Source organism: Hypanus sabinus, chromosome 15 (assembly GCF_030144855.1).
Source record: "Hypanus sabinus isolate sHypSab1 chromosome 15, sHypSab1.hap1, whole genome shotgun sequence".
Lineage (NCBI taxonomy): Eukaryota > Metazoa > Chordata > Chondrichthyes > Myliobatiformes > Dasyatidae > Hypanus > Hypanus sabinus.
The window spans coordinates 8,238,027-8,310,115 of NC_082720.1; positions in this window are offsets into that span (position 1 = coordinate 8,238,027).

Here is a 72,089-nt window from a genome sequence, read left to right on the forward strand (position 1 = left end):
CAAAGCACATTATCACAGCAGATGTGAGTGTCACAGTTGATTTTTGATGAGGCAGTTCACCCTATTCTTCTTGGTCACTGGTATGCCATTCTGAAGCAAGTTGCAAGTTATAATTCATAACACTTCACTATTTTAGTAGCTCAGCATTTGCTGCTATTTAATGGTCCACCTCTCAGGAGGTTTGTCAGCTCTGTAAATGTTCCCTCCAGGATTTGATAGAATTACAACTTTTTGTTCTAACTTTCTTTGAAGGAGGTCTTTTTATCCTATAACTGACATGAAGTGGATTCATTAGTTCAAATGGCCTCAGAATCTGGCCCTGTGGCTCAGAAGGGTAGGGAAAGGTACAGGAAGGCAGCAGTGATAGGGGACTCTATAGTTAGGGGGTCGGACAGGTGATTCTGTGGACACAGGAAAGAAGCACGGATGGTAGTTTGCTTCCCAGGTGTCAGGATCCAGGATGTTTCTGATCGCGTCCATGATATCCTGAAGTGGGAAGGAGAACAGCCAGTGGCTTTGGTACATATTGGTATCAATGACATAGGCAGGAAAAAGGAGGTCCTGAAAACAGATTACAGGGAGTTAGGAAGGAAGTTGAGAAGCAGCACCTCAAAGGTAGTCATCTCGGGATTACTGCCTGTGCCACGTGATAGTGAGTATAGGAATGGAATGAGGTGGAGGATAAATGTGTGGCCAAGGGATTGGAGCAGGGGGAAGGGGTTCGGATTTCTGGATCATTGGGACCTCTTTTGGGGCAGGAATGAGCTATACAAAAAGACAGTTTACACTTGAATCCCAGGAGGACCAATATCTTAGCGGGGAGCTTTGCTAAGGCTACTGGGAAGAGTTTAAACTAGAATACTTGGGGGGTGGGAACCAAACTGAAGAGACAGAGGAAGAGGCAGTTGGCTCACAAGTCGAGAAAGCTTGGAGACAGAGCGAGAGGGAGGATAGGCAGGTGATAGAGAAGTGACGTGCTCAGACCAATGGTTTAAGATGTGTCTATTTTAATGCAAAGAGTATTGTGAACAAAGCAGATGAGCTTAGAGGGTGGATCAGTACTTGGAGATATAACGTGGTGACCATTACAGAGACTTCGATGGTAGCTTTAGATGTTTCAGAAAGGACAGGGTGGGAGGCAAAAGAGGTGGGGGCGTGGCACTGTTGATCAGAGATAGTGTCATGGCTGCAGAAAAGGAGGAAGACCTGGAGGGATTGTCTACGGAGTCACTGTGGGTGGAAGTTAGAAACAGGAAAGGGTCAATAACTCTACTGGGTCTTTTTTATAGTCCACCCAATAGTAATAGGGACATTGAGGAGCAGATAGGGAGACAGATTCTGCCAAGTTGCAACAATAACAGGGTTGTTGTGGTTGGAGATTTTAATTTCCCAAATATCATTTGGCATGTCCATACTGCGAGGGATTCAGATGGGGTGGAGTTTGTTAGGTGTGTTCAAGGAGGTTTCTTGATACAATAAAGTGGAAAGCGGCCAGTGAGTGAGTGGGCCAGTGAAGGAGTGGAGATTTGAGGCTTTGACTCGAGAGACTTTGACGAGAAGAGGCGGAGGATGAGTTTGTTCCCAATTGGTCTTTACAATGCTTCCTGAGACGGTGATGTGCCACTCCTGTGAGATGTGGCAGTCTTGGGGGAACTCCCCTCTCCCGCAGAGTCACATCTGCCAGAAGTGCTTGCGGCTGGGTGATCTGGAAGAATGTGTGAGGAATCTGGAGTAGCAGCTGGATGACCTTCGACTCATAAGGGAAAATCAGGCAGTCATAGATGAGAGCTACAGGGAGGTAGTCACACCTAGGCTGCTGGAAGCAGGTCGTTGGGTGACAGTCTGAGGGGGGAAAGTGAAGGAGAGTAGACAGGTAGTGCAGGGCACCCCTGTAGCCATTCCCCTAAATAATAAGTTTACTGTCCTGGATGTCATTGGCGAGGACGACCGACCAGGTGTGAGCCACGGTGGCAGGGCCTCTGGCACTGAGTCTGACCCTGTGGTGCAGAAGGGTGGGACGGAGAAGAGGAGAGCTGTCGTCATTGGAGACTCTATAGTCAGGGGAGCAGACAGGAGATTTTGTGGACGTGAGAAGGAGACCTGCATGGTTTGTTGCCTCCCGGGTGCCAGGGTCCGGGATGTCTCTGACCAGGTGCATGACATCCTGGAACGAGAGGGAAAGCAACCAGAAGTTGTGATACATGTTGATACCAACGACACAGGCAGGAAGAGGGATGAGATCCTGAAGTGTGAGTTTCCAGAACTAGGCAGAAGGCTGAAGAACAGGACTTCAAGGGTGGCGTTCTCAGGATTGCTGCCAGTGCTACGTGATAGTGATGGTAAGAATTGGAGGAGATGGTAGTTGAATGTGTGGCTGAGGTGTTGGTGCAGGGGGCAGGGTTTTAGATTTTTGGATCATTGGGATCTCTTCTGGGGAAGGTGGGATCTGTACAGATTGGATGGGTTGGACCTCAACTCAAGGGGGAGCAATATCCTTGCAGGTAGGTTTGCTAGCATGGTTCGGGAAGGTTTAAACTAATTTGCAAGGGGGATGGGACCCTTGATAGAGGGTAGAGCAGTGAAAGAAGTGCATTGAGTAAAGCCAGATCTAACATATAGAGAGGCTTTGAGGAAAGAGAAGCAGAATAAAGGGTGTAAAGGTAGTAAGGTAGAAGGGCTAAAGTGTGTGTACTTCAATGCAAGAAGCATCAGGAACAAAGGTGATGTACTGAGAGCTTGGATACATACATGGAATTATGATGTAGTGGCCATTGCAGAGACTTGGCTGGCACCAGGGCAGGAATAGATTCTGAATATTCCTGGATTTCAGTGCTTTCAAAGGGATGGGGTGGGGGGGAGGGGAGGAGGGGTGACTTTACTGGTCAGGGATACTATTACAGCTACAGAAATGGTGGGTAATGTAGCAGGATCCTCTTTTGAGTCAGTATGTGTGGAAGTCAGGAACAGGAAGGGAGCAGTTACTCTGCTGGGGGTATTCTATAGGCCCCCTGGTAGCAGCAGAGATACGGAGGAGCAGATTGGGAGGCAGATTTTGGAAAGGTGCAAAAATAACAGGGTTGTTATCACGGGTGACTTTAACTTCCCTAATATTGATTGGCACCTGATTAGTTGCATGGGTTTAGATGGGGCAGAGTTTGCTAAGTGTGTCCAGGACGGATTCCTGTCACAGTATGTTGACAGGCCGACTAGAGGGGATGCCATATTAGATTAGGTAGCGAACCAGGTCAGGTCACAGATCTGTCAATGGGTGAGCATCTGGGGGACAGTGATCACTGCTCCCTGGCTTTTAGCATTATCATGGAAAAGGATAGAATCAGAGAGGACAGGAAAATTTTTAATTGGGGAAGGGCAAATTATGAGGCTATAAGGATAGAACTTGTGGGTGTGAATTGGGATGATGCTTTTGCAGGGAAATGTACTATGGACATGTGGTCGATGTTTAAGGATCTCTTGCAGGATGTTAGGGACAAATTTGTCCTGGTGAGGAAGATAAAGAATGGTAGGGTGAAGGAACCATGGGTGACAAGTGAGTTGGAAAATCTAGTCAGGTGGAAGAAGGCTGCATACATGAGGTTTAGGAAGCAAGGATCAGATGGGTCTATTGAGGAATATAGGGTAGCAAGAAAGGAGCTTAAAAAGGGGCTGAGAAGAGCAAGAAGGGGGCATGAGAAGGCCTTGGCAAGTAAGGTAAAGGAAAACACCAAGGCATTCTTCAATTATGTGAAGAACAAAAGGATGACAGGAGTGAGGGTAGGACTGATTAGAGATAAAAGTGGAAAGATGTGCCTTTGTGGCTGTGGAAGTGAGTGAGGTCCTCAATGAATACTTCTCTTCGGTATTCACCAATGAGAGGGAACGTGATGACGGTGAGGACCATATGAGTGAGGTTGATGTTCTGGAGCATATTGATATTAAGGGAGAGGAGGTGTTGGAGTTGTTAAAATACATTAGGACAGATAAGTCCCCGGGGCCTGACAGAATATTTCCCAAGCTGTTCCACGAGGTGAGAGAAGAGATTGCTGAACCTCTGGCTAGGATCTTTACGTCCTCGTTGTCCACAGGAATTGTACCGGAGGATTGGAGGGAGGCAACTGTTGTCCCCTTGTTCAAAAAGGGTAGTAGGGATAGTCCGGGTAATTATAGACCAGTGAGCCTTATGTCTGTGATGGGAAAGCTGTTGGAAAAGATACTTAGAGATAAGATCTATGGGCATTTAGAGAATCATGGTCTGATCAGGAACAGTCAGCATGGCTTTGTGAAGGGCAGATCATGTCTAACAAGCCTAATAGAGTTCTTTGAGGAGGTGACCAGGCATATAGATGAGGGTAGTGCAGTGGATGTGATCTGCGTGGATTTTAGTAAGGCATTTGACAAGGTTCCACATGGTAGGCTTATTCAGAAAGTCAGAAGGCATGGGATCCAGGGAAGCTTGGCCAGGTGGATTCAGAATTGGCTTGCCTGCAGAAGGCAGAGGGTTGTGGTGGAGGGAATACATTCAGATTGGAGGGTTGTGACTAGTGGTGTCCCACAAGGATCGGTTCTGGGACCTCTACTTTTCGTGATTTTTAATAACGACATGGATGTTGGGGTAGAAGGGTGGGTTGGCAAGTTTGCAGACAACACAAAGGTTGGTGGTGTTGTGGATAGTGTAGAGGATTGTCGAAGATTGTAGAGAGACATTGATAGGATGCAGAAGTGGGCTGAGCAGTGGCAGATGGAGTTCAACCTGGAGAAGTGTGAGGTGGTACACATTGGAAGGACAAACTCCAAGGCAGAGTACAAAGTAAATGGCAGGATACTTGGTAGTGTGGAAGAGCAGAGGGATCTGGGGGTACATGTCCACAGATCCCTGAAAGTTGCCTCACAGGTAGATAGGGTAATTAAGAAAGCTTATGGAGTGTTAGCTTTCATAAGTCGAGGGACAGAGTTTAACAGACGCGATGTAATGATGCAGCTCTATAAAATTCTGGTTAGGCCACACTTGGATTACTGTGTCCAGTGCTGGTCACCTCCCTATAGGAAAGATGTGAAAGCATTGGAAAGAGTACAGAGGACATTTACCAGGATGCTGCCTGGTTTAGAGAGTATGGATTATGATTAGAGTTTAAGGGAGCTAGGGCTTTACTCTTTGGAGAGAAGGAGGATGAGAGGAGACATGATAGAGATGTATAAGATATTAAGAAGAATAGATAGAGTGGCCAGCCAGTGCCTCTTCCCCAGGGCACCACTGCTCAGTACAAGAGGTCATGGCTTTAAGGTAAGGGGTAGGAAGTTCAAGGGGGATATTAGAGGAAGGATTTTTACTCAGAGAGTGGTTGGTGCGTGGAATGCACTGCCTGAGTCAGTGGTGGAGGCAGATACACTAGTGAAGTTTAAGAGACTACTAGACAGGTATATGGAGGAATTTAAGGTGGGGGGTTATATGTGAGGCAGGGTTTGAGGGTCGGCATTATTATTCATTGTTATAATTGTACATCTTTTGGTCAAGTGAATCCACATTGAGATCTACAAGGAAATAACAACTACAGATTTAAAAAAAACTGAAAGAACTCTTCTGTTTCTGGATGAAATCTAAACAGAATTAGAGTGAGTACAGTTGATCATCTACACTGAGATATAATGTGAATTTAGCAACAAGAATGGCAAGGATTTTAAATAATGGAACAAATAAATGGACACTGTGTATCTGCACCCCTCAACAATCTGAGCGGATGAAGTCCTAGTGCTCAAAGTGGAAAATACCATGTACAGCAAGAATTCCCTTGCTGTTACCAAAGTGTTTTAAATTGCATTGAACTTAAAATAAAGAGGGGTGCTAGATGATTAATCTATCACTGATGATGACTAACCACAATCACATCAATCAGTTCCACTAACCGCAGGGAAAGGGAATACAAGTGCTGTATAGTTGTATCATTTCTGGCCGACCAGCTTCTCTAAGATCAAGTTTCAAGTTCAAGTGTATTGTTGTGAGCATAAATACCCAGGATATAAATATCCTTAAAATGAACTTTTTGCCACAGTCGCATGGTGCATTACAAATGTTACAGAGAGTACATAAACCTAAACTAACATGAGTTATTTATAACTGACATGACAAAATAAGCAAAAATAAACAAAACAATATTAATTCAGGTTGTGGGAAATAAATGTAGTCTCAGTTGAAATTCAGCTTTGCTGGGTTAGTTCAAGAACCTGAGAGCAGTGGGGAAGAAGCTGTTGTCCAGGTGGTCCAGTCCAGAGATTGTGTCTACTATAAACCCGGAAAGAATCAATAGGTCAAAGTATTCTCCATATCAGATGCCCAGTTAATTGAGTAGTCAGGAGACTCAATCGTTCAGGGACAGTAGATGATCGTATCAAACCAGAGTCTTGAGCACATAATATAGACTGATGCTCCAAGTTTATCGGCAGATTTCTAGATTTTGACTTTTGATGGGATAATGCGAGAGGACATCAAGTTAACTCCATCTATGCTCTTGGGAGGCATCCAAAAGATTCCATTTTGTCCTTCCCATAAGATTTAAAAGGGACCCAAGGAGAATTTTGTTTTACACAAATGGTGGTACGTATTTGGATTGAGGCACCTTTCTGAAAAATCAGTGGCTTCTTCACACATTCTTTTTATCTCTCCTAGCATCCTCCCACTTACTTGCATTCCAACTAACCTCTCAACTGATTTTATTTGGGGGGGATGACGTCAGATGAATTCGGAGCACTTGGAGGAAACCCATGCAGTCATAGGAAGAATGTGCAAGCTCCACACTGACAGCAGCAGACATCAGGTTTGGACCTTGCATTGCTACTCCAAGGAAGCAGCTCTACCTCTGCACCACTGTACTTCCCAAAAACAGAAAGGGGGGGGGGGTGCAGAATTCTCCAAGTTCATTATAAAGTTACAAGATGATTCCAGACCTGATAAAGTGGCTAATAATGGAGAAAGGTGATATAAACATCAAAATTACATTGGCAAGAATGGGTAAGCATGTGGTTGAAAACAAAATGGAGGGTTATGGGCTATGTAGGACAGAAAGGCTAAATCGATCAAGGAGTAGATTTAAACACGTAGGTCAGCACAACATTATGAGCTGAAGGGGCTGTACTGTGCTGCACTGTTCTATGTTCTATCTCAGTCAGCAATGATCAGTTGGGCTACAGGATTGTTTCAGTTCTGTGTAGCTCTGTGACTCCATAAACAGCATTGGAATTCTCCCCAACATTTATCCCTCAACCATCGGTAATTAAATGTCCGCTGTATCCTTTGGAGTTCCCTTTGAACAATCAGATGTTGTATATTCTGCATTTCAACAGCCACAATATGAAAAAATGGTAACCTGAAGTCTTTACAACACCCTGGGGTGATGAAAAATGGCTTAGAAATGCAAGGTATCTGTCTTACTCTGATTAAGTTGAAAACACAAATAATGTTACAAAATTGACCTGAAAAAGAATATCTATTACCCTATACAGCTTTCAAAGTTTCATCTTTTTAAAAAAGGATCACTTGGGTGGAACTGTGCTCAGTTTTGGTCACCTCACTACAGGAAGGATGTGGAAAAAGGAGGAGGTCTACAAGGATGTTGCCTGGATTGGGGAGCATGCCTTATGAAAACAGGTTGAGAGAACTCAGCCGTTTCTCCTTGGAGCGACGGAGGTTGAGAGGTGACCTGATAGAGGTGTATAAGATGATGAGAGGCATTGATTGTGTGGATAGTCAGAGGCTTTTTCCCAGGGCTGAAATGGCTAGCACGAGAGGGCACAGTTTTAAGGTACTTGAAAGTAGGTACAGAGAAGATGTCAGGGGTAAGTTTTTTATGCAGAGAGTGGTGAGTGCGTGGAATGGGATGCCAGCAACTGTGGTGGAGGTGGATACAATAGGGTCTTCTAAGAGACTTTTGGATAGGTACATGGAGCTTAGAAAGATAGAGGGTTATAGGTAACCCTAGTAATTTCCAAGTTAGGGACATGTTCGGCACAACTTTGTAGGCCGAAGGGTCTGTATTGTGATGCAGATTTTCTATGTTTCTTTGTTTTTTTCTATGAAATATTAAAAAAAACAGATTTGCTCAGGAAGATTATTCTGTCTTGTAACGTCAAAACATTAAAACTAATTGAAAGCAAAACAAGGGAGCCAAGAGATGCAAGTTTTAGTTTTTTTCAAAAATTTAAGCAGGGCGTACATTTTCGTCTGGTAGCATTATGACATATGCAGACTTATTTTTACAGATCACAATAATGAATTATTTAAGCAAGCAAGCAAGCAAGAACATTTAATCAAACAATATATTCACAATATTACTGAAATAATAAATACACACCAATGAGAATCTGCCGAGGATTAGAATTTCCAGAGAGAGGAGGAAAAATAGGTGGCAGTGGACAACAAAGGTATTGTTTCCTGAATACATCCTATGGATTTTGGGCTGCTGATAAAAAATTCACCTTGAAATTTTTCTATCACACACAATTTTTTAAAAAATCACTTACAATTGTTATTTCATTTCATAATTCAAGTCAGAATAATTGACACCAAGATTAAGAAAGGCATTTTTGTTGGCCCACAAATTAAATGGGACATCAATGACAGATGATTTCAAGAACTTCTAGTGGGACCAGAGAAAATCACATTCAAGGATGTTGTTGAAAATTTTCTTGGCAACAGAAGGGTACACGAAGGAAGAGGATGGCAGCAGTGATAGGGGACTCTATAATTAGGGGGTCAGACAGGTGATTCTGTAAACATAGGAAAGAAACGCAGATGGTAGATTGCCTCCCAGGTGCCAGGGTTCGGGATGCTTCTGATTGCATCCACGATATCTTGAAGAAGGAAGGAGAAAAGCCAGAGGTCGTGGTACATATTGTCACCAATGACATACAGTAGGCAGGAAAAGGGAGAAGGTCCTGAAAGCACCCTACTGGGAATTAGGAAGAAGGTTGAGAAGGAGGACCTCAAAGTAGTCATTTTGGAATTACTGCCTGTGCCACATGACATAGAAAACATAGAAAAACCTACAGCACGATACAGGCCCTTTGGCCCACAAAGTTGTGCCGAACATGACCCCAACTTAGAAATTACTAGGCTTACCCATAGCCCTCTATTTTTCTATGAGTGACAGTAAGTATAGGAATGGAATGAGGTGGAGGATAAATGCGTGACTGAAGGATTGGAGCAGGGGGCAGGGATTCAGATTTCTGAATCATTGGGACCTCTTTTGGGGCAGGAGTGACCTGTACAAAAAAGACTGTTTGCACTTGAATCCCAGGAGGACCAATACCTTAGCGGGGAGGTTCGCTAAGGCTATTGGGGAGAGTTTAAACTAGAATTGCTGGGGGGGGGGGGTGGGAACCAAACTGATGTGATGGAGGTGATTGGAGACAGTGTGAAAGGGAGGATAGGCAGGTGATAGAGAAGGGATGCACTCAGACTGATGGTTTGAGATGTGTCTATTTTAATGAGAGGAGTATTATGAACAAAGCAGATGAGCTTAGAGTGTGGATCAGCACTTGGAGCTATGATGTTGTGGCCATTACAGAGACTTGGATGGTGCAGGGGCAGGAATGGTTACTTCAAGTGCCAGGCTTTAGATGTTTCAGAAAGGACAGGGAGGGAAGCAAAAGAGATGGGGGCATGGCACTGTCGATCAGAGATAGTGTAACGGCTGCAGAAAAGGAGGAAGACATGGAGGGATTGTCTACAGAGTCTCTGTGGGTGGAAGTTAGGAACAGGAAGGAAACAATATCTCTACTGTTTTTTTTAATATATAGACCACCCAATAGTAACAAGACATCAAGGAGCAGATAGGGAGGCAGCTTCTACAAAGGTGTAATAATGACATGGTTGTTGTGGTCGGAGATTTTAATTTCGCAAATATTGATTGGCATCTCCCTTGAGTGAGGGGTTTAGATGAGGTGGAGTTTGTTAGGTGTGTTCAGAAAGGTTTCTTGACACAATGTGTAGATAAGCCTATGTAGCAACCTTGCCCCCAATTTACCCTCGTTCGCCTAGGGTGAACCGCTGTCTCCCCACCAACAGTGCGATACTTTGGTGTAAATACGGTGTAATGCCCCCTCAGCACACGCTCACAACACAAATATCAGACAATACACCAAAGGCGAGTAAATAATTGCAACTTTATAGTCATTTCTTAGTGATGGGTTAGTCAAAACAGATAACCTAAAGATGCCAAATCAGTAAGTTTATCAGTTTGAGCACATAATATTTTAATACGTTGGAGCTCACTCCTCTGGTTCCATCCACAATGACCTTCCGAGCTTTTGGCCACTGTCCGAACCGTCGACATCCTGTATCCACCACCCTGGAACCACTGTCCACTCCTCACACATCCGTCCTCCTTGCTCTCCTCCCGAAAAAGACCGCAAATTCCTGCTCAGCTTACACAGACAAGTTAGCATAACAATTCTCCATTGGTTAGTTCCCCCCTTATCTGCAGTCATAACCCAAATATTCCAGACACAGAAACCCATTACAGCATTAAACAACATTACAGAGAAGCCATTTCATTATAACAATACAGAGAAGCCATTTTGTTAGCCTGAACAGTTAACACCACAGTTACTGGTACTGAGAACCCTACATCCTCTCCCCACCAAATATAGTCGTGCCCTCATGACACTCAGATAATTTGCCAACCCTTCCTGCAAAGCACAAAGCCCAACCCAAGTGCAGAAAGCAGTGACATAACTCCCCAAAACAGTAGAGATCACACCCTGTTCCCTAGGTGCTACATAGTCCAACCTATCTGGGGGTGTGCCTACTTCTCTGAGACCTGTGCACTCTTTCTTCTAACTCCTCCACCTTGGACACTACGGGAGACTCATGGAAACTATGAGGCGAACCCTCCCTCGAGTGGTCACCCAAACCCCTCTGCACCTCGGAACCCTCTATCTCTTGCTCAGGCCCCACACACTCCCTGCCGATGCCCTGTGGTACTCCCGATGGCCCATCACTAGCCCCCCTTACCCCATCTAACCCAGTGAGGGAAGGGCCAGGAGCCTCCTCTTCCTCCATCACGGGGAGCATCAGTAAACATCAGCATGTACCAATCGTCCGAGTCATCATCCTCCAAGTCAGTATCCCTCACAGGGTTTGGGCCCAGGCCCGACTCTCCCGGTGTGGGCTCTTCCTCCACCTTGTGTGGATGCAAAGTCCTGGTACGAGGTGCAGCCGGCACCTCAGGCTCCTGCTCTACTTGTACATCTCGCCCTAGAGGCAGTTGATGATTCCAATGGAGAATTTTGATGGGCCACACTTGGGAAACTGGTAAATTGGGCAACTGACTCTCTGCCACATAGGGCGTGCTCAACCAGTGATCTGCCAGCTTGTGTTTCCCAGGCAATCCTAAATTCCTTATGAGGACTCAGTCTCCCAGCAGGAGTTGGGAGAACTTCACTTTCTGGTCATACCGCTTCTTATTTCCCCGATTCTGCTTAGCGGCCTCCTCCCCTGCCAACTCATAAGCCCTTTGCAGCTCCTTCTTCATATCAGCCACATACTTCAAGTAAGGCTTCGGAGATACTTCACCCGCGGCCATCCCAAAATAGAGGTCAATGGGCAACCCTGCCTCGCACCCAAACATCAGATAATAGGGCCAGTACCCAGTAGCGTCATTGCATATACAGTTGTAACAGTGAACCAGATGTCCAACATACTTTACTTAATTGTCACCAAACAATTGATACTACAGTGTACAATCTTCAAAGCAATATTTGATTCTGCGCTTCGTGCTCCCTGAAGTACTATTTTAAGTAAATATAATAAAAATTTAAATTATAAATCAGAATTAGAAAAATAGAAAAGGGAAAGTACGGTAGTGCAAGTCAGTTCCGGATATTTGGAAGTTACGGCCCAGATCCGGGTCAGGATCTGTTCAGCAGTCTTATCACAGTTGGAAAGAAGCTGTTCCCAAATCTGGCCATATGAATCTTCAAGCTCCTGAACCTTCTCCCGGAGGGAAGAGGGACAGAAAGTGTGTTGGCTGGGTGAGTCGTGTCCTTGATTATCCTGGCAGCAGTGCTTCGACAGCGTGCGGTGTAAAGTGAGTCCAAGGATGGAAGATTGGTTTGTGTGATGTGCTGGGCTATGTTCACGATCTTCTGCAGCTTCTTCCGGTCTTGGACAAGACAACATCCATACCAGGTTGTGATGCACCCTAGAAGAATGCTTTCTACTGTGCACCTATAAAATTTAGTGAGGGTTTCAGGGGACAGGCCAAATTTCTTCGGCTTGTTGACTCCATTAACATTAATATGTTGACTCCATCAACTCTTTTTGCTAATCCCCAGAGTCCCGAACATGTCTAGCCGGGTCCGATTAAACCTCTCCAGCTGAGGGTCACCCAATGGATGATAGGGCATAGTCCTTGATTTCTCAATTCCCAGCAAATCCAGTAACTCATACAACGTTTGTAGATGAGCTTACTCTCGAAGTCCCGTCCCTGGTCACCATGTATCCTCCGGGAAGGCCATTATGAACAAAATACTTCTCCCACAGCACTCTTGCCACTGTAGTCGCCCTCTGATCCTTGGTGGGGAACGCATGAGCATACCTGGTGTAATGGTCCATGAGGACTAAGACATTCACCGTGTTGTTGGTGTTAAAGGGGGTTTCTTCTTTTTTTCTTTGTTACTGTGTATGTAATCAAAATGGCTTCTTTGTTTTGTTAAAAGCAGAAATGCTTCTTTGTTGCGAGAGAGTGCTGGAAGCTTGCTTGGGTTAAAATTTACTGATAACGAGAATTGTATTCCTTTGTAAACCAATTGGGATTAATGTTGTTCTTTCTTCTGAGTCTGTAAGCTATTGTTGGCGGGCTTTTGGGGAGATTGGCGCGAGGGGGTGAGAGAGAGAGGACACAATGCTGTAAGCTGGGCGAGGAACGGACCCCAAGCGGGGGTCCGAGGCCAGGAGGTACTCCAAGGAGAGGAGATGAAGCTAGATGTGCTTGGTTGACCACTTCGGATGGTCCTAAGCTGCGAGTCGAGGAGTTCGGAGGGGATCGAATGGTGGCCAGAAGACTTCAGTAATTGAGCTCCAACGGTTGTGCACGAAGTGGTTTGGACTTTAATAAGTTTCGCGCCTTTATCTTTATTTTTTTTCTTCATATATACTGTATTGGTATTAATCACTTAGTTATAGTAACCTTTATAAATTGTACTCATTTAATCGCATATGGTGTACTGTCTGTTTTTGGGCGAGGCGGGGACATCACACAGTATCCACACCAGCTGATTACCCAGTTTGGCGGGGCCGAAGGCTGCTCCCCCTAGACGAGAACGAGCTGAGCGAGCCTGAGGCGACCCAGGGGGTTACACTGGTATCGGGTTCTATGGCCAGGAAATCCATACACACCAGGTCCAAAGGCCCCGCACTCTGCAAGTGTGACAACGGAGCAGCCTGCACGGGCAGCATCTTCCGGCGTATGCAACGTATGCAGGACTTGCAATACTCGTCGACCTCTGACCTCATTTGGGGCCAATAAAACCAGTCCTTGAGCAACCCATAGGTCCTATCCACCCCCGAGTGTCCAGAGTCATCATGCAGGGACTTTATCACAACCCTCCAATATTTCAGGATCAGCTGCCAACGCTGAGGTCATTCCAGGGCGTTACCCAGTATAACATTCAGTTCTTCAACCTCAGCCGAGGCCACTCTCTCAGTAACAGAGACACGGAGCCGTGTTGTGTCTTCTCCACCTGGGCCACGTCCCCCTTCTCCACTGCTTACCAAATAGTGCCAATGCCAGGGTCATCTCACTGAGCAGCTGTAATTTTCCCAGGACTCAACTCTGGCAGCTGCGGGGTCTTCAGAGGGTCACATCACAGTAAACTAATGCGTCCACTGCACGATCTGGCCTCTCCTTCTCCTCAGCCTGTGCGGTGATAGCAAACTGGCATATGGCCTTCACCCCAGATGCAGGAAAGCTCTCCCATTCCTCGTTCCCCTCCAGGTCCTCATGCCTCCATCGAGACAGAGCGTCCACATCAACATTCTGGCTCCCCAGCCATTACATCAGGCTAAAAGCATATGCAGACAGGGCGGCCCACCAACGATGACCGGTGGCGTCCAGTTTCGCCAAGGTCAGGATGTAGGTAAGCAGGTTGTTGTCTGTCCGCACCTCAAACTTGGCCCCATAGTCACTCAGCTTATCCACCACCACCCATTTCAATGCCAGAAATTCCAACTTGTGGGTGAGGTAGTTCCTCTCGGAGGGAGACAAACTCTGGCTGACAAATGCTACCGGCCTCAGCCCGATGCCCTGATCCTGATACAAGACGGCCCTAACCCCTCCCGACTGGCATTGGTGTGTAGCACATAGGGCAATTGGGTGTCTGCAAAAGCCAGCATCGGCACCTGAGTCAGTATCTCCTTCAGTGACTGAAAAGCCACTTCACATTGGTCATCCCATCTCTGTCCGAAGGGCTCTGCGGGTTCAAATATCCTCCAGCCTCCTGTCTTCCTCTCCCTTTCTGTCCCAGAGGAGGGTAGCCAGGCAGAAGCTGGTTTAAGGGATGGCTCACCTTGGCGTAGCCCTTCACGAATCTCCAGTAGTATCCACAGAGCCCCAAAAACGAGCGCAGAACACTCACAGTCTGGGATCTCGGCCAGGTGGTCACTGCTTCGATTTTACTCAGATCTGTAGCTACCCCATTCCACAGGATTATATGTTCAACACAGCTAACAGACGTTTGGCAAAACTGGCACTTGTCCAGGGAGAGTTTTAACCCTTCATCCTTCAGCCGGTTGAGCACCTTCATTAGTCTCGCTTCGTGTTCTTCCAAGGAGGATCCAAACACTATCAGGTCATCCAAATATACCAGCACTTCAAGCAGGTTCATATCCCCCACCGTCTTCTCCATGACCCTCTGGAAAGTGGCAGGGTCTCCCGATATGCCCTGGGGCATCCTTTCGAACTGGTAAAATCCCAGAGGGCATATAAAGGCCGTCTTCTCCTTATCCGCCTCACTCATTGGGATCTGGTAATATCCACTCCTCAAATCCAACACACTGAACCACTTCACCCCACTCAGACAGGCCAGCGCGCCTTCGACCCTGGGGACCATATACTGGCCAAGGATGGTGCGCCTATTCAGGGTCCTATAGTCCACACACATACAAATCTTCCCATTTTTCTTCCTGGCCATGACTATCGGGGACACATACTCCGAAATGATCCCAGCTTTCTTCAACTTACTCAAATGTTGCCGTACATCCTCCACATCTGCAGGGGCCAGTCGCCGCGACCTTTCTCAAAACGGGGTGTCTTCAGTCACCCGGATGGTGTGGCGAGTGATCCTGGAACAGCCCACGTCAAACTCATCTAGGGAAAATACATCTTTCAGCATCAATATCTTCTCCACCATCTTCTGCTTCCAACTCTTCGGCACAGGCAAGGCCCCAAAGTTAAACACCCCAGCGGTCAACTTACCCCTGTTTTCCAAAGGCCCTCCCCCAGTGAGCCTCACAGGGGGCACTATGCATCACCGTCACTGGGAATAAATGCGCCAGGGGCATCCCTTGTTTAAAAGTGACCTCCCATTGCGTGGTGTTCCTGACGTTCACCACCACCCGGCGTGCCTGCACCACCGAGAGCTTCGGCAGCTCGGGTCACACCAGCACCTCAGCTGGGAATCTCGATTCCGCCTCGAGATTCCTCCGTGGTGTCCACTAAAAAGGCTTCACCCTCAGAGTATCTGGGGATCCTCATCACTCTCGCTACTTCACCAGCCGTACCACCCTGGGTTTCAACTGGGCGTACCATACAGTTCCTCTTTCCAATGTCGTGTCCCGCCCCATGCGACCACACACCTCCTTAAAGGCAGCTTGAAACACTGGGTGCACTGACAGGGTCTCCAAAAAGTCCTCACCCACCTTCTCCTTGCAGGCCCCCAGCAGTCTCCGCACAATAAGGGTGTTGGTCCCTACCAGAATCGACAGACCTCCAGTCGCAACTGAGTCTGGGCAAACCAGCACAAAGAAGCTTTTTCATTATAATAGTACAGAGAAGCTATTTTGTTAGACTGAACAGTTAACACCACAGTTACTGGTACAGAGAGCCCTACACCTACAAAAGGAGAGGTTGTTCTTGATCTGGTATTGGGAAATGAACCTGGTCAGGTGTCAGGTCTCTCAGTGGGAGAGCATTTTGGAGATAGTGATCACAATTCTATCACCTTTACCATAGGAGTGGAGAGAGATAGGAACAGACAAGTTAGGGAAATGTATAATTGGAGTAAGGGGAAATATGAGTCTATCAGGCAGGAACTTGGAAGCATAAATTGGAAACAGATGTTCTCAGGGAAGTGTACAGAAGAAAATACGGCAAATGTTCAGGGGATATTTGCTTAGGGTTCTGCATTGGTATGTTCCATTGAGACAGGGAAAGGATGGTAGGGTACAGGAACCATGGTGTACAAAGGCTATTGTAAATCTTGTCAAGAAGAAAAGAAGAGCTTACAAAAGGTTCAAAAAACTAGATAATGAATTATAGGAAAGATGTACTGTGTACAGTTCTGGTCACCAAATTATAGGAAAGATGTCAACAAAATAGAGAGAGTACAGAGAAGATTTACTAGAATGTTACCTGGGTTTCAGCACCTAAGTTACAGGGAAAGGTTGAACAAGTTAGGTCTTTATCCTTTGGTGCATAGAAGGTTGAGAGGGGACTTGATAGAGGTATTTAAAATTATGAGGGGGATAGATAGAGTTGACGTGGATAGGCTTTTTCCATTGAGAGTAGGGGAGATTCAAACAAGAGGACGTGAGTTGAAAGTTAAGGGGCAAAAGTTTAAGGGTAACACGAGGGGGAATTTCTTTACTCAGAGGGTGGTAGCTGTGTGGAATGAGCTTCCAGTAGAAGTGGTAGAGGCAGGTTCGGTATTGTCATTTAAAGTAAAATTGGATAGGTATATGGACAGGAAAGGAATGGAGGGTTATGGGCTGAGTGCGGGCCAGTGGGACTAGGTGAGAGTAAGCGTTCAGCATGGACTAGAAGGGCCGAGATGGCCTGTTTCCATACTGTAATTGTTATATGGTTATATGATAGGGATCCAGAAGATTATAAGGAGCTTAAAAATGAAATTAGTAGAGCCAGAAGGGGCCATGAGAAGGCCTTGGCAGACAGGATTAAGGAAAACCCCAAGACATTGTACATGAAGAGCAAAAGGATAAGACTTGAGCGAATGGGACCAATCAAGTGTGACAGTGCAAAAGTGTGTATGGAACCAGAGGAGATAGCAGAGGTACTTAATGAGTATTTTGCTTCAGTATTCACTACGGAAAAAGATCTTGGCGATTGTAGGGGTAACTTACAGTGGACTGAAAAGCTTGAGCATGTAGATATTAAGGAAGAGGATGTGCTGGAGCTTTTGGAAAACATCAAGTTGGAAAAGTCACCGGGACCAGACAAGATGTATCCCAGACTACTGTGGGAGGCGAGGGAGGAGAATGCTGAGCCTATGACGATGATCTTTGCATCATCAATGAAGATGGAAGAGGTTCCAGAGGATTGGAGGGTAGAGGATGTAGTTCTCTTATTCAAGAGAGGGATAAAGATAGCCCAGAAAATTATAGGCTGGTGACTCTTACTTCAGTGGTTGGTAAATTGATGGACAAGATCCTGAGAGGCAGGATTTATGAACATTTGGAGAGGTATAATATGATTAGGAATAGTCAGCATGGCTTTGTCAAAGACAGGTTGTGCCCTACAAACCTGATTGAATTTTTTGAAGATGTGACTAAACACATTGATGAAGGTACATGCAGTGTATATGGATTTCAGCAAGGCATTTGATAAGGTACCCCATGCAAGGCTTATTGAGAAAGAGAGGAGGCATGGGATCCAGAACTGGCTTGCCCACTGAAGGCAAAGAGTGGTTGTAGACAGGTCATTTTCTGCATGCAGGTCAGTGACCAGTGGAGTGCCTCAGGGATCTGTTCTGGGACCCTTACTGTTTGTGATTTTTATAAATTACCTGGAAGAGGAAGCAGAGGGATGGGTTAGTAAGTTTCCTGATGACACAAAGGTTGGAGGTGTTGTGGATAGTGTGGAGGGCTGTCACAACAGGACATTGATAGGATGCAAAACTCGGCTGAGAAGTGGCAGATGGAGTTCAACCCAGGAAAGTGTGAGGTAGTTCATTTTAATAAGTCAAATATGATGGCAGAACATAGCATTGATTGTAAGACTCTTGGCAGTATTGAGGATCAGAGGGATCTTGGGGTCTGAATCCACAGGACACTCAAAGTGCAACTCAGGTTGACTATGTGGTTAGGAAGACATACGGTGCATTGGACTTCATCAATCATAGGATTGAGTTTAAGAGCCAAGAGGTAATGTTGCAGCTATATAGGACCCTGTCAGACCCCACTTGGTCTCCCTCAGTCTCCAAGATGTTGTGGTCACTTATGCTGCTAATAAAAGCCTATTGTTTGCCTCCCGTCTCCCAGAGTTATCATCTTGGAGACTGAGGGAGGAGCAGTGCCTCCAATCGCCTTTATACAGGGTTCTGTGGGAAGAGCCACAGGAGCAGTCAGCAGAGGGGCGTGCCCAGACAGGTATACACATAGTTTACCACATTCACCCCCCCCCCCCCTTTGTTTTAAAAGAGAGTCCCCACGGGGTGAAATTTCCTACAAGTATATTTACAGGTTAAGTCTATCAGGTTGTCGAGTCTGTCGCTGCAATCTACGTAGCACCGGTTGTGATTGCACCAGTGCCGGTGGTGATTGCACTGGTGACGGTGGTTGTGCTGGCTCCGGCCTGACCTGAGGTGCCAGCCCGTTAGGCATCAGTAATCCCTCATGCGTGTGCGCCCTCACTACGCAGACATGGCCCGCCCCCTGGTCAAGTCCACCACATTTCCCCTCTCAGCTGAGGCCCACGCGGCCTTCAGCCGCATTAAAGGGGACATTGCCAAAGCAACGATGCATGCGGTGGATGAGACCATTCCCTTCCAAGTAGAGAGTGACACCTCCAACTTCGCGCTGGCTGCTACCCTCAATCAGGCAAGAAGGCCAGTAGCATTCTTCTCTCGTACCCTTCAGGGCCCTGAAATTCGGCACTCCGCGGTGGAGAAAGAAGCCCAGGCCATAGTGGAAGCTATTAGGCACTGGAGGCACTATCTCGCTGGCAAAAGGTTCACCTTGCTGACTGACCAGCGCTCAGTTGCATTCATGTTCAGCAACCAACAGCGGGGCAAAATCAAAAATGATAAAATTTTGAGGTGGAGAATAGAACTCTCCACCTACAACTATGACATCCTGTACTGGCCTGGAAGGCTCAATGAGCCCCCTGATGCCCTATCCCGGGGAGCGTGTGCCAGTGCACAGCTCGACTAGCTATACGCCCTCCATGCAGATCTTTGCCACCCAGGGGTCACCTGATTTTACCATTTCGTGAAAGCCTGGAACCTGCCATACTCCCTTGAGGACATCAGGACAATGACCAGGGACTGACAAGTCTGCACTGAGTGCAAACCGCACTTCTACCGTCCTGAAAAGGCACAACTTATCAAGGCCACCCGCCCCTTTGAGCGACTGAGTGTTGACTTTAAGGGCCCCCTTCCCTCCACCGACTGCAATGTCTACTTTCTCAACATTATCGACGAGTACTCACGGTTCCCCTTTGCCATCCCCTGCCCCGACACCACTGCCATGTCCGTCATAAAAGCCCTGCGCCAACTCTTCACTCTGTTCGGATATCCCTGCTATATCCACAGTGATAGAGGGTCCTCGTTTATGAGTGCCGATCTGCGCCAGTACCTGCTGGCTAGGGGCATTGCTACTAGTAGGACCACGAGCTATAATCCCCAGGGAAATGGACAGATGGAGAGGGAGAATGCCACTGTCTGGAAGGCCACACTCTTAGCCCTTAAGTCAAAGGGATTGCCGGTCTCTCGCTGGCAAGTCCTCCCCGAGGCATTCCACTCCATCTGCTCCCGGCTATGCACGTCCACCAATGCCACCCCTCATGAGCGACTCTTTTCTTTTCCCAGGAGGTCTGCCACTGGGACCACTCTACCGGCTTGGCTAACCAGTGCTGCTCCGGAAACATGCGAGGAGCAATAAATACTCCCCGATGGTCGAGAGGGTTCACCTACTTCATGCGAACCCCCAGTATGCCTCCGTGGTCTTACCTGATGGGCGGGAGGACACAGTCCACCGTCCATGACCAGGCGCCTGCAGGAGTACCAGACCCCTACTCTGAACGCTCCACGGTGACTATGAACCCCGTACCCACTGATGTATATACCCACGAGACATCGCGCACACCAAGCCCTACACAGACTCCTCACGACACTATCATACCGGGCGCTATGCACACTCATGAGAGATTACTGACACCTAACGGGCTGGCACCTCAAGTCAGGCCGGAGCCAGCACAACCACTGTCACTGGTGCAATCACCACCGGTGCTACGTAGGTCGCAGCGACAGACTCAACCACCTGATAGACTTAACCTGTAAATATACTTGTAAGAAGTCTCAGTCTCCAAGATGTGGTCACTTCCACTGCTAATAAAAGCCTATCGTTCGCCTCCCATCTCCGAGAGTTATTGATGGTGCATCAGTGGTGGAGGTGGAAACGATAGGGTCTTTTAAGAGACTCCTGGATGGATACATGGAGCTTAGAAAAATAGAGGGCTATGGATAAGCCTAGGTAGTCCTAGGGTAGGGACATGTTCGGCACAACTTTGTGGGTCGAAGGGCCTGTATTGTGCTGTATGTTTTCTATGTTCTATGGTCTACTACTGAGCACCAAACTATGTGCGGCTGGTTGACAACATGCTTCAAGCGTACAAAGCCATGAAGTGCAACATGTCACTAAAGATTGATTTTCTGCATTCCCATTTAGACTTTCTGGCAAATCTTGGCGCTATCACTGATGAGTATGGTGGAAGGTTTCACCAGGTCATTGTGGTCAAGGAGAAACGGTCTCAGGGCAACTGGAATCCATCAATACTGGCTGATTTCTTGTTGAACACTTAAGCGAGATGCCTCAGGCTCTGAGCACAAACGAGCATCTTCAACAAAACATTTTTAGTTCAGTTGAACTATTGCAAAGTGTCAGCACCATTATGCAATTTAATGCATTACTGTATATTCAATAAAAGTTAATTTCTTGCTTCTCCAAATTCCTATGGATACAAGTAGTCTGAAATAATGTTTGTGTTGAGCCTCAAGTGGTCACAGAACCACAAAAAATTTCTGAGGAAAAAACACTTTCGAAAAAATTTGTTATAATTGTGAAAAGAAATAAAGTAATGCTCTTCCAGTTTTCAGTTCCTTAAAGATTTTCATTGTCATTGCCTTTGAAAGTTACACTACAATGGCATGCTTTTTGTCATCAAAACTTTGTGCTTACAATGGAGAGGCACCTCCAACAGTTTTCCATGCCTTTAATGATGCTGTCAGTAAATATCGACAATTAACCGTTTTTTCTGGGTCCCTGGTAAGGCATCCAGCAGGCTGGATTCAGATGAATAGGCCTGATCTTGTTTCCAGTATAATGCTGTTTTTCATGTGAGAACACCTGGAAATGCAAAATTAAGTAGACAAAATGGTTAAGTAAAATCTAGTGAAGTTGAATATTCATAAGGATAAGAATGGTGACACGAATGCTTCCAAGGATATTAGAGAGTTGCACTTTGGGAGGACAAACCAGGGCAGGACTTAAATGATGAGCGGTACAGCACTGCAGACTGTGGAAGAAGAGGGATTTCGGAATACAACTCCATCATTTCTTGAAAGTGATGTCACAGATAGATAGGGTTGTAAAGAGAGTTTTTGACACATTGGCCTTCATAAATCAAAGTTTTGAGTACAGAAGTTGGAATGTTATGATGAAGTTGTGTAAGACATCGGTGAGGCCTAATTTGGAGTATTGTGTGCAGATTTGGTCACCTACCTACAGGAAAGATGTCAATAAGATTGAAAGAGTGCAGAGAATATTTACAAGAATGTTGTTGGAACTTGAGGATCTGAGTTTGTGGTGAACTACATATACCTGTCAGGACACGCTCCCTGCTGACTGCTCCTGTGGCTCCACCCACAGACCCCTGTATAAAGGCGATTGAGGTCTGAGCCCGACCTCTCTGTCTCCAGGATGTAGTATGGTGGTCAACCACTGCTTGTTCCTTCTTCCAGTCAATAAAAGCCGATATCTCGCCTTTACGTCTCAGAGAGAGTTATTGATGGTGCATCAGAGTTATAGAGAAAAGTTGAATAGGTTAGAGTGTAGGAGAATGAAGGGACCTTTGATAGAGGTATATAAAATTATGAGGGGTAAATGTAAGCAGGCTTTTTCCACTGAGACTGGAGCTAGAGGTCATGGGTTAAGGGTAAAAGGTGAAATGCTTAAGAGGAACAAGTGGGGGAATTTCTTCACTCAGAAGGTGGTGAGGGTGTGGAATGAGCTGTCAGTAAAGTGATGGATGTGGTTTCGATTTCAACATTTAAGAGAAATTTGGATAGGTACATGGATAGGAGGGGTTATGTTCCAGGTGTAGTTGATGGAACAGGCAGATTAACAATTTGACACAGACTAGACTGTTTCTGTGCTCTACAGTGCTATAGCTCTGTGGCTTAAGGAAATTACACAGAGTTTACAGAGTTTTGATAAATTTCCTTTACAGCTCTTAAGTAAACTGGATAAATTGCAGATTGCTGTAAAACAGGTAGCATTTGTCCAATTGACCCTGCATTTTTATTGCAATGGTACTTTCCACAGGAAACAAACCCAAGTGTACTTAATCAGTGTAAGTAATCATTGTGGACTTAATGAAGTAGGTCAGACTGAACAATTCAACAGGAACTCAAGTGGAGCTGGTACAGTACTTGTTTCCTTGAGAATCACCTCTCCAGTTAATTTTGAGGCATCTTGGCTGAAATTCATCTACAGAGACAATTCTACTGTATAGAAAGCTGAGTTACATAAGGTGGGCTCAACATTGTCAACATTATTCAAGATTCTTTTCCAGTAAGGAAGTAGACATCAAGACACTCCATCCTCCCATGCCCTGACAGATATTAAGATGACAGTATTTGTGATGAGGAGAGAACAGAATTTGAGGCGAAAATAAAACTTTCTGGAGTTTTATAAATATAACATGTTGACTAGAAGCAGAATGTTTGTTCTTAAAATCTGACTTTCAGAAAGAGATACTGAAAATTGTTTCAACAAAAACAAATGGATTAAATGGAAGAGATATTTACAGAGTTCTGTGTGTAAATGAATTGTAAATGAAAAGGGCTTGCAGAGGAATGATACAACAAATTGTCATTTCCTGTTCTCTATCATTTGCTTGGTGTTAAACAAATTGTTGATGTTTATTACTTGAAGGAGAATCATGTTCTATGTTGACTTCTTGCCAAGTTTGTGAAATTTATCTTCTTGAGCAGCACGAATATGAGAGTGGGATGTTCTGGTCCCTTTGGGTAGAGTAGGATTGCTGATATGCTTTCCCTCTCAGGTGCTCCGCGTGCTTGGTGGAGAACTTGTACCATTATATTCTCCATGACTTCATATGGTAAGCATGTGGTAAGCACCACTCCATTAATTTCTATTTCCTGTAGGTAATGCCATGTATCTCAAAGGTGAAAACCTATATGCTGAAGCCACACATTGAAATTGCTGAAGGTCAGTATTGCCATACAGTACCATTTTCCTGATATGCATTTTATGACATGAATGAAGATGGTAAGTTAAAGGTCCTAGAACTGAACCCTGTGAATCCTCTTGTAGTTTATATAATGTTGTACCTTTCAGGATGTCCCCTGAAGGATTGTGTTATGTGACTACATTCTGGGCTCTGTATATAGAAGGTTCTAGGGTGGTCAATAAAAATGATGCACCCTTTGAACAGAAGGTACCAGAAACATTCAGTGAGACAGGTAATGTTTGTGGATAGAGGGACAGTAACTTTTCTGATGCAAGTCTCTTCATCAGAATCTCTTCTCCAGTTCTCATTGAAGAGCCCTAGATCTAAAATGTTAACTGTTTCTCTTTCCACAGATGCTGCTTGATGTACTGAGTGTTTCCAGCATTTGCTGACTTTGTTACAGATTTCTATCATCTTCAGTTTTCTTTTCCATAAGATCTCTGAGCAGTCCACGAACCTATGGGTAATACCTCATTATTTCTCTCTTCTTGTAATTTGTACTAATTTTATATCAAATAAACTATCCTCAGGGCTTCCAGGTGCCGATTTTAACCAGTGTTTTTTAACTTTATAGGTTTGACTAATCTGTACCCGGCTGGAAGCCTGAAAAGAGTTTATTCATCAAGGGTGGCTAATGTAACCCCACTTTTTAAAAAAGGAGGGAGAGAGAAACTGGGGAATTATAGACCAGTTAGTCTGACATCGGTGGTGGGGAAAATGCTGGAGTTGGTTATCAAAGATGTGTTAACAGCACATTTGGAAAGAGGTGAAATTATCGGACAAAGTCAGCATGGATTTGTGAAAGGAAAACCATGTCTGACGAATCTTATAGAATTTTTTGAAGATGTAACTAGTAGAGTGGATGGGGGAGAGCCAGTAGATGTGGTATATTTAGATTTTCAAAAGGCTTTTGACAAGGTCCCACACAGGAGATTAGTGTGCAAGCTTAAAGCATACAGTATTGGGGGTATGGTTGGCAGACAGGAAGAAAAGAGTGGGAGTAAATGGGACCTTTTCAGAATGGCAGGCAGTGACTAATGGGTACCGCAAGGCTCAGTGCTGGGACCCCAGTTGTTTACAATATAAATTAATGATTTAGATGAGGGAATTAAATGCAGCATCTCCAAGTTTGCGGATGACACGAAGCTGGGCGGCGGTGTTAGCTGTGAGGAGGATGCTAAGAGGATGCAGGGTGACTTGGATAGGTTATGTGAGTGGGCAAATTCTTGGCAGATGCAATTTAATGTGGATAAATGTGAGGTTATCCACTTTGGTTGCAAGAACAGGAAAATAGATTATTATCTGAATGGTGGCTGATTAGGAAAAGGGGAGGTGCAACGAGACCTGGGTGTCATTGTACACCAGTCATTGAAGGTGGGCATGCAGGTACAGCAGGTGGTGAAAAAGGTAAATGGTATGTTGGCATTCATAGCAAAAAGATTTGAGTACAGGAGCAGGGAGGTTCTACTGCAGTTGTACAAGGCCTTGGTGAGACCACACCTAGAGTATTGTGTGCAGTTTTGGTCACCTAATCTGAGGAAAGACATTCTTGCCATAGAGGGAGTACAAAGAATGTTCACCAGATTGATTCCCGGGATGGCAGGACTTTCATATGAAGAAAGACTGGATCGACTAGGCTTATACTCACTGGAATTTAGAAGATTGAGGGGGGATCTTATTGAAACGTATAAAATTCTAAAGGGTTTGGACAGGCTAGATGCAGCAAGATTGTTTCCGATGTTGGGGAAGTCCAGAACGAGGGGTCACAGTTTAAGGATAAAGGGGAAGCCTTTTAGGACCAAGATGAGGAAAAACTTCTTCACACAGAGAGTGGTGAATCTGTGGAATTCTCTGCCACAGGAAACAGTTGAGGCCAGTTCATTGGCTATATTTAAGAGGAAGTTAGATATGGCCCTTGTGGCTAAAGGGATCAGGGGGTATAGAGAGAAAGCAGCTACAGGGTTTTGAGTTGGATGATCAGCCATGATCATACTGAATGGTGGTGCAGGCTCTAAGGGCCGAATGGCCTATTCCTGCACCTATTTTCTATGTTTCTATATATGGTGGGAAAGCACTAGATGCTTTTTTTAAGGATTTTATGTCTTTACGCCATATATGTCCAACTTAAGGCCCGCGGGCCAAATCTGGCCCGCAGTGGAATTATCTTTGGCCTGCGAGATAATATCTAATTACTATTAAAGCTGACCCCAGTAATCGAAGCGCCTATGGCGTATGATATGGCTAATGCTGAGTTTATTCAGGTACCAGGTTTTCAGGGTTTTTAGTGTTTATTCGGTATCCCTGGTTTATTTCCTGAATATCATTAATGAATAAATTTTTTTTCTATTAGAGCTGGCCCGCCGGTATATTGCATGCACCACTAATACTACAAATCCCACAATGCACTGCCAGTGCATTGCTTGCGCTTGCCTTACTCTCTCATCAGCATCCTTATGGCGCTAGTCACGTGTGGTCAACTTTCAGCTATCCCTCACCCCAAAAATGGCTGAACGAAAGGTGGACTTTGAAAACAGGGCAGGTGGGAGGCAGAGTATATGTTCACAGATATAAAGGGCAAACCTGTTTATCTTGTGTGCGGAGATGGTGTGGCTGTAATTAAAGAATATAACGTAAGACGACACTATGAAACGAAACACCACGACAAATACAAGCATCTGGACAAGAAACAGAAGCCCGCGATGTGCAGTCAAAAGAGTGGATTGGTGGGCAGGATCCCGGAGAAGATGCGGGAGGAAAACGGCGCAGGTGAGCTGACAGCTTATCACTGCATCATACACCAGGAATCGTTGTATGGCAAAGCCTTGAAAATGGAACATATAATGAGCACCATAACATGAGCAGTTAACTTTATAAGAGCCAAAGTTTTAAATCACCGCGAGTTCAAGTTGTTTCTGGAGGAGTTGGGTTCAGAATATAATGATTTTCCCTATCACACAGAGGTGCGATGGTTAAGCCAAGGAAAAGTGCTGAAAAGATGTTTCGAGTTGCATGAGGAGATCTGTCAGTTCATGGAAAGCAAAGGGAAAGACACAACAGAGCTCTGGGATAAAAAGTTGCTTTGTGAAATGGCGTTTCTGTGTGACATCACGAGCCATCTCAATGCTCTCAACCTTCAGCTTCAGGGGCGGGGTCGTGTGATCACAGACATGTACGCTGCAGTGAGGGCTTTTAAAACCAAGCTATGCCTGTGGGAGACGCAGATGCAGCAAGAAAACTTGAGCCATTTTCCGTGTTGCCAAACTATGAAAGAGCAGGTTTCTACCATAGTGTTCCCACGTGCAAAGTTTGCTGAAAAACTTAGCATACTTGGTGCCGACTTCACACGGCGATTTGCCGACTTTGAAGCCCAAAAAAGCAGGTTTGAACTGCTCAGTAATCCATTTGCAGCTGATGTGGAAAGCGCACCAACCAACATACAAATGGAGCTGATTGAACTCCAATGTAGTGACACACTCAAGGCAAAGTATGACTCGGTGGGCGCTGCACAGTTTCTACGTTTCATTCCCAACACAATACCCCAGCTGCGTACCCAAGCTGCTCAAATGCTCTCTATGTTTGGCAGCACATATCTGTGTGAACAACTGTTCTCTTTGATGAAGATAAACAAAACATCACACAGGAGTCATCTTTCTGATGAACACCTTCACTCAATTCTGAGGATTTCCTCAGCTCAGAGCCTGACTCCAAACATTGATGAACTTGCATCCAAGATGAGATGCCAAGTATCTGGCTTAGACTAGTGTGAATCACAGAGTGTTGGCCTGTGGAAAAATGTTTTCATTAGAAATTACTCGGGAAAAGCTGCAGATAAAGCCATAAGAAATAAATGCAACTGATTTTTTATTTATTTAATGTTCAATGTTGTTTTTGTAGGCAATAACCTAAGCTTTGTTAGTTCCAGGTTAATATGTGTAATAAATTCATTTCAATAAGTTTTGCAATAAACGCTGAACCAGTCCGGCCCTCGACTTGTACCGATTTTTTAAATTTTGGCCCACTGTGTATTTGAGTTTGACACCCCTGCTTTACGCTGTACCACTGCTGCAAGACAGCAAATTTCATTTGACAATAAATCTGATTTTGATTTTATTTTCACACTTTGACCACACTTGGGATACAGCACAGATCCAAGAGAGCGGCGCAACGCAGCTTGCAGCGGCCACTCCAGAGCTGATATCTGTTATTTGTTTAGCAGGGTGTTTATCAGAGTTTTTGTTGTTCCCCTAATTGAGTGAGATTCATAATTGTGCCTGTACTTTCTTGGAAGTTTGTGTAAATAGAGCATGTCACAAAAAATGCAGATGAGGGCCCCACGGTAGCGTAGTGGTTAGCGTGATGATATTACAGCTCGGGGTGTCAGAGTTCAAAGTTCAATCCAGTGTCCTCTGTAAGGAGTCTCTGTCCATCCCTCCTGTGGAATGCATGGGTTTTCGTCAAGTCCTCTGGTTTCCTCCCACAGTCCAAAGAAGTAACAGGTAGGTTAATTAGTCATTGTAAATTGTCCTGTGATTAGGTTAGGGTTAATTGGAGTTGTCAGGGGTTTGCCAGATGTTGCAGATCAAAGGGCCAATTCTGCACTGCATCTCCAAATCAAATGAACAAACAACTAAATATGGCAAAACAAACAACTAAAAACTTCTGTAAATGCACAGTAGAGAGTATCCAGACCGAATGTATCATTGCCTGGTGTGAAAACACCGGTGCCTAGGAATGGAAAAATCTACAGGAAGTGGTTGTTACAGTCAGTGCAACAAAGGCAAACCTTCCCCACCACGGTGTGCATTTAAATGGAGCACTACCACAAGAGAGCTGTATCCATCATCAAAGGCCTCCACCATTCAGGCCATGCCCTCTTCTCAATACTACCATCAGCAGGAGCTACAGAAACTTTAGGTCCAACACCATCAGGTTAAGGAACAGTTATGATCCTACATCCATCAGGTTCCTGAACTGACATGGATAATTTAATTCTCAGTACTCTGAACAGTGAGTAAGTGTAATACTGAGACAGGAAATGCCTTCGCCTCTGGGCAAACAGGTCAACAATTCAAATTCTAATCAAGACTAAACATGTTGATGAGGGTAAAGCCATAGATGGAGTGTATATGGATTTCAGCAAGGTATTTGATAAGGTACCCCATGCAAGGCTTATTGAGAAAGTAAGGAGGGATGGGAGCCAAGGGGACATTGCTTTGTGGATCCAGAACAGGCTTGCTCACAGAAGGAAAAGAGTGGTTGTAGATGGGTCATATTCTGCATGGAGGTCGGTGAGCAGTGATGTGCCTCAGAGATCTGTTCTGAGACCCCTACTCTTTTATAATTGACCTTGATGAGGAAGTGGAGGGATGGGTCAGTATATTTGCTGATGACACAAAGGTTGGGGCTGTTCTGGATAGTGTGGAGGGCTGTCAGAGGTTACAGCGGGACACTGATAGGATGCAAAACTGGGCTGAGAAGTGGCAGATGGAGTTCAACTCAGATAAGTGTGAGGTGGTTCATGTTGGTAGGTCAAATATGATGGCAGAATATAGCATTTACAAACAAGCTGGATGAACTCAGCAGGTCGGGTGGCATCTGTTGAAATGGGCAGTCAATGTTTCGGGCTGACCTGCTGAGTTCATCCAACTTGTTTGTACGTGTTGATTTGACCACAGCATCTGCAGTATACTTTGTGTAGAATATAGCATTAATGGTAAAACATTTGGCAGTGTGGAGGATCAGAGGGATCTTGGGGTCTGAGTCCATAAGACATTCAAAGCTGCCACTCAGGATTACTCTGTGGTTAAGAAGGCATATGGTGCATGGGACTTCATCAACCGTAAGATTGAGTTTAAGAGCCGAGAGGTAATGTTGCAGCTACATAGGACTCTGGTCAGACCCCACTTGGACTACTGTGCTCAATTCTGGTTGCCTCACTGCAGGAAGGATGTGGAAACCATAGAAAGGGTGCAGAGGAGATTTACAAGGATGTTGCCTGGATTAGGGAGCATGCTTTATGAGAATAGGTTGAGTGAACTTGGCCTTTTCTCCTTGGAGCAACGGAGGATGAGAGGTGACTTGATAGAGGTGTATAAGATAATGAGAGGCATTAATCACGTGGAGTGTCAGAGGCTTTTTCCCAGGGCTGAAATGGCTAGCACAAGAAGACATAGTTTAAGGTGCTTGGCAATAGATACAGAGGAGATATCAGGGGTAAATTTTTTTTTAACTTAGAGAGTGGTGAGTGTGTGGAACGGGCTGCCAGTGGCAGTGGAGGAGGTGGAAACGATACGACCTTTTAAGAAACTTTTAGATGGCTACATGGAGCTCAGAAAAATAGAGGGCTATGGGTAAGCCTACGTAGTTCTAAGGTAGGGACATGTTTGGCACAGCTTTGTGGGCCAAAGGGCCTGTATTGCGCTGTAGGTTTTCCATGTTTCTCTGCTTCTAAGATGTCTGAATGCAAGTTTGACCAGTGTTCACATTGTGGTTGTAAAAGGATGTTAGTCTATAAATCTTTCTGATAAGATTTTGAACCAAGGCTGATCTGTCCCCTTGGGGGATGTAAATAATCACACTATTTTAACACAGATCAGATTACCCTCTACACATTCATAACCAATAGACATTTCTTGCAAGATGTGGCTCAAAATCTGTTCATCTAATCACAATAATATGGCTTTTAGTGGGATCTTGCTGACTGAAATAGTCCTCTGCATTTTCTATGATACAATGGTAGTTGCAAAAATATGTCTTTGGTTTATAAAGGCTTGTGGGATGTCGTGATATGAAAACAATCTCTAGCAGTTATGTAGTTTTCCAAGGAGAGAAGATAATGATGATGATGAGATGATGTTGTGTGGATTGGTAGAAAACATTAAAGTGTCTTGATAGATTTCCCTATACAGAAAATTCTACCAATTCTTTCCTGCTTGCTTTAAATGCATTTTCCTAGTTCTGTCACACTTCTGGTTCGGACTCTCCCTGATGTGATGTTCCGTTTGGTCTTTATTATAGCCTGTGTCAGCAAAGGATGAGTCAACAACTATTCAGATCATTTAAAACAGATCAGAACATATAGTATTCCCAATTTAACTTCTAATTCAAAATGTGAGCATTTAATGTAAAATTCCAATTAAGTGTATATAATGATTGCTTCGTTACATCTGCTGTTCATCAGCTCAATGCTGACAGATACTGTTAGCTAACTTTCCCTGTGTAAACTAGTCCATGTCTTGCAGTCATCCAGAGTTTCTAATCCATTACACACAACTCAGCATGAGTGCTTTCACTTCACTTTGAATAGAATCACAACATTGTGAAGAGTTTCAATGCACAGAATCTCAAGTAAATTCTAAATATGCCAATGGATTCTTGCATTGCCTTCCAAAACTTTTGACTCCAATGTGATCCTAAAAATTTTCAGTTAAAATGTTGATACAGCTTTCTGACAGCAGCAGTGAAACAGGCCATTTCACCCATCTTTTCCATGCCAACCATCAAATGTCCATCTGCACTAGTGCCATTTATCATGAGATGTAGGATTCTGCCTCCAAGCAGGTGGCATCTGGGGGTTTAAGGTCACCAAGTAAAGAGCCATAAAGCAAAAGAGGAGCATGTGTGGCTCTAGACCAGAACTTACTGAGATCTCCATGAAGTAATTACCCCATAGTCCCACACTTGTCCCTGTTAACAATTGGGCATCAAGGGCTGCATCATGGCTGAAGATGGCTACCACTTCCTCACTACAAGTGATTGCCTTCAATCTGCACAAAACCTGTGGAAACGTTGCTGCTGGATGCTCCATCCACCTTAGCATATCCGGAGTCAGGTTTTTTTATTCAGAGTCAAGGTAGTAGTGGGGGACCAGGAAATGGTGGACAAGCTAAATAAGTATTTTATATCCATCATCACTATGGCAGACACTAGCAGTATGCTGGAGTTCGAGAGTGTCATGGGGTAGAAGTGAGTACAATTGATTTTTCTAGGGAGAAAGTACTTGGGAAGCTGAAAGACCTGAAGGTAAATAAGTCACCTGGACCAGATAGAATACACCCCAGGTTTCTGATAGAGGCAGCTGAAGAGATTGTGGAGGCATTAGTAATGACCTTTCTAGAATAACCAGATTCTAGTATGGCCCCGGAGGATTGTAAAATTGCAAATGTAAGTCCACTCTTCAAGATAAAAGGGAGGCAGAACAAAGTTAGTTTCACCTCATTGGTTGGAAAAATGTTAAGAGTCGATTGTTAAGGATGGGGTCTCAGTATACTTGGTGGTGCATGATAAAATAAGACATAGTCAGCATGGTTTCTTAAATGAACAACCTTGCCTGACAAATCTGTTGCAATTCTTTGAGGAACAAGTAGGATCAACAAAGAAGCATCAGGACGCTGTGTACTTCAATTTTCAAAAGGCTTTTAACAAGGTGCCACACATGAGGCTGCTTAACAAGATAAGAGCACGTGGGCTATTACAGGAAAGATACTGGCATGGATAGAGGATTGGCAGGTGGCAAAGTGGGAATAAAGGGTACCTTTTCTGGTTGGCTGACAGTGACTCATGGTGTTGCACAGGGGTCTGTGTCGGGACCGTTTTTTACATTATATGGCAATGATGGAATTGATGGCTTTGTGGCCAAGTTTGCAGACAGTACTAAGACAGGTGGAGGTGTAGGTAGTGCTGAGGAAGCAGGAGGCTGCAGAAGCACTTAGACAGATTAGAAGTGGCAGATGAAAACAGTGTAGGAAAGTGTATAATCATACACTATGACAGAAGGAACAAAAGCATAGACTGTTTTGTAAACAAGCAGAAAATTCAAAAATCCTAGATGCAAAGGGACTTGGGAGTCCTTGTGCAGGATTCCCTAAAGGTTAACTTGCAGGTTGAGTCAGTAGTGAGGAAGACAAATGCAATGTTAGTATTCATTTTGAGAGGACCAGAATATAAAAGCAAGAATGTAATGCTGAGGTGTTATAAGGCAGTGGTGAAGCCTCACTTGGTGTATTGTGAGCAGTTTTTGGCCCCTTATCTAAGAAAGAATGGGCTGATATTGGAGAGGGTTCAGAGGAGGTACATGTGAATGATTCTAGGAATGAAAGGGTTAACAAATGAGAAGCATTTCATGGCTCTGGGTCTGTACTCTTTGAAATTTAGAAGAATGGGGGGAGATTGTGTTGAAACCTATCAAAGATTAAAAGGCCTAGATAGAGTGGATGTGGGGAGTCTTGGAGCAGAGGGTGAAAGGAGGAATTTCTTTAGCTAGAGGGTGGTGAATCTGTGGAATTCATTGCCATGGGTGGCTTTGGAGGCCAGGTCATTAGGTGGAGGTTGATAGGCCCTTGATTAGTCAGGGCATTCAAGGTTATGGGAAGAAAGCAGCAGAAGGGGTTTGGGGGGAAAATTGATTAGGCATGATGAAATGGCGGCGCAGACTCATGGCCTAATTCTGCTCCTACATCTTATGACCATATTCTATTATTTTGTTCTCGGTCTTCTGTAGACCACTAATCACGGTCCAAATTTGTTCTCTAGTGCACACCGCTTCAGTGAAGCTGCCATTCAGTGAAATGACACGTGCCCTTTTTGAGCCCATGCTGGTTATCTAACACTTGTGTTGAGTGTTATCGCCACCTGAGCAAATGACTGAGTATGTGGCTGTGTTTTATCTGTACTCTCTGGAGCTTCTCCTGCACTATCCAGACTCATCTGAAGAATGATAAAAGGAGAAGGGTGTATTTGTATTGCGGGTAAGGGTATGGATTAAGGGGTGCACGCTTGTTCTGTCTGAGCTTGCAAATCAAAAGCAAGTATCACATGTAAGATAGGGTTGGTTGTGTTACTTTTGATGGTTTCATTCGTTCATTCTGTGCCGTGTCATATGACAGAGGCGATCACGGTCTCTCCATGACCATGATTATTCTTGTGTTACGAACCAGCAGCAATTGATATGAAACCGAGACAGGGTTTATAAACAAAGCACGAGATTTATTAACCTCTGCTCAAAAACATTGAAAAGTAAACAAATGGCTAACTTAACCAGAAGTTAACAGTTAAGCAGCAATATCTAACAAACAGTCAAACTTAGAAACTGTTCTTAATGAGTTCTCATCCAAGCACAGACTTAAAGTGGTAAATTCAAAAGTCCATGTGATTTATACAGTCATTAAGGAGAGACTTCCCCGAAACAACGATTCCTTCGAAGTAATGACAAATCTGCCAATCACAGCTGAGAGATGCCTTGTCCGAAGAAATCACGAAGAAATAATGTGTCCTAAAAGAACTGACCTTTTCTCTGGAGGGTGGTCACTGCACAAGCCTTCCCAACCTTGCAGGGGTTTAACTCAAATGTGCATGCCACAATTCCCAAGTGAAGATTCAAAATGGTCCATCATTCCCCAGAAGCTGAACAACATTAACTTTATCCAATCCTTTGAACTCGGATAACTCTGGTAATGCTTTCACTCTCCGATACTGGACTGTAAAGGAAAAATAAATGTGCAACAAACAAAACTGGTGGAGTCTCCAAACATCTGATGGGCAATAACAACGTTGCACAAAAATAAAAATGAGAACTGCGTCACAGTGGCAGGCTTTGTTTAAATACCATTTAGAACATGCCATTATGTGACATAACATCACTCCACGGTCACGAGACAATTACATCATCCCACTGTCCCCTGATCAAACTGTAAGCATGTAACATTAGGCAAATTTTTCTATGGAAGTGGCCTTTGCCTTCTGCTGGGCAGTGTCTTTACAGGATGGGTGACCCCAGCCATTATCAATACTCTTCAGAGATTGTCTGCCTGGCGTCAGTGGTCATATAACCAGGACTTGTGATATGCACTGGCTGCTCATACGACCATCCACCACCTGCTCCCGTGGTTTCACGTGACCCTGATTGGGCAGCTAAGCAGGCACTACACCTTGCCCAAGGGTGACCTGCAGGCTAGTGGAGGGAAGGAGCACCTTACACCTGCTATGGTAGAGACATACCTCCACCTTGCCACCCTTTGATAGCCTTAGACCCAACAGGATCATAGTTTCCACAAGTCTTCCCAATAATGGACATGCTTAGCGTGAAGGTGAAGTGAATGACTGTTAGGTACGAGTCCTGCTTCATAGAGAATCTTAGTGGCTTAGTGAGAGTTGATAGTGTCACCGAAGTCACAGGTGAAATCTGTCCATAGGTACCAACACTATTCTCAGGAATGGTGTTTCTAAAGGGACCAAAGCTTCTTCTGGTCTAAGTCTCACCAAAGGCCCCGGCATTTCTCTAGATTCTAGTAGTTCTCCATTTATTTTAGATTGACTTTTTCTGAAAGAATCAAAATCAGGTATAGAAACAAAGAAAACCTACAGATCAATACAGGCCCTTCAGCCCACAAAGCTATGCTGAACATGTCCTTACCTTAGAAATTACCTAGGGTTACCCTTAGCCCTCTATTTTTCTGAGCTCCATGTACCTGTCCAGGGGTCTCTTAAAAGACCCTATTGTATCCCCCTCCTCCACCGTCACCAGCAGCCCATTCCACGCACTCACCACTCACTGTGTAAAAAACCTACCCCAACATCTCTCCTGTACCTACTTCCAAGCACAAAACTGTGCCCTCTCGCGCTAGCCATTCCAGCTCTGGAGAAAAACCTCTGACTATTCAAATGATTAATGCCTCTCATCATCCTATCAGGTCACCTCTCAACCTCCGTACAAGGTATGTTTTTCTACCAATAATCCTGATTCTGTTTCTTTCTTTTTCCATCTTTTTATTATCATTATTAATAACAACAAAATAAAATTGGTACATAGATAATGGGATTACAAACGTACATATTTCAACTAACTATAAAAGATTACAAAAACAATGATTACAGCATAAATGAGTATTCCCACATTGTAAAAGATACAATATGCAAATAGACAAGGCAAACCTAGGTGTATCATAATATAGAATAAAAAGAAAAAATAAAAAGGAAAAAAGAAAAAAAATTCATTATGCAAAAAAACTAATCTAAAAATCTAATAACTAATAGAAGAAAAAAAACAAAAAAGAAAAAAAAGAGAAAATAAAAAAGAGAGAAAAAAAGGGCTGTTTATAATATCTCACAAAAATACAAAATCATCAGTGTCGTCAACTCCGATCCTCTTGACATATATGAAATCAAAACTGGAAAATCAAATAGGCCTGGAACAGGGTCCTATTACATCATATGAAAATATTGAATAAATGGTCTCCATATCTTTTCAAATTTAGTAGAATTGTCAAATACACCACTTCTAATTTTTTCTAAATTTAAACATAACATAGTTTGAGAAAACCAATGAAATACAGTAGGAGGATTAATTTCCTTCCAATTCAACAAAATAGATCTTCTAGCCATTAGTGTAAGAAATGCAATCATTCGACAGGCGGAAGAAGATAAATGAAGTGAGTCCATCATTGGAAAACCAAAAATTGCGCAGAGATAATATCAAAAATATCTTTCCAATATTTTTTCAAAAGCGGACACGACCAGAACATATGAGTTAAAGATGCTGTTTCAGATTGACATCTATCACAAATAGGATTTATATAGGAATAAAAATGAGCCAATTTATCCTTGGACATATGTACAACCTATGTACATATGTACATAGGCCCTATGTACAACCTTAAACTGTATTAGTGAATGTTTGGCACATATAGATGATGTATTAACTAATTGAAGAATTCTATCCCAATTCTTAATAGGAATAATAAGGTTAAGCTCTCTTTCCCAATCATTTTTTGTCTTATAAAGGGGCTCTGAACGTATCGTCATAATTATATTATAAAGTTTTGATATAAGCCCTTTCTGAAAGGGGTTTAATTCAAACACATTCTCCAAAATACCTGAAGACACAAAATTTGGAAAAGTAGGAAGTACAGTATTTAAAAAATTCCTAATCTGTAAATATCTAAAAAAACAAAATCTAGGCAAATTATATTTATTAGATAATTGCTCAAAAGACATAAAACAATTATGCAAAAATAAATCAGAAAATCGTAGTAATCCCTTAGTCTTCCAAGCCGAATAAGCTTGGTCTATAATTGAAGGGAGGAAAAAACAATTGAATACAATAGGAATATTTAAAACAAACTGAGTCAACCCAAACAATTTCTGAAATTGAAACCATATGCGTAAAGTATGTTTAACTATTGGGTTGTCAATTCCTTTCGGCAATTTAGAAAGAGCAAAAGGGAGAGAAGTCCCCAAAATAGAACCCAGTGCAAAACCTGGTACCGATTTAATTTCCAGGCTCACTCAATGAGGGCTAAAAGATCCATCCCAATCTTTCAACCAACATATCAAATATCTGATATTAACTGCCCAATAATAAAATCTAAAATTAGGCAATGTTAATCCACCTTCCTTCTTTGCCTTCTGTAAGTATATTTTACCTAACCTGGGATTTTTATTCTGCCATATATATGAGGAAATTTTTGAATCAGCATTAGTAAAAAAAGATTTCGGAATAAAAATTGGTACCGCTTGAAAAATATATAAGAACTTAGGTAAAATAACCATCTTAATAGTATTAATCCGACCTATCAGAGATAAAGATAATGGTGACCACTTAGTAAACAAGCATTTAATCTGATCAATTAAGGGTACAAAATTAACCTTAAATAAGTCTTTATGGTTTTTTGTGATTTTAATCCCTAAGTAAATTAAAGAGTCATTAACTAATTTGAAAGGTAAGTTGCCATAAATTGGGACCTGTCTATTTAAAGGAAACAATTCACTCTTATTAAGATTTAATTTATACCCAGAAAAATCACCAAATTGAGCCAACAATGATAAAACTACAGGAATGGATTTCTCAGGATTAGCAGTAAATAAGGACTTAAAAAAATTAGGACAATCCACATTTGGAGCATAAACATTAACCATAGCAACCTTTTTATTAAAAAGTAAGCCCGTAATTAACAAAAATCTACCATTCGGATCCGAAAAGATATCATGTTGGACAAATGCAATAGAGGAGTCAATAAAAATTGAAACTCCCTTTACTTTGGCATTCGAATGGTACTGTTGGCCCCGCCAAAACCTAAAAAAGCGATAATTATCCTCCTTCCTCACGTGAGTTTCTTGTACAAAAATGATAGGAGCATTAAGTCTTTGGAATACTTTGAAAATCTTCTTTCGTTTAATCGGATGGTTTAAACCATTAGTATTCCAAGACACAAAATTAATGGTCTGAGCCATATTTCTAAAATCAACCCTTTGGTATAAAAAGGGTTAACCAAATTATAAACTCATGCACCCGGAAGAGGAACAAAAATAAAGAGCGGACCCAGAAGTGATGACATGGTGGACATATTTGTATTTCAAAAACAGCCCAAATGAAAAAACTAAAACAAACTGGTAAAAGAAGTATAAAATTAGAAAAAAGACCACCCCCCCCCCTTCCACTCAAGAGAGAGAGAGAAAACCACAGCCAAAAATAGGCTGGGAAAAGGAAAAAATGAAACTAACTCTACCCCCATATCAGTGGAAGACCACTCCGTATATAAAGGATATATATTAAAAAAATCCACCAGAACTTTAAAAATTATAATCACTATACTAAAACCAAACTTGGTTGTAAAAAAAAACGAAAAGAATATAATCACTAAAAACTTATAAATCGGGTTAAAACCCAAACAAACCAAAAAATATTTAAACTGTGATAAGCGATGCATTGTAGAATGAAGACGAGAGAAAAAAATAGCGCCATCTTAAAAAAAAAACCAAAAATGTTTTTTCAAAAAACCACCATCTTAGTAAAAAAAATTCACCTTCGAAGGGTTAAAAATACACCTTCGAAGGAACAGAAATAATAATCAGCGATATAGTATAATGGTTAAAGTGTGTAAAACAAACTGATTAATATGTCGAAAGAACACTTTAACTTGAGTATAAAGTATAGAGTAAACCTACACCAATAGCCAGAAACAAAATCTGGTTTGGGGAATCAAAAACCATCTTACACGATCAAAATCACTCATTTATTAAGCATGAGAGTCCGTAGCAGTAGGGAAGTTCTCTTTCTCGCTTCAGATGTAGAAAGGAAAATCCTGCGTGGAGCGTTCGGCGGCGACCTGATTCTGTTTCGACATATCCCTAGAGTCAGGTCCCTCCAAAGGCACTAAAAGTTCTCTGGGAGAGGGTCAATCCCTGCAAACAGATGCTGGGCCTTAGCCACAGCATTGACCCTATGGCTATCTGCTGTTACGACCTTCTCAGAATTTTGCTCCTCTTCAAGTGCTGCAGAAAGTAGTGAACACATCCAGCATGGGTACATCCCTCCCTACCATTGACAGCATCTAAAGAGGGTGTTGTCTCAAGAAGATGGGATCTATCTATCGAGCATCCCCACCATCCAGATCATGCCTTCTTCTCACAGTTAACATCAGGCTGGAGGTACAGAAGCCTGAGTTTGCTTTCCTACAGCTAGCAGGTTCCTGAACTGAGCTGCAGAACCCTAACACTACCTTAGCACTGGAGTTATTCCTCTTGAACTGGAGAGCTGTATTTGATTGCATCTTTTTTTACACTAAGCTTTTTCACTAGGTGGTATAATTTTATATAATTTCTATATAATCTACCTACTCTGATGCTGCCACAAGCAACTTTTCATTGTATCCGTATCTCACTGTAATTGTGCACATGTCAATAAACAACTTGACTTAACTCACACTTCTCTGTTTCAAATTCCATTTGCCACTTTCTGCCCAGACCTTCTATATCCACTGACATGCAAGGCTTTCCTCACATATGCAATTCTTGTATCAACTGTAAACATCTTAACAGCTATCCAGTCACAGAAGATTAACCTTGCCCTCCAAGTCCTGAGCCAGTTTTAGATCCAAGTTATTTTTTTCTCTTCTAGGCATTTACTTTTTGACCAGACTAACATGCTGGACCTTGTGAAAAACCTTGTTAAACTCCATGAAACTACATCAAAGACACTTTCCCCATCCAGCTTCTTTGCTTCAAAGGCTTAATCAAATTCCCCAAACCAATGATTATTTGGAAAGAGCTGTCAGTGGAGGTGGTGGAGGCAGATACAACTACAACATTTGCTCACATATTTACACAGGAACAACATTAGATGTCCTCCAAACCTCCAGGACCTCACCTATGACTAAGGATGTCTTTAATATCTCTGTTAGGGCCCCTGCAACTGCTGCACAAGCCTCCCACAAGATCTGAGGGAACACTTTATCAGGCCCTGGTGATTTAGCCATCCTAATTTCCATCAAGACAGCAAGCACCTCCTCCTATATAATCCGTATATGGTCCATGCCCTCACTACTGTTTTGTCTCACCTCTGTAGACTCTGTTTACATCTCCAGAATAAATACAGATGCAAAAAACTCCATCTCTTTTGCCTCCATTTACAGATGACCACTCTGATCTTCACGAGAACCAATTTTGCCCTTTGCTATCTTTTTGCTTCTGATATATCTGTAAAAGCCCTTGGGATTCTCCTTCACCTTGTCTGTTAGAGAAGCGTCATGCCTTCTTTTAGCTCTCCTGACCTCCCTTTCAAGTGTTCTCTTGCATTTCTTATACTCCTCAAGTACCTAGTTTGTTCCTTGCTGCCGATACCAGCTATGCACCTCATTCTTCTCCTTTACTAGGGTCTCAATATCTGTCAAAAACTTTGATTCCCCAAACCTGTTATCCTTGCTATTTATTCCAACAGGAAAATACAAACTTCATAATCTCAAGACTTTACTTTTGAAGGCTTCCCATTTACCAAGCTCACCTTTACCAGAAATAAACTATCCTAATCCACACTTGCCAGATCCTTTTTGATACCACCAAAATTAGTTTCTTTATGTTAAGCTCCCTAATAAGATTTGGGTTATTACACAACACCCAATCTAAGATAGCCTTTCCCCTAATAGGCTCTAAAAAGTCGTCTTGTACGCACTCAACAAATTCTTTCTCTTGCAATCCAACACCAACCTGATTTTCCCAATTCCCCTGCATTTTGAAGTCCCCCATTACAACTGTTTCATCACCCTTATTACATGCCTTTCCCAGCTCCTTTTGCAATCTCAACTCCAAATCTTGCCACTATTTGGAGGCCTATACATGATTCACATAATGGTTTTTTTACCCTTGCAGTTTCTTAACTCCATCCACAAACATTCAACATTCTCTGACCCTATGTTACCTCTTTATAAAGATATTATTCCATCTCTTACTGACAGAGCCACACCACTGCCTTTGACTTCCTGCCTGTCCTTTTGATACAAAGTATATCCTTTGATGTCAAGCTCCCAACTATGACCTTTTTCAGCCACAACTCAGTAATGCCCACAATGTCAACCGACCAATCTCTAATTGTGCCACGACTTATTCCAAATGCTACGCACAATTAAATACAGCACCTTCCGTCCTGCTATCTTTGCCCTTTTGAATTTTGCCTCTGTGGTACAATTTACTCTTTGCTCTGTCCGCATTTGTACCCCATCATTGGCTTGTCCTTCCTTACATTCATGTTACACCCATCATCTGCTTGTAAACCTGCTGGCTCATCCTCAGCTCTGTCATACTGGTTCCCACCCCACTGCCATATTAGTTTAAAGCAAGGATATTGGTCTCCGTCGGATTCAAGTGCAACCTGTCCCTTTTGTACAGGTCCAACCTGCCCCAGAAGAGGTCCCAATTATACAGAAATCTGACTCCCTGCACCCTGCTCCAATTCTTCAGCCATGCATGTATCTGCCACCTCATTCTATTCGTATTCTCGCTGTCGCGTGGCACAGGCATTACTGCCTTTATGGTCCTGTTTCTCAGTTTTCTTCCTAATTCCCTTTATTTTATTTTCAGGGCCTGCTCCCTTATTTTACCCATGTCCACCAAACATCATGGATCCTGGCACCTGGGAGGCAAACTACCATCCATGTTTCCCTTTCACATCCACAGAATCACCTATCGGTCCCCCTAACTACAGAGTCCCCTATTGCTGCTGTCATCCTCTTCAATTCCTTACCTTTCTGAGCCACAAGGTCATAGTGACAGAGGTATGGCCACTGTTGCTTCCCCCAGGTAGGTTGTTCCCCCCCCACCATAGTATTCAAAATGGAGTAATTGTTGAGGGGGACAGCCACTGGGATGCTCTCCACCATCTGACATTCTTCCTTTCCTCTCCTGACAGTTACCCATTTATCTGTCTCCTGTAGCCTTGGGGTGACTACCTTCCTGTATCTCCTGACCACACTTTCACAAGCCAAAGGTCATCCCTAACATGACCTCTAAGCAGCTGCATCTCGACGCACCAAGCACAGATACTGCCATCGGGGAGGCCAGGAATCTCCTGGAAATCTCGCATCTGACACCAAGAACAGAACTCTGGCTCTATTCTCTCTAGAGTTAAATAAGCAATAAGGAATGAACTTACCTATACTCTGCCTCAATCAACGACGATGATGACCTCACCCATAATGACACACTAGGCGGTACCTCTCTTTTGCAGACACTGGGTTTTTAAAGCTCTTTGCTGGACCTGAGCAGGAATGATTCTGTTTCATCTGTACGGTACTCCAATTAAAGACTCCCGCCAAAGAACATCCTGCTTTTTAAAGTCCTTTGCTGGACCTGCGCGAGAATGCTTCTGTTCCATCTGTGTAGTACTCCAATCAACTCTAGTCGTGCCCCTCCTGCAACTATATCTTACTAATGGCTACTTCTATGTACTGATTCATGCTCCAAGCTCATCAGCATTTCCTACAATGCTTCTACATTGAAATAGATGCAACTCAGAACATTATTCACACCATGCTCAACCTTTTGATTCCTGCCTTTTGTATGTAGGTCAAAAACATCTTTCCCTACAACAACTCCTCTATGATCTCTGGCACATCAGTTCCCAATCCTAGCAACTCTGATTTGAATCACCCTTCTCTCACCCCCATGCAGCACTAACAAACCTTTCTGAAAGGATATTGGACCCTTCCAGTTCAGGTGCATTTGTCCAGGTTCCATCTTCCCTGGAACAAAGCACAAAGATCAAAAAATCTGAAGCTCTCCCTCCCGCATCATCTCCTTAACCATACGTTAAACTGTATTATCTTCCTATTTCAGGTCTCTCTAGAATGTGGCACAGGTAATAATCCTGAGATCAGAACCCTGGAGGTCCTATCCTACAACATAGCATCTAACTCACTGGACTCATTTTGCAGGACTTTGTCAACCTCCTACCCTATGTCATTGGTACTGATGTGGACCGTATCTTCTGGCTGCTCACCCTTCCTCTTAAGAATGCTGTGGACTCAATCAGAGATGTCCCTGACCAGGCACTGGGAGGCAACATAAATCTGGGGTTCTTATTAAAGACCTCCGGCACCCAGGGCATGCCCTTTACTCACTGTTACCATCATGTAAAAGGTACAGAAGCCTGAAAGCACACATTCAACAATTCAGGAACAGCTTCTTCCCCTCTGTCATCCAATTCCTAAATGGACATTGAAGCTTTGGACACTACCTCACTATTTTAATATACAGTATTTCTGTTTTGGCACATTTTTTAAAAAACCTATTCAATACACATAATTGATTTACTTGTTTATATTTTTTTCTCTCTCTCTGCTAGATTATGTATCGCATTGAATTGCTGCTGCTGTTAAGTTAACAGATTTCACGTCACATGCTGGTGATAATAAACCTGATGCTGATTGACCACAGAACCTCCCGACTGTTTCCCCTAACCATTGGAACTCCTATAACCTCCTTCCCTTCAGTGCCACAGAACCTGACTCAGTACTAGAGATCTGACCACTGTGGATTTTGTGTGCTAGGTCACCCCTCCCATGGCATCCAAAGGGGTATTCTTGTTACTGACGGGAACAGCCATTTACCTTGGTACTGCACCTTAGAAGTAACTACCTCCCTGTATGCCCAGTCAATCAACCCCTCAGCCTCCCAAATAATTCAACGTTCATCCAGTTCCAGCTTCAATTCTGTAACATGGTCGGCAAAAGCTACAGCTGGATGCAGTGTTTGGGCAATATCCTTCCACATTTCCTCTAGTTATTGCTTGTACATTGCAATGGAGGCACAACATAAAGGTTTTTACTCCTTTGGATGTAAGAAATAAAGAAATACAAATACCTCTTGTAGGTGTAGTCATCAGGGATACTTCTGGGTTCCCTGCCTTCCCACACCCCACAAGAGGAGCATTCCATGATCCTGCCTGCATTCACACTGCTCTAACCGTGCAATAAGAAAGAAAGTTACCTGAAATCTCCCAATATCCTCTGCCCCACCCCACCAATGCCTCTCTGAGTTGAAGCCTCAATTCCCCACTCTGAGTCTGGCCTACTCCCACAATGGCAGCTCCACTTAAATCTAACTTCTTTTTATTGTCCCTTGCTGACTGCTTCATTACCCCACAATCTGTGGTGCTCAGAATGGCCAGACTGCCCCACTCGATTCTTTTCAGACGTCGCTCTTGCTATGCACAATGACATGGCTCTCGTGTTCTCTGGCATGCAGACTATCCCCACTTGCTTCTTTTCAAATGTCAGTCTTGCTCTTCAACATCAATCCAATGGCTCTATGTAATCTGTGCATATTATAACCTCGAGAAAGTCTGTAGGTGCTGGAAATCCAAAGTAACACACACAAAATGCTGGAGCAACTCAGCAGGTCAGGCAGTATCTATGGAAGGCCCTTCTTTAGAACTTGTGCATATGACAATAAACATAACTTTGACTTTGATTTCAGCACAAGAGAGAGGCCTACACTGAACAATTATTCATAGTAAATAATGAATATATTAATATTTGCCTTTGTTAGGCTTTGAATTGTTTTTGACTTTGGATTTTACATCGGTGTTGTATGTACCACTGCACACAGCTGAAGTCTTGTTCAGTTCCATGATCAAGCTATGGAAAAGATTGCCTTTACAATCAGAAGAATAACATGATAAAATGTGCTAAGATTTTACAACAAGGGTTCTGTTGCATGATAACAATATTTATTATTACATCAAATGCACACACAGATATAGATTGATTGGTCTATGTAGTGTTATAAGTTTCTTACCAGCTTCAGCTGTCTTTAGCATCAGAGCCTTCTGAGTTTGTTCATTTCGGTTGCCCTTTCATATGGCAGTGAAGTGACTTGCTGTCTGAACAAACAATACAGTTGAGAGGGATAATAAATCAGCCATGATGAAAAGGTGAAGCAGACTCGATGGGCCAAATGGCTTAATTCTGCCTTATAGTCTTTCATCACTCTCCCTCCCCTTTATCTCTTGTTCTTTTTTACTTACCTGAAATTTTTCTTCCTTCTTTTTCTATATTATTTGGGAGTGAAAGCCGATTCAGGGAGCTAAGAAATATCTGAAAATATATGGATAGCTTGCAGTAATGCAAACTCATACAGACATTTGCCCAACAACATTAGGGATGTGTTTGAATGTCCTTCAAAAACCAGTCAAATTAACTTTTTCCTTATACTTCTGATACACCAAAGGGCTGCTTCAACAAGCACTTTTCTTGTTTACTGAAGACCATTCTACACATCATCCCCCTTCCTCCTATAGAGACCGCAGATGCTGGAATCAGAAACAGAAAAACAAACTGCTTGATGAACTCAGAGTGCCTGACAGCATCTACAGGCAGAAATGAACGGTCAACACCTTGGTTTGAGATACTTCGTCGGGACTGAAAAGTAGAGGGGAGAAAGCCAGTATAAAGAGGTGAGGAGAAGGAGCTGACAAGGAGCTGATGGATCCAGGTGAAGAGGGTGGTTAGGCAGATGGAGGAGGGGGAGGGAGAGTAGAAATAGTGCCATTGGCTGGGCGCAGGTAGGTGGAGGCAACAAAGGATGGCAGATGGTCGAATCTGATAGGCAAGGAAAATGGAACATGAAGCCAAAAAATGTTTGTTTTGTTTTGCTCTTTTCTCTGTGGATTGTTCTGTGTCTCACTGCCTGTAGATTGTAGTATCCCTGTTTTAACTTCCACCTGCACTCTTCAAGGCCTGAGCTCAGCCTATAGCCACCTATGACCGTAGGGCCGGCCAACACTACGGGCCTTGTTTCTTCCAGTGTAACAAAGGGACATGCATGGAATATTCATCATCTAGCCTTAATGTTCCGAAACAGCACCAGTTCAATTCAATGCTTTGCATTTTTATGGACCAGCATAACTGCAAATTGTCAATGCATCACATCAGTAATCTTTCACACATTAACTCCTGCTCATAAATTTTTTCATTTTATGTAAGCACTTTCAACTTAGAATGAAACAGCCCTGAGCAAAACTGGAAGGTAATGGACTTTTTAATTCACAATTTTCGACAGAGAGCTTGGTTGCCTGGATTTTCTTTTTATTCATTTTTGGGATTCAGGCGTTGGTAATAAATTAACATTTATTGCCCATACCTAATGTCCTTTATTTGATGGTGTTGAGCTGGCTTATTCAATTGCTGCAGTCCTTGGTGAATGTTCTCCCATGTGCTTTTGGAGAGCAAGGGTTCCAGTATTTAGATCCAGTAACAGTGAAGGACTGAAAGGTATTTCCAAGGCTGCATGGTGTATATAGGGGAACCTGTTGATTGTTGTAAACCTCCGCATCCTAATTGCACTTGGCCATAAGACATTGGAGCAGAATTAGTACATTCAGCCCATCGAGTCTGCTCTGCCATTCCATCATGTGGACAGCTATGTGTGGAAGCCGAAAGAGATAGGGGAGATTTTGAACAACTTCTTTTCTTCGGTATTCACTAAGGAGAAGGATATTGAATTGTGTAAGGTAAGGGAAACAAGTAGGAAAGTTATGGAAACAATTATGGTTAAAGAGGAGGAAGTACGGGTGCTTTTAAGGAATATGAAAGTGGATAAATCTCCAGATCCTGACAGCATATTCCCTAGGACCTTAGGGAAGTTAGTGTAGAAATAGCAGGGGCTCTGACAGAAATATTTCAAATGTCATTAGAGACGGGGATAGTGCCAGAGGATTGGCGTATTGCTCATGTGGTTCCATTGTTTAAAAAGTGTTCTAAGAGTAAACCTAGCAATTATAGGCCTGTCAGTTTGACGTCAGTGGTGGGTAAATTAATGGAAAGTATTCTTAGAGATGGTATATATAATTATCTGGATAGACAGGGTCTGATTAGGAACAGTCAGCATGGAATTGTGCGCAGAAGGTCATGTTTGACAAATCTTATTGAATTTTTTGAAGAGGTTACTAGAAAAGTTGATGAGGGTAAAGCAGTGGATGGTGTCTATATGAACTTCAGTAAGGCCTTTGACAAGGTTCCGCATGGAAGGTTGGTTAGGAAAGTTCAATCGTTAGGTATTAATATTGAAGTAGTAAAATGGATTCAACAGTGGCTGGATGGGAGATTCCAGAGAGTAGCGGTGGATAACTGTTTGTCAAATTGGAGGCCAGTGACTAGTGGTGTGCCTCAGGGATCTGTACTGGGTCCAATGGTGTTTGTCATATACGTTAATAATCTGGATGATGGGGTGGTAAATTGGATTAGTAAGTATGCAGATGATACTAAGGTAGGTGGCGTTGTGGATCATGAAGTAGGTTTTCAAAGCTTGCAGAGAGATTTAGGCCAGTTAGAAGAGTGGGTTGAACGATGGCAGATGGAGTTTAATGCTGATGAGTGTGAGGTGCTACATTTTGGTAGGAATAATCCAAATAGGACATACATAGTAAATGGTAGGGCATTGAAGAATGCGGTAGAACAGAGTGATCTAGGAATAACGGTGCATAGTTCCCTGAAGGTGGAATCTCATGTGGATAGGGTGGTGAAGAAAGCTTTTGGTATACTGGCCTTTATAAATCAGAGCACTGAGTATAGGAGTTGGGATGTAATGTTAAAATTGTACAAGGCATTGGTAAGGCCGAATTTAGAGTATTGTGTACAGTTCTGGTCACCAAATTATAGGAAAGATGTCAACAAAATAGAGAGAGTACAGAGAAGCTTTACTAGAATGTTACCTGGGTTTCAGCACCTAAGTTACAGGGAAAGGTTGAACAAGTTAGGTCTTTATTCTTTGGAGCGTAGAAGGTTGAGGGGGGACTTGATACAGGTATTTAAAATTATGAGGGGGATAGATAGAGTTGACGTGGAGAGGCTTTTTCCATTGAGAGTAGGGGAGATTCAAACAAGAGGACATGAGTTGAGAGTTAGGGGGCAAAAGTTTAAGGGTAACACGAGGGGGAATTTCTTTACTCTAAAATTTGAAAAAAACGGTCCTCATCCTGTCTCCATATATGATTTTCTTGCGCAAAAATAATATCTACGTTGTGTTTTTAATTACTTAAAAATCTTTTTACGCTTAATAGGATGATTCACACCATTCAGATTCCAAGAGATTATATTAATTATATTAACATCTATGTTTAAAATTTAATTTAATATTTTATAAAGAAAACTATTGCACAAGTGCAGATTAATCCAAAAGGTACGGATATGATTAGAAGGAATGACGTATTTGCGAAAAAAATGTCCATCAAAAGAACTGCCCAATCGAGAAAGACCTATTCTAATAGCTCCCCCCTCCACAAAGCCAGAAAAACAGCAACCAATAGGCTGGTCGCATGCTAAACTAGTGACCCTTGACCCTATCCTCCATTTTGCAGCTACGTATATTAAAATTAAAATATTAATCTCATCCAATATAGCTTTAATAAAAGGGACAAAATACAAATACTACAATGTTACGCCTAACAGTAATAAACACATAACTGGCGACGGCCATCTTAAATTCATCTAAGGTATATTAATCACATATTCAAAGAAAAGTAAATCCAAGCAAATAATATTACAACTGAAGTTCTTTCTTTCAAAAAGAAAAAAAAGAATATATATATATATATATATATATATATAACAAACTTAAAATTATATTAATGTTGAAACAAACAAAAAAATAAAAAGAGTAGTTCACGGCAGGTCCTATACAGACCTCTATAGTATAATACTGTAAGAGTTCCCTACAAAACAATTGTAAGTATATACTAAGTATTAATGAGTAAAAAAATTAATCAGCCACATCCCATACCAGAGATTCAAAAAGCATAGAATAAACTTTACTCAGGGCATCTATAAACATCTCATACATCAGAATTACCTCTTCAGCAATCAGCTTAACTTTAAGATTTTTAATGTTCTCCCATCCCTCCTGTGGAGAGTAGATTCTCAGTGACTGAGACCTTTCAGGAAAGATTATCAGCCGCACTGGATGCCAAAAAGATGGATGTAAATTTAGCTTATACATCTCACTCATGACATCTCAGTATTTCCTTCTTTCAACATAAGTCTCAGGAGGAAAATCCTCGACTATACGAATCTCTGTTGATTTGAAGATCATCTTCGACTTTCTTCTGGCCTTTTGAAGTATGGCTTCTTTGGTTGTATAATGATGCAAACAAAGTACAATTGGCCGAGGATGTAACTCAGATGAACGCCGAAAACTTGGAACTCTATGGACTCTATCGCATAAAGGGCTAGCTTCCAGGGTCTCACTAAAAAGTGAGTAAAGCATGTTTGAGAAGAACTTTAACAGATCACCAGCTTCAGTATTTTCAGGCAGTCCTGGTATACGCAAATTCCTCCGACATGCTCTACTATCTAAATCAATCATTTTTTTCTTTGTTTTAGATGGTTCTGTAATTTCATTAATTTTCTTTTCCATCGAAGACATTTTCACTCCTTGTTCATTAATAGTTTGCCTGAATTGTTCATGTTTGTTCTCAATTCAATTTGTAGTTTGCTTAAGCATCTGAAATTGAAAGTCCAAATTCTTCAGAGATTCTTGAACATTAAAGATAGATTTTTCAAGCTTCCTGTTGGTATCGTCAGCTTATCAATCTTAGTACTGAGTGATCCAAATTCAAACTTCATGTCTTGTATTGAAGAAAATATTCCTGCTAAAGTAACAGGTTCCTCCGATTTCTTTATTTGTTTAGTTTGCTCCGTTTCAGGAAAAGTCTTGCCGCATCTCAACCAGATCGACTTCCGGCCATCATATTTAAATTGTAAATCCTCCAGCAGAAGTAATAAATCATCAAAATTAAAAGAAATCTGTCAGTGGGGTGTAAAATATAAAGAAAAGTGGAGCCACTGTAAAAACGCATCTTACTCCATGCGCTGCAAAATGGCAGATCTCGGATGACATCTTAATCTTCTCCCACAGTCTTCAGGAACATACCCACCATGTCTGTCAGGTTCTTCAGAGGCTTTTAGAGAACAAGCTATTCATTAAGGCAGAGAAATGCGAGTTCCATGCCCATTTCAGCAGTTTCCTGGGGTATATCATTGACAGCGGGCAAGTGAGGGTGGATCCCGAAAATATCTGGGCGGTGGCAGAATGGCCAAAACCCACGATTCTCAAACAACTCCAGCGATTTCTGGGGTTCGCAAACTTCTACCTTCAGGGATTACAGCTGGGTGGCAGCGCCCCTTACTCGACTCACCTCTCCTGCGACCTCTTTTCACTGGACCCCCGAAACAGACTCAGCCTTCTTGGAGCTGAAGAAGCATTTCACTTCCACTCCCATCCTGGTCCAACCTGATCCCTCTCACCAATTCATTGTGGAAGTCGACGCCTCCGACTCTTGGGTGGGAGCAGTCCTCTCCCAATGCTGTGGCCCAGACCAGAAGTTCCATCCCTGAGCCTTCTTCTCTTGTCATCTATACCCTGCCAAACAGAACTATGACATTGGGAACCGGGAGTTACTGGCCATCAAACTCCCTTTGGAGGAGCAGAGGCACTGGCTGGAGAGAGTTGAACATGAATTCATCATCTGGACGGACCACAAGAACCTCACATACATCCAAACCACCAAATGCCTGAATTCCCGCTAAGCCCGATGGGCATTATTTTTTGGTTGTTTCAAATTCACACTCACCTATCGTCCTGGCTCCAAGAACAGGAAGTCTGATGCTCTCTCCCGTCAATATGTCTCCAAAGAGGGCCTTCCCAATTCTGAGACCATCCTTCCACCCTCCTATGTGGTGGCTGTCCTCACCTGGAAGACTGAATCCATAGTCAAAGAGGCCCTGTGGACTCAACCTGACCCAGGCAATGGACCCCCAAATCGCCTCTTCGTGCCTGAGTCTGTTCGGTCTCAGGTTCTCCAGTGGGGGCATTCTTCTTGTTTCGCCTGCCATCCCGGACTCGATCAAACTCTGTCCGTTCTGAAGTGACATTTCTGGTGGCCACCATGGATGCTGACAGTTACTCTTTTGTCTCTGCCTGTTCTGTGTGTGCTCATGGAAAAGCCTCCCACCGACCTCCTGCTGGGCCACTTCGTCCCCTACCTGTCCCTAGCCACCCTTGGTCCCACATTGCTCTGGATTTTGTTGCTGGACTACTCCCTTCACATGGGAACACTGCTGTACTCACCGTGGTGGACTGCTTCTCCAAAGCTGTGCACTTCATAGCCCTTCCCAAACTCCCTACAGCTCCGGAAACAGCCAACTTCCTTGTCCATCAGGTCTTCTGCCTTCATGGAATTCCCTCTGACATCATTTCTGACCAGGGCCCCCAATTTATCCCTCAAGACTGGAGATTCTTTTGTCAAGCCCTTGGGGCCTCAGTAACTCTGTCTTCCGGTTTCCATGGTTTCCATACACAGACTTACGGTCAAACGGAAGGAGCAAACCAGGATTTGGAAGCAGCATTATGCTGCATAACTGCAAACAACCCGTTAGCCTAGAGCACCCATCTCACTTGGGTGGAATATGCCCACAACTCCCTGGTCAGCACCGCCACCGGAACGTCACCCTTCGAATGCTCCCTTGGTTACCAACTCCTGTTTCCTGCCCATGAAAACAACATTGCTGTGCCTTCAGTTCAGGCCCATCTCCACTGGTGCCACAAGGTCTGGAGGGATGCACATGTGACCCTGCTCCAGTCAGCTGACCGCAACCGGAGGATTGCCGATCGGCATCGAATTCCTGCACCCAATTATTGGCCTGGTCAGAAGGTTTGGCTCTCTTCAAAATACATCCTCCTCAAGAATGAATCCAAGAAACTTGCCCCTCACTATCTGAGACCATTCAAGATTGAGAGTGTAAGCAACCCCTCGGTGGTCAGACTCAAACTGCCCAGACCCATGCACATTCATCCCACGTTCCACGACTCCCCACTAAAACCTGTGTTGGTCAGCCCTTTGTGCCCTCCTGCTGAACCTTCTCCACCCACCCGGGTCATTGACAACTGCCCAGTTTACACTGTCCGGCGAATACTGGATGTGTGCTGCCGAGGCAGGGGTCTCCAGTACCTGGTCGATTGGGAATGATATGGTCCTAAGGAGCGCACCAGCATTCCCCGCTCCTTCATCTTAGACCCTTCCATCATCCGAGATTTCCATCGAGACAATCCGGACAAGCCTGGTGGTTCGCCTGGAGGCTCTCATTGAGGGGGGTTACTGTCACGGTCCTGATAGTTAATTCCTCATTTTCTCCTAATTCCCTTTGATTATGCCACGGTTCTGACTGTTAATTCCCCATTTTCTCCTAATTTCCTTTGAAGGCATAGTTGGTTTTCATCAAGACCTGCAGCATAAGAACATGACAGGGCCTTGGATTGTATTATAGAACAGAGGGGCCTAGGGTGCAGGCAATATTTCCGTGAAAGAGGCAACACAATAGGGTAGTGAACATGATATTTGGCATGCTTGCCTTCTTCAGTCAGAATACTGAGTCCAGGAGTTGGAACATCATGCTACAATTGTACAGGACATTGGTAGGACCAGCCTGTGTACAGATAGCTCTGCTATAGGAAGGAGCAATTAAATTGAAGAGGGTGCAAAAAAAGATTTACAAGGATGTTGCTGGGACCGTAAAACTTGAGCTAAAAGGAGAGGACTAGGTAGACAAGGACTTTTTTTCACTGGAGTTTAGGAGGCTGTGAGGTTATCTTGTAGAAGTTTATAAAATCTTAAGACCATAAGATATAGGACCAGAATTAGGCCCTTTGGTCCATCGAGTTATTCTGCATATCATCATAGCTGATCCATTTTTCCTCTCGGGCCCCATCTCCTGTATCTCTTCATGCCCTGACCAATCTAGAATCTATCAACCTCTGCCTTAAATATTCCCAATGACTTGACCTCTACAGCCACCTATGAATTCCACAGATTCACCACTCTCTGGCTAAAGAAATTAGTAACAGCTTCGTGGTCGGCAGCACTATAAGAATTTGGAAGCAGATTCAACTACGCATTAAGGCTCCAAAAACTTATATTGACACTCCAATCCCTGCTGGCCTGAATGATACTGCTTTTTCCCCCTGACCTATATATTAATGGAAACTTTGCCTCATTTATGCAGTTACAAGCTGTTTACAATATCCCTGCAACTAGTTTTTTAGATATTTACAAATTTGAGATTATGTTAGGAAATATGTACCTAATTTTGAGGTTTTAGACAAACATGAGCCCCTGGAGGCAGTAAATAAATTTGATCCTGTTACTCATAGTGCGGTACCCTATTTTTATGAGATCCTACATAATGAAGCTCGGGTGAACACTGCAGGTCTTAAGCTGGCATGGGTGGATGAATTGGATATAGAATTGACAGAGGAGGTCTGGGATGAGAGTATACATGATTGTTCGGTCAATGTCAGACACAGACTTATATAGTTTAAAACAATACATAGACTCCATTATTCCAAAGAAAAGTTACACAGCTTCTACCCTGAAGTTTCACCAGTCTGTAAGATGTAAATCTGAGAAGTAACTCGTCACATTCATTCTGGTCATGTTGTAAGCCTTATGCATACTGGAAAAGTATTTTTCACTGTTTCTCTGAGGCTTATGGGAAGCAGTGGGAACCAGACCCACTCATAACCATCCTTGGAGCAACAAGCTCCCTATCTTCAGCCAACAAGTATGAAAAAATAGCTGTATTATTTGAACATAGAACATAGAACATAGAATAGTACAGCACATTACAGGCCCTTCGGCCCACAATGTTGTGCTGACCCTCAAAACCCTGCCTCCCATATAACCCCCCACCTTAAATTCCTCCATATACCTGTCTAGTAGTCTTTTAAACTTCACTAGTGTATCTGCCTCCACCACTGACTCTGGCAGTGCATTCCATGCACCAACCACTCTCTGAGTGAAAAACCTTTCTCTAATATCCCCCTTGAACATCCCTCCCCTTAACTTAAAGCCATGTCCTCTTGTACTGAACAGTGGTGCCCTGGGGAAGAGGCACTGGCTGTCCACTCTGTCTATTCCTCTTAATATCTTGTACACCTCTATCATGTCTCCTCTCATCCTCCTTCTCTCCAAAGAGTAAAGCCCTAGCTCCTGTGGTAAAATATGTACACCTGTCTGGACACACCCCTCTGCTGACTGCTCCTGTGGCTCCTCCCACAGACCCCTGTATAAAGGCGATTAGGGCACGGTTCCTCCCTCAGTCTCCAAGATGTTGTGCTCCCTTTTTGCTGCTAATAAAAGCCTATCGTTCACTTCTTGTCTCCAAGAGTTATTGATGGTGCATCAGCTCCCTGAATTTCTGATCATAATTCATACTCTCTAAACCAGGCAGCATCCTGGTAAATCTGGTAAATTGGAATGGTGATTGCTAAGAAGTTAATCCTGCAAATGTGGAAAATGGACTCTGTGCCTATGTACGATCTGTGGCTGAGAGAACTGGCAAATACTTTACATTTGGAGAGACTGAGACTATGTAATGAGGACAGAGGGGACATCCTTGAAAGGATATGAAGCATGTATTGGACTTTCTTACAGGGTGAGGACTGAGATTTTTTGGTGCGGTGCACCTATGTTTACTCTTTGCCTTTATATTTTTTCTCTCTTTTGCTGCTCAATATTTAATTTGATTTTGTAATGGTTGTGGTTTTTGTGGTTGTGCTGTATTTTTTGTCATCAGTTTTTTTTGTTAGTTTTTTCCAAGTTTGTTCACATAAAACAATAAAATATATTTAAAAAAGAAATTCCTCCTCATCTCTGTTTAAAAGGATGTCCCTCTATTTTGAAATGAGAAAATCTGCAGATGCTGGAAATCTAAGCAACTCACACAAAATGCAGGAGGAACTCAGATGGCCAGTCAGCATCTTTGGAAAAGAGTACAGTAGACACTTTTGGTGAGACCTTCCTCCAGTCCTGCTGAATGGTCTCGGCCTGAAACGTCTACTGGACTCTTTTCCATAGATGCTGCCTGGCCTGCTGAGTTCCTCCAGCATTTTGTGTGCATTCTTTCTATTCTGAGGCTGCGTCCTTTGGTCATAGACTGTCCCACCAGAGGAAACATCCTCTCCACATCCACTCTATCAAGGCCTTTCTACATTTGATAGGTTTCAAAATCAGGAGGGACATTGATAAGGTGAGGTATGGCCACAGAGGAGTTAGGGGAGTCAAAGACAAGAGAACATGGGTTTAAAATGAGAGGGGAAAGATTTAAAATGGACCTGTGGGGGATCTTTTTCCCACAGAGAATGGTGAATATATGGAATGAGCTTCCAGAGGAAGTGATAGAGGTTAAAAAGCATTGGAAAAGCTACATGGCTAGGAAAGGTTTAGAGGCATGAGGCAAACACAGGCAAATTAGATTAATCAGTCAAGTATCTTGGTCTGAGCAGCTGAGTTGGGCTGAAGGGCTTATTTGTGTGCTATGTAGCTCTGTGACTCTGACTGTTTCCCTAAAAGGAATTGTCACTTTCTGAAAACAGATCCCAGAGGAAAATGAGATAATTCCATCTCTGATCCTTGGTAACATGCTTTGTCAAATTCAGTAAATTACAGAGAGCCGATGATCTGTAGCAATAAATCTCTTGTGACAAAATATTCAGTGCAATTTAGCTTGGGACATACATATGACAGATGAGTGGCTTGCAGAACCATTCATTACCTGTAGCAATAACAGAACCAGCAATGAAAAGGAGGCTTAAATAAATAATAAATTTGTAAATTGTGTTGCAGTAATTGTTTGGGGATTGTTAACTGAATCCTGAGGTTAGGAGTGAGATTGTCTGTAATGTAGCCCACACTAATAGCCCACATTGCAGCATCAATATTTTGATGACAAAATCTCAGAGGCATTGATTCCTTATGAGATAATAGGGCCGATTATTAAAAACCAATGGAAATATATAATCAGTAAAAAAAAATTGCTTCCAGTTGAGCTACATGTCAATTAAAGCGAGTGCATTTAGGCCCTCAACCTTTAACAAACTTCAGAAGTTGGTAGGTAGATCTGTGTTAAAGTAAGCTGCAATCTGAGGATATGCAATGGATAAACCAGATGGAAGACATTCTCTACACAGATCCCTCACAATGTCAGGGCCATGGGCAATGTGTATTATTTTGACCACTATCTGCACATTACAGTGAGAGGGAAAAGAAAAGTACATCTGTTATCGCTATATATCAACCAAACTCCAATGTAAAACCAGCAGATGCCTTGTTGCTACCTTTGGGCATTCCAATCTACATCACCTGCGTCCTATAATTTGGATAATTGGCTTTACTACCTGCTAAGCCATATCTGCACTGATACAGTACCATAATGTTTTTACCATAATGAAATTATACTGATATTCTACACAAATAGAGTTAGCTGATACATAATGGGGAAGATGTAAAAACAATTCACATGATTTCCAAAATGGTCAGTTAACACTGCTTTTTTGCAATTTAGAATTTTTTAACCAGGCTCGATGAATTAATGTATATAATAGTGATTAATTTGTTTCTATAATTGTGCGTGTGGACACAGGCACACACTTTAATGTCATATGAACTGAAGGATCGATACGTGTTACAGGAAATCTTTTAAGTGTCGCAGAAATGAGATTGAGTCTGAACTGGTGCACATCAGTTTCCAGAATAAGTTGCTAAAAATGTACAATCCCTGAAATTGTAATGTTGTCAGCTTTTGATGTATACATGGAAAATGGCAACTCAGAGCTGAGCTGGATGCTTGATTTACCCAGTTAAGATTTCCAGCAAGGCTTTCTCCCTTAAAGTGCTGAAAATTTGATTTAAGAAGATCAGCTCTCACAGTGTGTGGAATGAGTCGCAGCTGAGAAGAGCTTGGAGGTACGTTTACCCTACTAGTATGCATTCATTTAGATTTTACAGCATAGAATGGGAGATTTAGCCTAGGGGGCTCCTGGAGCAATAATACTCCACAATTTCCACCATTCAACTCCATTAAATTTCACTTTAAAATTCTGGGAATTAGCGTTTTGGATGACCTGTCAAATATCACTTGACCTGTCCTGGGTTCAGTGACAAATACAATCACAAGTAAAGAGCATCTTTACTTTTTCAGAAGTTTAAGGTGGTTTGGCATGTCACAAATTTTCTAATAAATGTCCTCAGATGCACTGTTGTAAGTATCTTGGCTGGTTGCATCATGGTCTAGAATAGCAATTCAAATGTGTGGGTATATAAGAAGCTGCCAAAAATAGTGGACTGAGCCTAGTAGTATGTCACAGGCTCATCCTCCCCACTGTAGTCAGTACATTCCTGACGATCTGCCTCAAAAAGACAACGTATGTTATCAAAAGTGTAACTGTGCCATCTTCTTTCAGCTACCATTGAGCAGGAGGTACAGAAGCCTGAAGTTCCACATCATGAGGTTCACGTTACTTCCTTTCAACCATTCTGTTCTTGAATGACCCTCCACAAGGCAAATCACTATCTCAGTACAGTAACACTAAGACACTTTCTGACCACTTTGTATGCAATGTACTTGTTTTGTTCTAAATATATCCTTGTATAATTTATGTTTTGCTTCCTAATGTGTATCTGATGCTATGAACATATATGCTGCTACAAGCAGATTTTTTGTTGCACTTGTCTATGTACTTAAGAATATGACTTCACTTTGACTTTATTATGCACCACTTCAGCATCATGCTTATCTACTTGGTTCTCACTGGTGTGTTTGTCTAGTTGCCTCACAGATGGACCTGTGTGACTCATCACAACAGTCCTCCCTTTATTGATACCTACCCCTCTCTCAACAGCCCACAACTCAATGCTGTATTCAAGTGGACTTTCTGTCACCAAAGCAATAGATTTTTTCTTTATTTTTCCTCATAACTCCTTCAAAAAAACAAGCCAAAAGCTATTCAGCAACATCCCATAAAAGAACAGACTGCAGCATAAGCGGTATATTAGACAGCATCCAGTTAGATAGTCAGTTTCGTTCAGGGAATTTGCACATCCAAAAACAGGCATGGCCAGTGGAAATGGCTGCAAAGGCAACCACAGAACTGCTTGAATCTATTACAGGCATTCCTACACTGACACGGCAATACAACCAAAACACCTTCTTGAAGACATTGAAAGACCTTGTTTCACTGGAGGCATAATGACCTGTAAGTTCTGCAGAGAGTTGCCTGTTTATCCATTGAAAGTTAAATGGAAACCTCAAAGGGAAGATTGATGCACCTGGTGGAAGAATTGTCTAGTTTGCAGATTGTACCCATCCAACATTTCACAGTTGCATGGACTATGTACCCTGATTTGGTACTTGGTTTGTATTTTGGCTTTTATTGAAAAGATGGAAGGTGAGGCAAATCGAAAATTTTTTTACAAAAATTCTACATAGGTGTCTTATAAGGGGCAGTCAGGAGTATAGAAAAAGCAGAACTTTCCTTTTTTGTTTATTTCCATGGGTGTGAAATTGCCTTAAAACAAGGAATTGTGCAGGTGAGAAGGATGATCATGGTAACTTGATCACATAATTGATACTTCATCGAGTTAGGCGTAGGGCCCAATCTGGCTTATGTTCAGGATCCACTTGAAGAGAAAATGCAGTTGTCATGGTATCTTGTGGCTTCTCATATTCAGAGAATCGAAACACACAGCACACTAATTAGTGACTCCCCCTGCATTATCTAAGATAAAACAAGTACACAGATAGAGGTGGAGCAACAATTAATAAAAATGTGTTCTTGTTTTGCCAGGCAACCACTATGAAAACATGAGTAGGGTATAATTTACAGACAAGTTTCATTAGGAATACAGTAAAGTACATCAGTATAATCTTTTATCACCCTATACTTAACTATCTGAGAGGTTGTAAACTACTGAACAGTAAATGGAGTGCGTGCAACAAAACTAACACAAACATTAACATCCAGGACTGCTGCTACAAATTCAGTACAAGGGGAAGAGGGCATTGGGGCAGGGGGAGGGTGGGTGAGAGAGAAACAATAGAAGAGGGTACTGAAGGAATATGGGAGGGTAGAGAGCTCCATGTCAGAGTCTGCATTCAGTCCCCCTTTCTACTGGATTACAGGTCACAACCTCTTCAGGTTATGACAAGGTTCTGTTTCTGAGAACTGTTTGCATCCTGGAGAGTTATCAAGTTGAAAGTACAGCACTGACAATAAAAATCAAGGGCAACATGTATGTGAACCAAAATGATTAACCCAGCCATTCAGAGTTCCTGACCCCCTGCTGACTTATACTCTACCTGTGCTCATCCGGGTACTTTTAAATGCCATAAAAGTAATTTCAAACCTTCACCATTCAAACAGACCCTAAATGCTCTTTAGGTAAAAATATTCAAGAAGGTAGCATCCACAATGACACTCGCCATCGAGAAGAGAAATGTTGAAGACAATTTGTAGGATCACCCAAGCCCAGCGCTTTCAGATCACATAAGCTGCAATGTCCTAGACTTGCCCATCAACCTGCAGTCCCCATCCTCCTGCATTAACTCCTTTTTGGCACCAAGGACTGGCCAAGCTGAACTTCACTTCTTGAGAGTGATCCCAGAACACAGTGTAGATCCTGTACCTCAATTGCGCATATGGTATCAGATCTACACAGCCACACCAGAATGTCCTGACAACCAGTAATGGGCAACTACAGGGCAAAGCCTTTGGGAATGCATCTTAAAATAATGGGGCAGAGATAAAATGTGCTAAGAAAGGAAACCATTTACATTTCTAGCTCATCCAGGGTTGATGACCCCATTCCTACAAATGGACAAGGGTTCTTACACCAGCCAGAGCTCATGGATTGGAGGCAGAGTATATGGACTCCCATTCTTATTTCTGCACCACAGGGCTCAGTGGTGAGCCTATTGACAGGCAAGGGGAAGTTGTCTTCCAGGCTCAAACCTCCAGCTCCAAACTGACTTCCTTGTTTGGCCACTTGCATGTGGAACTCCGAGCAGAGAGCTGATGGTACTATGCAGATCTCCAGCTACAGGCAAGCTGGATACTGACCATTATGCCACAGTTAAATATAATGAGCTTATGAGGAAAAAGAAACAAGTATTCATCACTATCCAGAGACCTCTGCTGGTGAGAATGTAAACGCTTTGAAGCCTCTTTACTAAACAATGCAAGCTGGAATGACTATCCACCTTACGGAAGATTGAAAGAACATGAGCAATCATATATTACCATCAGTACTCACTCAAAGATGGCTTGAAAATAGCAGACTCTCTGTAGCTGAATAAATCGGCACATTTCCAGAATGTACAGCATTCTGTTCAATCAAACGTGTGGGCTCCAGATGGCTTGGATTAGTGGCGTTTGCTTCAGCTGGGCAGTTTAATTCTCAAAGCTCTTAAATTCATTCCGGATCGCAAAACAGGAAAGGTAAAGAAATGTACCAGATTATTCTTCAAAATTCTGAAAACATGAATAACTGTAAACCAACAGTTTCACAAAAATCTTGACTATATCTGGGCAGATCAGTGACAGTTCTCTGTCTCTAGTGTCGCTGCTATAGGTGCCATTAAACTAGTATCTGCTAATACATTCATTAAATAGGTTTCCGTGACTTGTCCATAAATTACAATCACTTATTTATGTGGCTGTAATAAAGTTGTCCCTGTGCTTTGTCCATTCTTCATTACATCAGTATGACACTTGGCTAGATCTAAATCAGGGCTAGAAACAAGGGAGGACCAATTTAGCCCCACAAACATAGCCTGCCATTCAATTAGACCAAGACTAATCTTCAACTTAGTTCCAACCACCCATCTTGGCTCAATAACTTCAAATAACCTTCACTAATCACACATCAGTCTTGCTTTTCACATTGTCAAGAAACCTAAGCTTCAAGAACATTTGAGACACAAATTCTATATTGTGGTGAACTATGTGCCTGTCTAGACACGCCCCCTGCTGACTGCTCCTGTGGCTCCTCCCACAGGCCCCTGTATAAAGGCGATCTGAGGCCTGACGCTCAGCCTCAGTCTCCAGGTCATAGTATGATGGACACTCACTCCTGGTTCCTTCTTCCAGTCAATAAAATTGATGCACCATCAATAACTCACTCTGAGACGTAAGGCGAGATATCGGCTTTTATTGACTGGAAGAAGGAACCAGGAGTGAGTGTCCATCATACTATGACCTGGAGACTGAGGCCGAGCGTTAGGCCTCAGATCGCCTTTATACAGGGGCCTGTGGGAGGAGCCACAGGAGCAGTCAGCAGGGGGTGAGACACAAATTCTATATTTCAGTTACCTTTAAGATAAAGAAGAGATTTTTGATATCACATGTAAAATATTTAGTTCTGATTTTAACATTACAAAAAGAAAATGGAAGACCTCTTTCCAATATATCAATTTCATAATCTTCTTAAATATTTCAATTAAATTGTCCTTTTTCTCCACCTAACTCTCAAATTTTTCATCCACGTAAGAGTTTCAAAAACGTCCTTAAGGTGTCTGCCTCTACCACAACCCCTGGCAGTGCGATCCATGCACTTACCACTCTCTGTGTAAAAAAACCGACCTCTGACATCCCCCCCCCCCCAATTACCCTAAAAGTATGCCCTCTCATATTAGCCACAGCACCCCTGGGGAAAAAAAGGCAATGGCAGTCCAGTCTACTTTCTTTATCTAATAAAGTAGCCACTTGAGTGTATGTTCATAGTGTTCTGCTTCTGTAGCTCATCCACTTCAAGGTTCGATATGTTGTGCATTCAGAGATGCTCTTTTGCACACCACTGTTGTAACGTGCGGTTACTGTTGCCTTCCTGTCAGCTTGAACCAGTCCGGCCATTCTCATCTGACCTCTCTTATTAACAAGACAATTTCATCCACAGAACTGTCTCTCATTGTTTTTTTTTGTTTTTTGCACAATTTTCTGAAAACTTTAGAGATGGTTGTGTGTGAAAATCCCTGGAGATCAGCATTTTCTAATTATGAGAGAAATGCTCCAGTTCTCTAAATTGCAGCCTACCAGAAAAGGCTTTCTTTATTCCCACTCTTTGCCACCTGCCAATCAGTCACTGCTTTATCCATGCTAGAATCTTACTTGTAAAACCATGGGCTCATAGCTTGTTAACCAGTCTCAAGTGTGGCACTTTGCAGAGGCCTCATGAAGATCCAAGTACAGAACAACAACCAATTCTCCTTTGTCGATCCTGCTTACTTCTTCAAAGAGTTCCAACAGATTTGTCAGGCAAGACTTTCTCTTGAGGAAACCATGCTGACAATGGCCTATTTTATCATGTTCCCCTAAGTACCCTGGGACCTTAATAATTGACTCTAACCACTTCCCAACCACTGAGGTCAGACTAACTGGCTGAGAGTTTCCTTCCTTCTGCCTCTCCCGTTTTGAAGAGTGGAGTGACATTTGCAATTTTTCAGTCTTCCTGATCCATTCCAGAATCTAGTGTTTCTTGAAAGATTGTTACGAGTGTCTCCACAATCTCTTAACCCACCCCTTTCAGAACCCTATGTGTAGACCATCTGGTCCAGGAAACTTCAACCTTTCCCAAGAACCTTCTCTCTAGTAATGGCAATATCACACACTTCATGACCCCTGACACCTGGAACTTCCACCATTCTGCTAGTGTCTTCCACAGAGAAGACATGCAAAACATTTATTCAGTTCATCTGCCATTTCGTTGTCCCCCATTATGACCTCTCCAGCATCGCTTTCCAGTGTCTGATATCCACTCTCACCTTTCTCTTACACTTTATGTATCTGACAAAACTTTTGGTATCCTCTTTAATATTATTGGCTAACTTACTTTTGCATCACGCCTTTATCTTTATCTTCTTAATGACTTTTTAGTTGCCTTCTGTTGGTTTTTAAAAGCTTCCCAATCCTCTAACTTTCCACTAACTTTTTGCTCTATTATATGCCCTCACTTTGGCTTTTATGTTGGCTTGGACTTCTCTCGTCAGCCATAGTTGTGTCATCTTGCCTTTCAAATACGATTTCCTCTTTGAGATGTATATATCCTGTGCTTTCCGAATTGCTTCTTGAAATTCCAGCCTTTGTTTCTGATTGAACACAATCTCACTTCTCAGCACACTCCACATCCTATCAATGTCCCATTGTCCCATTAACCTAAGACAATCTTCTGCACTATCCACTGCACCTCCATCCTTTGTAATTCTATTCTTCATTCTGTCTTGCAATGACTCCAAAATCATAATCCTGAGATTCAGTGCTGTAAGACTGAATATAAAACTCCAAAAGACTTTTAAAAGAAGTTTTATATTGGCAGTATGATGAAAAACTGAGTTTTATTCTCCTTTTACTTTAATTCAGTTTGGATTTTTTTGACTTAATCATAGTTTGTTTCAATAGCACAATGCTTTACAGTACAGGTGACCAGGTTTAATTCCCACTGCTACCTCTAAAAAATTTGTATGCTCCCCACCCCGTGACTATGTGGGTTTCTTCCAGGTGCTTTAGTTTCCTCCCACAGTCCAAAGACATACTGTTTGATAGGTTAACTGGTCATTGGAAATTTTCCCGTGATTAGGCTAGGATTCAATCGGGGGTTGCAGGGCGGCATGGGCCTATGCTGCGCTGTATCTCAATAAATAAATAAATAATGGCTTTATAATGATCTATAACTAAACAGATAATGACAGCACTACCTATGCATTCAGAGTCATTTGCTGTTTCTTTTGCCAATGCGGATTTATCTCAACAGGGGTTCTTGTTGCATCATAGAGCAGCATTTTCTATTAAATGTGCACAAGCAGACTTGATTGGTCAAGGTTTTAGGTAAAACAGCTGCAATTTAAAAGGACACATTCTTAAAGTAAAATGTTTAGTTAGCTTTATAAGACATTTGGCTAATTTGGAGTTTCATTGGTTTAAAAATATAAAGATTTTATTAGATCCTCTCAAGGATACAAGAAAACAGCAGCACGAGTAGTTCACGTGGTCCCATCAGCTTGTCCCACCATTCGGCATGATCTACCCCAAGTGTCAATTTCTCTTGCATGAAATTTCCCCATAATGTTCAATCCCTCAGTCTTTTATTTATGTGTCTTCACGTTAAATACATAAACATTGTAGTCTCCACAACCACCTGGGCTAGTGAATTCCAAATGTTTACTCTCTGAGAGAAGACATTTCTACATACCTGTTTTAAGTGATTGGTCTTTTGTCTTGTATGTCCCTTTGTTCATGATTCTCCCACTTGTGAAAACATCCCAAGACTCCTTACGATCTTATATAAGGTCATCCCTCTTTCCACTGAGCACTAAGGAATAGAGGCTCAATCTATTTGAGTTTATGAAGATTATGGTGGCATAGACAGTGTAGACAGGCAGTATCATTTTTCCACAGGGTTCTAATACCAAGGGCATGCATTGAAGGTGAGAGGGGGTACTTACTGGTGAGAGTAGTGAATGCCTGGAATGTGCTGCCTAGTACGGTGCTAGAGGCAAGTACATGAGAGGCTTTTAAGAGACGTTTAGACAGGCACATGAATCTAAGAAAGATGGAAGGAAAGGGACATTGTGTAAGTAGGGGGGATTAGTTTTTGATTTACTTTTAGCTGGCTTGGCACAAAATTGTGAGCCAAAAGGTCCATTCCCATGCTGTACTGTTCTATGTTTTATGTTCTATGTTTTATCTATCCTCTCCTGATAGGAAAACCCTCTCATCTCAGGAATTAGTCTGGTGAATCCCTTTTGGACTGTCCCCAATGCTACTATATCCATTCTAAGGTAACACTGCCTCGCTAACAGCATGTAAATTGTAACCATACCTCCCTATTTCTAAACTTCAACCCTTTTGCAATAAAGGGGCTTTTGCTTATAATTGGCAATTAAGTGAAAAATTAACATACTTTCCTAAATCTTAGCACATTGTATTTGGAGTCATAGAGAAGTACAGTACAAGGACAGGCCCTTTGGCCCATCTAGTCCATGCCAAAACCATTTAAACTGTATGCTCCCAATGACCTACACCAGCACAAAAGCCCTCCCATATCCCCACTATCCATGTACTTATCTAAACCACTTAAATGTGGAAATTGAGCTCACATGGACCACTTGTAGCTCATTCCTCACTCCCAAGACCCTCTGAGTAAAGATGCTTCCATTCATGTTCCCCTTAAATTTCTCACATTTCATCCTTAACCCATGGCCTCTGATTGCAGACCACACCTGCTTACATTTACCCTGTCTATACTCATCATAATTTTGTATATCTCTATCACATCTCTTCTCAGTCTTCTATATTCTAAGGAATACAGTCCTAACCTATTCAATCTATTCTTATAATTCAGATCAGACAGAGCCAATAACATCTTGCAAATTTTCTCTGCACCCTTTCAACCTTGTTTACAACTTTCCTGCAGATAGGTGACCAAAACTGCACACAATACTCTAAATTAGGCCTTATCAATGTCTTATAGAACTTCAACATAACATTCAATCCCCTGTACTCTATACATTGATTTATGAAGGGGAAGGTGGCCAAAGCTTTCTTTATGATGCTACTTATCTGTGACACCACTTTCAATGAATTACCTGCATTCCCAGACTACCACACTCCTCATTATATTACCATTCACTGTGTACAACTACCCAGTTAACCGTATTATCATCCAGATCATTGATATAGATGACCATAAATGATCCAGCACTGATCCATGTGGCACACCATTAGTCACAAGCCTCCAGTAAGAGAGGCATCTCTCTTCTACCACTCTCTGGCTTCTTCCACAAAGCCAATGAATAATTCAGTTTACTACCTCATCCTGAATGCTGAGCAACCTAATCTTCTTGACCAGCCTCCCATGCGGATCTTTGCCATATGCCTTGTCCATGTTGACAACACCCGCTGCCTTGCCTTCATCCACTTTCTTGGTAACTTCCTCAAAAACTCTATAAGGTTGGTTAGACATAACTTATCTCACACAAAGCCATGCTGACTATCCTTAATCGTCCATGTCTATCCAAAAACTTATATATCAGGTCCCTTAGAATACCTTCCAATAACTTTCCCAGAATGGATATCAGACTCACCAGCCTATCATTTTCTGGTTTCTGTTTAGAACTTTTTTTAAACAGGGGAATTACATAGACTATCCTCCAATCTTCTGATACCTAAGGATGTTTAAAATATCTCAGCTTGGGCACTGGCAGTTTCTGCACTTGTCTCCTGTAGGGCCCACGGACTTTTCCACCATAATTTGCCTCAGGGTAGCAAACACATCCTCCTCTGTAATTTGTACAGGGTCCATGAAGTTTATATCACCTTGCCTCACATCTATAGACTCTGTGTTCACCTCCTGAGTAAAGCCAGATGCAAAGAATGCATTTCAGATCTTCCCCATCTATTTTGGCTCCACACATGGATTACCATTCTGATCTTCCAGAGGACCAATTTTGTCCCTTACAATCCTTTTGCTCTTAACATATCTGTAGAATCCCTTAGGATTCTCCTTCACCTTGTCTGCTAGAGCAACCTCATACCTTCTTTCAGCTTTCCTGATCTATTTCTTGTGTTATTTTGCATTTCTTGTACTCCATAAGTGCCTCATTTGTTCCTACTTGCCTATACCTGCAATCCTGCCCAGGTTTGCACCCTGGAGAAGACACAGTCCACCAGAGGCACAAACTGATTCCCTGGGATCGACGGCTGCCTACTACTACTAATACCAGCAATGTGCCTTCTTGTCTCCCTTAAACAGGGCCTCAGTATCTCCTAAAAACCAAGGTTCCCTGCATTTGTTATCTTTACCTTTTATTCTGACAGGCACACACAAGCTTTGTACTTTTGCTTTTAAAGGCTTCCCACTGTCCAAGTAAACCTTTGCCAGAAAATAGCCCCAATCCACACTTACTGGATTATTTCTGATACCATCAAAATTGTTTTTTCTCCAGTTTGGAATCTCAACCCACAGACCAGACCTATCTCCTTACATATGAGCCCACACAATAAAACTAAACAATTATTAGAATTTAGAAATATAAAGGTTCATCCATCTACAAGATTTTGAAATTTTTGTACATGGACCATTAAATCTTTTACCTTTTTCAGTTTCTTGCTTATTAGTTTTTAGAAAATGCTCTTTCTTGATTTTATTTACTCATTCTTTGAGATCTGTGTATTAGTGGCAAGGCCAACATTTATTGTGCACCCTTGGTTGTTTCTGAGAACATCATGGTGAGCTATTTTCTTTCATCGCTGCACGCCTAGTGAAGGCTCACACTGTTGTGGAGGGATTTCCAGGATTTACACCTGGTGACGATGAAGAACTGGTGATAATTTTCTAAATAGGTGATTTGAAAGGGAACCTGCAGGTGGTGGTGTTGTTCCCATGTGCCTGCTGTCCTATGTAACAGAGATTCTGGGTTTGAGAGGTGCTCTTGGCAAGTAGCCCATGTGCGTTTTTAGATGGTAAGCCACTGTCTGACAGTAAGCATTTAGGGTGGTTAATGAGTCATCAGTCAAGTAGGTTGCTCAGTATCAAACCTCTTAAACGTTGTTGGATCTATACACCTCTAGACAGGTAGAGGATATTTCATCACATTCCTGATGTGCCATGTAGATGGTGGAAAGCTCTGGCAGGCTAGGAGGTGAGTTATTCTTTTACAGGAGACCCAAGCTCAGACCTCCACTTGTGACAAATGTATCTGTGTGGTTGGTTAAGTTTAGCAATGTTGACCACCCCTCCTCCCCCCCCCCCCCTCCACCCAGGTTATTGAAGGTGGGGAATTTAGTAATTTGTTGAGGACAACTTCTCTGGAATTCTACTCTGGTCCAGATTCACAAGTTCTGCATTTACATGGTTGCCCTCCTTGCTGAAGAAACTCAGTGCTTTTAATCACTTTGATGACCAGATCATAACCTTGGAGATCATCACAGTTCCCGAAATGTCTTATCTACTTTCAATGAAGTACTTGTGGGAGTAGATAGCTGGGAAGGGGCTGACCACTCTTTTGACCACCTAAACATCTTCAGCAGTCAATTAGTGTGGGAGGCATCTGCAGAAGCATGTCTGATGACAGGCCCCCCCAGACTGTGCTCCCACTGCTAAGCAAATGTTGTTTCAAGTATGCTTCAGAACATTGTCATGTCAACTGTATGCATTTTCACACCACACACTGATGGACTGTATTGGGTAGATACTAATTTATGACTCTTAGATTAAAATTTCACATAAATTTATGCCAAAGATTATAACCTCAATAACTCTGACTCTTTGGAGTTTCTGGAATTGTGTAAAACCGGATAATTAGTAATGATTCAGCAAAGTTTTCCTTCCACTGAAGGAAAGATCAGAACAGATATACATGGAATTTTCAGTTCTCAGCTACAAGCTCTTGTCAACAAGTAGAGAATGAGAATATCTCTGCTGATGCATGGCAGTTCAGACAGAACAGTACCATTCAGTAAACTAACACAAAAAAAAACTACTGCTGGTGTTGGGTATTTGAAATAAAGACAAGGAATGTTGAAAATTTCAGTGAGTCGGGCAGTATCTGTGCAAAGAGAAGTAGTTCTGCAGCAGGGAAATTAACTATTTCTCCCTCCACTGCGTGTTTCTGGTATGTTCAGTTTTTACTTCAGATTCCCAGCATTTGTATTTGTTCAGGTCTAACCAGTCTATTTTTATGCTGCATGTTTCACATCAACCTCTGGCATGGTGGTGCAACAATTATGTCTTCCATCCCACAGCTCCAGTGATCCAGACTTCTGATGAAGTCTGTCTGGAGTTTCTGCACTCTTTTGGTAATCATACAGTGTTCAATTTTCCTTCCACTTTTCCAATACATTCTAATAGGTAAACTAACAGAAATCTATTTCCCCTTGGTGTAGCTAGGCAGCAAAAGATTCAAATTGGGAACTTGGTAGGGATGTGAATGAGAATGAATTTCAGAACCATAGGATTATGACATTTTTCTGTTGGCAGTTGGCACAGAGTTTATGGGCTGAATGGCCTTCTCTGTCATAATTATGTTGCAGGCACTGAGATTGTATGGCTTAGAACTACATTGGACTTTGCATTTCCCAGTAATTCACAAAGAGTTTAGTTAGAGATTATTCTAAACAAAGGCTTTCGAGTGTGGCCTTAGCCAGCTGGAACCTTGCCATTATCATCAGGCCGAGTATATATGTTGAGTCAGAATATTAGTTTCAATTTGCATAATGGTGATGTGGGTGTTGAAAACCTCAGAGAGTACCAGCGCTATTTAAGGACAAATCCAACACTGAACAAAAAACATATTCCGATCATTAAGCACAGACTGTGAATGTTAGGCTGATGCATTTAGTACAGTTTCTTGACATAGGATCACATCTGCTGGGGATTATTGCTGAAGCTTGCACTCAGTTACAAATCTTAAAAGGGGCAGGCATCTCATCAATGATCTAATAACAAGTGAAGCAAATGCCAGTGAAATTAATTTTAAAGCATATCCCGAGTATTGCTCAGCAGAGTCCCACACACTTTGCCAATGAGATGATGCTCACCTTGTCAGCTGTAGTTAGTAAGCAACATTCTCTCTTCAGAATCCAAGTGCATTAAATACAAGCCTCATTCCAGATATTTAAGCATCATCACTCCAAACAGCAGTTACCTACTGACAAAGGCACAAAAGACCTCAGATGCCGGAATCTGGAGCTAAAAATAAGCTGTTAGTGGAACTCAGCAAGTTAGGTGGGAAAGGGACTGTCAACATTTCAGATCAAGACACTTCACCTGGACCGAAATGTATTAGGAATACTGTCATATACAACCGTAGGGGCAAAGGATGGAGAAAGAGCTAGCGATCAATAAATGGTTCTTGGTGAGGTGAAATGATAGACAGATGAGGAATGGAAATAGCAACTGAGGGTGGAAGGTGTTAGTGAAGGCAATAAAGGACTGTAGGTGATGGAATCTGACAGGAAAGGCAAGTGGAGCATGGTATCAAGTATGTCAGGTGGGTGGACAGTACCGAGGGAGCCCTACACTACCTGGTTGAGATGTTAAACAAAGACCATTATTCTCCAGTGGACAGAGTTATCTTCTGCTGCACGTTCAGAGAAGAATGGCATTATTTTTCCACTAAGAATTATTTCTGCAACTGGCTTCAGGAAAAACAGAAATTCCATTACTTTGGTTACAATGTGTTCATAAACATTTTACCTCCTTTGTTAGAGGATTGGTTAACCAATAGAAGGCATAGAATTGTTATAAATATATTCCTCAGCAATTTCCTCAAGTTTTATACACGCTCTGCTTTTCCCTCGTGATCTGAAAATTTTCCTTCCTCAACAAGACATCGAACGGAAGACACTCCAGGGATGGACCCATAGTTATGCCCATCAGAGGTTAATCACTTCAGTCCCAGGGAATCAAGGAAGGAGTCCTCAGGGCGTCTTTGAACCCAGATGCTCTCATCAATGACCTTCCTTCTATCATAACATCAGAAGGGGGATGTTCAATGTTCAATTAAATCACAACTCCTTAGTAAGTGACACAGTCTCTGCCTACACATAGCAAGGTCTAGACAACATGCCAGCATGGAGTGATGAATGGAAATTTAATTTGTTCCACAAGAGTACCAGGCAGCAAATGTCTCTAACAAGTTATTTATGATATTTGATGGTATTACCATCACCAAGTCATCACCGCTTGCAGTCTTGTCTGATTTTTGCTTTCTGCTCCCTAATTTGTAACTTTCCACCATTTGTAAAGGTACTGGATTAAAATGACACTTTAAACTCTCTAACAGCTCAGCGAAAGGAGCATTGCCTGCCCTGTGCAGCATCAAGAGACTATTTCCAAGCTGGTGTAGTTGGTGCCAATGCTCTTACATGACTGCACGTTGAGTAGGCAAACTTTTACCCCCATTCTCAGTTTTAATAAGTCTCTTTCCCCTGAACAGTGTCTCCATTCCATTCCAGCTATAGCCAAATTGGGTCCATGTTAATACTTACAATACTCATACTTAACAATTTAATGCATGGCTCCTTCTGCCTTCTTTGCTTGGCTCTGGTCAAGGTCTGTTAATGCAAGTTTATGTGTTGAAGTTACAGTGACTAATTTCAGAATCATTTGACCACTCAATGCATTCTGTCCTCCTGGTCAGAGCATGTTCCTATGGATATGATAAAGCAACATGCAGAGCATACAGAGTGATATGTGGAAAACAGAGAGCTGTGGACATTCTTATCCCATGCACACATCATGACATTACACACCCTACTATTTCATTCCTTCAATCACTTCACAAGACAATGTCCTCAATATTCTCCCTTCTCTCTGTACTAAGTAGCCTGATTTGCTGATTATATTCAGTAGTGACCACCTGCTGAGATGTTGGGAAAGGCCTTACTGCAAAGAATTTAATACATCTGGGCAGTGCTCAACACCCAGCTGTCTTCTTGCGGATGGGTCGGGAAGTGCTGGGGTGTAGGCATTAGACCTTCATATGTTTAGGAGTGAAACGTTTTGAGGAAGTGATGCAGAAACTATAGTTTTCATGACTTGGCATGTCTTCCTTTCAGTCAAAACACTGGGGAGGCATGGTGGCAGAGCAGGTGGGTTGCTGCCCACAGTTTTATTCCTGGGCTCCTGTGTTCTGTGGAATTTGCATATTCTCCCTGTGATCATGAGGGTTTCACTGAGGTGCTCCAGTTTCCGCCCAGGTCCATATGTCACGTAGGCTGGTTGATTAATAGGCCACTGTAAATTGCCCCTAGTATGTGCGTAAATAGTTGAGGCCCTCTATTGGTTGAAGATTATGTCCTAGCAGTCTACATGAAACACAAGCCAGTGCACAAGCCGGGGCAGTGCGATATGGAGAGCAAGCTGTTACCCATGCAGCAGGCTCCCCCCTTCCATGCAGCTGATGAATCCAAAGGAATGGCAGAGACTGAAACAGTTTGGCACTAGTGGCATCGCAGTATTTGCCAGTCAGTGTAGAATTCAACATAGGAATGTCTTAGGGACTCCAGCTCCAGATTTTTCTTTGTGGTTTAATCCCGAAACCTTCCCCGTGAGTGGGTACAGCCACAAGGTGAGGAGGTTTGTGGTCATTGTTTTCTGCCCCTTTGAGGTGTTTTGTTTCATGTAAATTAGTGCTGAGTTGGGGAATGGAGGCTTTGCCCAGGTGTTGAAAATCTTCAGGGTGTAGGGAAGTGAAACTTGAGGGACAAATGGGGCTGGAGATTCTTGAACGAACAGGTAGGATC